Here is a 72,089-nt window from a genome sequence, read left to right on the forward strand (position 1 = left end):
CCCGTAGGCTCACAGCTTCATTCCTGATGAAGGGCTTTTGCCCGAAACATTGATTTTCCTGCTCCTTAGATGCTGCCTGGCCTGCTGTGCTTTTCCAGCACCACACTCTCAACTGATAAAGGTAAGTGTCCTGTATACTTTCTTAACTACCTATTAACCTGTTTAACCACCTTCTGGAATCTGTAGGCAAGCACCCACTACCCCTCTGTTCTTCTGAGCTTCTTAATGTTCTGCCATTCATTGAGTACTCCCTTGTCTCCTTACTTCTTCCAAAGTGTATTACCTCACACTTATCAGGGTCAAATTCCATTTGTCACAGATCTGCCTGGGAGTATAGATCAACAATATCCTCCTCACCATGAACCACCTAGCCAATCTACCTGTCATCCAAAACCTTACTTATCATCCCCCCACCTTCTTATTTTTGTTATTTATAAATAAACACAAACAATAACAGACCCATAGTGATCCCTGTCGTATGCCACTGAACAGTCACACAAATAGCCTTCCACAACCACCCTCTGCCATGAAGCCAATTTTGGATCCAGCTTGTCAAGTAATTCTGGATCCTATGAGCTTTTACCAACTTTATCAGTTTCCAACACGGGACCGTGTCGAAGGCCTTGCTGAAATGTATACAAACGACATTAACTGCAATGCCATCGATACGAGTAACTTGGCTTGATAAAACATCTTTTGTCTTATTTTGGTTTTAATGAGGTGGTGTGTAACTGAGACAGAAGCATAGAATGATGTAGATTTTAACCAGAAGAAATGAAGGTTTTGTATAATAAACCGTACTGTATTTTTTCCTTCTCATTGGAGGACATTGAATAGGCTTGAGCAGCTCGAGAGGGGACCGGGTCTGTTGGGGATCACAAGTGGAGGTGATGGTGGGGTTGAGTAAATCAGTCACTGCAGAAATGTTGTGGTGAATGGAGGGTCAAAGGCCTGGATAACGTTTTTTGTTTTGAGTGTGTGGTTATCAGTGAATTGGGGAATAGTTCTTTTTCCCAAGGAGGAATACAGAAGGCCGCAGACCTGGAATGTGAATGTGGGATGTAGATTAGGGTAAGTGATCAGAGCTGGCCTTCTTTGTGATGGAAGGATGAGGATGAGAGGACTAAGGTCGGGTGAGACAGCAAGACCAAGGCGGTGGCCAGGAATCATGGTTGGAGAAATAACTGAAACTGACAGTCAGGACAACCAAGGAAACTTCTAGAAAGATGATTATTCCTCACATGTAATCGATACTTTGCAATATTAATTACTGACACACAAAAAAGCAAACTTCAATCTGTCTTTTCATTCCTCAAGTTGATAAAATTAGGAGATCACAGCAGGTCAGTCAGCATCTATGGAGAGACAGCGAGCAAATGTTTCAAGTCTAGATGACTCTTCATCAGATTGTGTTTGAAAAGAAAGGGCCGGCCCACAAAAAAGCATCAAATTTGGCAGTAATTACCTAGAGGTAAAAGGTCAAGTTACAATCACCACACCCCCACAAATTTTGGACAGCCCCAGTGTCCCAATGGATAAGTCACTGGCCTCCCAAAACTAGGATAGTGGGTTCAAGTCCCAGCTGGGGTGGAGCAAAGTTTGGTCAAGATACAAACCTCAAAGCCCTTTCTCTCAACATTGTTTGATCTGAATGTGGCAATCTGGGCAGTTCCCACTCAGCCCCTTCTCACTCTGTCACTTGCTTTCCAGTGACACAAACCAATGTAATACTTCTCTCAAGCTGAGCACCATCGCCATCTCACCCCAGTTCCCAGACAAATCCTGTCCCTTTAGATGCTGTCTTCAGTTTAACCAACACCCCACAATCACTACTTTGAAATGCCAATTGATGAAGTGTAAAATTCTATTGAGAGATTTATGTCAGAAAGGATTTTTTAAACTTTCAAAAATATACTTTATTCATAAAATAATTTGATGGTTTGTACAGTTGGTCATGCCATACATACATAAAAATTTACATACAGAAATCAGAATTTTAAAAGACCCATACAACCCAAGGACAAAACCAATGTCATCTACAAAATTCCATGCAAGGACTGCCACAAACACTACATAGGACAAACAGGAAGAAAGTTAGCCACCAGGATACACGAACACCAGCTAGCCACAAAAAGACACGACCCTCTCTCCCTCGTAGCCCTACACACGGATGAAAAAAAACACCATTTTGACTGGGACAACACATCTATCCTGGGGCAGCCTAAGCAAAGACATGCCAGAGAATTCCTAGAGGCCTGGCACTCCAACCACAACGCCATAAACAAACACATAGATCTAGATGCCATCTATCAACCCCTCAGAAAATGAAAAGGAAATGACATCACCACAACCCCCAGGAACCCCATCCAGGAGAAAGATATAAATAGAAAGCAGGAGACAACAGCTTCGCTTCACTTGGAGGTCGCCACTGATGATGTTACCTCGCCAGGTAATGAAACGTCTGGATATCAAATCTACAGCTCAGCGAACAAACCTACACCCTAAACCTCAACCTGAGCTACAAACCTTCACAAACCTCGCAAACCTGGTGTTGTGTGGTTTTTAACTTTGTACACCCCAGTCCAACACTGGCATCTCCCAATCCAGCCTTTCTCTGGTCTGACTGGCCGCCAGGTTCGAATTGGGCTGTATTTAAAATGTCAGGTTCGCTTACCCTGTTCAGAGAAAAAGGAGCCGTCGACTCATATCGACAAACTGTCAGAGAAATTACCCAATAAAGCAGATAGCACACAACCAGATCGGGTGAAATCGACAAGCTATTTAGTCCAAGCGATTAAGATTAAAGGTGCCAGGTACAAGTAAATATTTCTCAACATTGTTTGGATGTGAGTTTAAACTGAGAGCACCATCTTCTCTGGCTGCACATTCCACGTTTTCAACACCCTTTGTTGCTCTGAAAAACAGTCGCCTGTGATTCCAATGTAAACATCGTTTCCACATGTCTTTGATTTACGGCACTTGCTTACTTACACTAATAACGGAATGTGGTTTACCAATGAGATGTGCTTTTGATCGTTGAAACACAAGATAGATATCTGATTAGATTAGATTCCCTAGAGTGTGGAAACAGGCCTTTCGGCCCCAACAAGGCCATACCGACCCTGTGGGAGAAATTAGCCCAATAAGGCAGAGAGCACACAAACCAGATCGGGTTAAATTGACAAGCTGTTTATTACAAGCGATATGATTGGAAGAGAAACTGACTAGTCTGACACAGAACTGACAGTCTGTACAGGGAGATCAAGGGTTCTCTTCCTCGAGCTGAGGATGAAGCCAGGTTTTATAGGAATCTTGTACAAAAAGATTAATGAAAATGGGGAAAGATACAATGTATCTGGAAATGGAGTAATCTAGTTACAATGATGATAATTGAAAAACAGTTTTCGAACGAATGTCCTGAATCTCGATACGATACAATACAACATCCTGACAGTATCAACGGGATCAGGAGATTCCAGCTCTTTGCAGGTTGGTGAGAATGCCTCTTCTGAAACAGTAAGGGGCTTCCATTGTTCCTGTCCTGGGAGCGATGTCCTTGGTAGTGTCTCTCCGTCTGACCTGTTCTTTGTGGGGCTTTGGTATTGATGTGTTATGAGACTGCCCTCGGGGTTGTGGGAGGTTCGCAATCTGCTTTAAGAGTACAAGATTTCTTTTAATTTTAAAATTTATACTTTATTCATAGAAATGTCTTTACATAGATGTGTTTTCTCACAAATGCAGGGTACAATAGGAGATCAAAGAAACTATTACATATTGGAGTTTTACTCTCATCAACAAACAAATGGCATCTCTTAGATTAAATTATTTACAGTATGAACACAGGCCCTTCAGCCCAACAAGTCCACACCGACCCTCTGAAGAGCAACCCACCCAGACCCATTCCCCTACATTGACCCCTTCACCTAATACTGTGGGCAATCTAGCATGGTCAATTCACCTAACCTGCACATCTTTGGACTGTGGGAGGAAACCGGAGCACCCGGAGGAAACCCACGCAGACACGGGGAGAATGTGCAAACTCCACACAGACAGTTACCCGAGGTGGGAACTGAGCCGGGGTCTCTGGCACTGTGAGGCAGCAGTGCTAACTACTGCGCCACTGTGCCACCCACAAGATTGCATTTATGGAATATGATAAAGAGGTTTATACCACCCCGATCATAGCGGGTCAAACTGAAGTTCAGGCTGTTCTTCCTGCTCCCAAAGAAGAATTGAAGCATAGACTATATCTAAATGGGGAGAACATTTGAAAACCTGAAGTGCAAAGAGACTTGGGAGTTCTAGTCCACCATTCCCTCAAGGTCAAATTTGTAGGTTGAGTCAGTAGTTTTGAAGGCAAATGTAATGTTGGCATTTACTTTGAGATGAACAAATAACAAAGAAATTTACATGAACAGGCCCTTCAGCTCTCTAAGCCTCTGCCAATTCAGCTTCTCTGTCTAAACCTGCCACCTATTTTCAAAAGCTCTGTGTCGTTTTGTTCCCTCCCCATTCATGTATCTGCCTGGATACATCTTCAATGACGTTGTTGTTCTAGCCCCTACCACCTCCACTAACAATGTGTTCCAGGCACCCACAACCTTCTGCCTGATGAACTCTCCACATATCTCCCCTAAACTTTGCCCTTCTCACTTTGAACATGTGACCCCTCGCTTCTCGGCCTTTTGACTAAGATCAAGTGTCTGTTCTTATCAGGACAGGGGTCGTGTCACGAGTCATCAGAGCTCGTGGAGCTCATCGCTGGATCATGATTGGACGTTGGAGGATCGTTTGGTGATGCTGACCTGCTATTGGTGGATATTCATGCTGGCTTCAGCCTAACGCCAATTCAGGGACCAGCCAACCTCAGAGCTATGGCCTCAACCGCTGCCCTCACCCCAGACCTGGGGGTTCGAAACACCGTCCGGGTGTCTGTCAAGAAGGTGGAAGAGCGTACACCAGTCGATCGGATGGTGTTCGTCAAGAAGGTGCTGTTCGAGTGCTGTGGGTTCGCCACAGCAGATGTGTACTGCCTGCAAGCTTCAGGCTCACTGCCTTTATTCCTGATGAAGGGCTTTTGCCCGAAACGTCGATTTTGCTGCTCGTTGGATGCTGCCTGAACTGCTGTGCTCTTCCAGCACCACTGATCCAGAAAAAGCTTCTTGCTGTCCATCCTGTGTATACTTCTCATGATTTTTTAGGCCTGAATCAGGGTCCTCCTCCACCTCCATCTTTTCAATGAAAATAATCCTAATCTACTTAACCTCTCTTCATAGTTAGCCATGGTCCACATTCTTTCGGGAATGTTGGGACCAGAACGTAGAATTCCTAATGTGGCCAAACCAAAGTCTGAAACAACTGCCAACTCTTGTACTCAATACCCCGTCTGATGAAGGAAAGCATACCGTATGCCTTTTTGACCACTCTACTGATGTACGTTGCCACCTTCAAGGAACAATGGTCCTGAACACTAAGATCAATTTTCCCCAGGACTTTTCCATTTACTCTATAGTTCACTCTGGAATTTGATCTTCCAAGATCCATCACCTCACATTTGTCCGGAGTGAACACCATCTGCCATTTCTCTGCCCAACTCACCAATCTGTCTGTATTCTGCGGCATTCTCTGACAGACCCCTTCACTATCTGCTACTCCACCAATCTTAGTTTCATCTGCAAACTTGCTCATGAAGCAACCCACACGTTCCTGCAAATCATTTATGTACATCACAAGTAACAGTGATCGCAGCACGGATCCCTGTGGAACACCATTGGTCACAGGTCTCCATTTTGAGAAGCTCCCCTCCACGAATACTCTCTGTCTGCTGTTGCCCAACCTGTTCTCTATCCATCTAGCAAGAACAGCCTGGACCCCGTGCGACTTCACCTTCTCCATCAGCTTACCAGAGGGAACCCTATCAAATGCCTTACCAAAGTCCATGTAAATGACATCCACGTCCCTTCCCTCATTAATCAATTAGGACGTGAATATAAAAGCAGAGATGTACTTCTGAGGCTCTATAAAGCTCTGGTCATAGAGTCACAGAGATATACAGCATGGAAACAGACCCTTCAGTCAAACCCATCCATGTCGACCAGATATCCTAACCTAATCTAGGCCCATTAGCCAGCACTTGGCCCATATCCCTCCATACCCTTCCTATTCATATACCCATCCAGGTACCTTTTCAATGCTGTAATTGTACCAGCCTCCACCACTTCCTCTGGCAGCTCATTCCATACACGTACCACACTCTACGTGAAAAAGTTGTCCCTTAGTTCCCTTTCAGATCTTTCACTTCTCACCCTGAACGTATGCCCTCTAGTTCTGGACTCACCCACCCGAGGGAAAAGATCTGTCAATCAAAAGTTGGCGTGGAGGCAGAGCGGAAGAGTCAGACATCGCACAGAGCCGAGCCGTGGTAATAGGGGACTCCATAGTGAGAGGAACTGACCGGGGTTTTTGTGGCAGCAGGCAGGACTTAAGGATGGTGTGTTGCCTTCCTGGTGCCAGGGTTAAAGACATCACAGACAGAGTGCAGGAAATCCTCAAGGACGAAGGTGCAGGTCACAGACGTCACTGTAATTTCTAAACGCGATGGCATTCGTGGTGTAGGATTGCCACCAGCTGGCAGTCACCGGTACTGCAGCCAAATATAATTCATGCGCGATCGTAGCCCAAAAGTAAAATATTGCAGATACTCAACATCGAAATAAAATCAGAAAAGGTTCACAATTGCTCAGCAGATCAAGGAGCATCTTTGAACAGAGATAACTTTGCAGATCTGTGGCCTTTTGCCAAATTGTGAAAAGGTGAAAAATAGATCTGATTTGAGGAATGACAGAGACGGGGAAAGGTGAGAAAAGTAACAACCATAAAGGGGAGGATTTGTGATGTGGTGGAAGGATCCGTTCCAGTGCAGCCTCCCCATTGAGTTGTGGGATTAACCCAACCGTTGTCTCTCGCACCATTCCCACTGCAGTGTGCAGGCTCCTCCCGCTAATCCGAGTGATATATCCAAACAATGGACCATCTGAAAGTATTTGTCTTTCTCCTGAGTTTTTTCCTGCAGGTTTCCCTCTTGCTGTCCTCTTGAGGTCGAAGCTTTTGGCACATTGAGCCTGCATCGTGGCAGAGAAGTTTAGTATCTGCACTGTTACCCAAAAGGACATCAGACAAACTGGAGGAAATCAGAAATTGCTGGAAAAGCTCAGCAGGTCTGGCGGCATCTCTTTGGATTGTGGAAGGAGACTGGAGAATTTCCCGGATGCTGTCAGACCTGCTGAGCTTTTTCCAACAATTTCTGTTTTGGTTCCGATTTACAGCATCCGCGGGTTCTTTCGGTTTTTATGGAAGTCCATCTGAGTCTGGAACAGGACAGGGAACAGCTGCTGGTCCGTTCAGTTTGTCCTTCCCAACTGCTCCATCCTGTGTATCACAATGTATTATCCCTCTCCCCGCCCCCACACCTAAAGCCACGTGATCTCCTCCTGTTGGATAAATTGTTCATTTTAAATCTGAAATAGATGCATTTTTTGGGTCAAAGGTGCTACGGGATTCGGGCTAAAGTCAGGAACATGGACTGGGGACAAGATCAGTCATGATCTCATTGAATGGTAGAACAGATCCAAGGGGCCGAATGGCCTATTCCTGTTCCTGTGCCCCTTTAATGGGGAGATGGCGGTGCAGTGGGAACCTCACTAGAGGAATAATTCCCGGATGGACACACGGGTCCCAATCCATCACGGTGCCTGTTAGAACTTCAATGCAATGTCTCAGTCTGGAATGGAAAGTGATTCCCATTAAAGTGGCCCAATGTTGGAAAGCCCCCTCCCTCACTCCCCCCACCCCCCCTCACTCCCCCCCCCCCCCCCCCACCATTGGTGTCAGTGCTGCCCTTTAGGGAAAGCAATCTGCCCTCCTCACAGGCAGGGCGGGGCCGAGAGGGGGCGGTCGGTAACCGGGGGGGGGGGGGAGGGGTAATGCTGGGGGAGAGAGGGAGGGACAGGACTTGGACAGCACCGGTCACCGTTCATCCTTCACTAAACCGGTTCAGGCAGATTGTCGCTCTCTCTCTCTCCCCCCACCCACCCCCACTTCCCACTTTCTCCGGGGGCGGATTGAAAGAGACTGGGATCTTCCTGCACTCTGATCCTCCTCTTCCCCATTTAGTTAAGGGAGGGAGGGACGGGCGGGTGGGACTGTGTGAACTGACCCCCCCGCGGGGGCAGCATCATGGTGGAGGGTCGAGTGGGTTTGGGAAGTGGGGCATCTGGAGACGGAGCTGCCTCTGGGCTATTTCTCTCTCACACACACACATAATCACACACAGACACACTCACACACACTCACACTCAATCACTTCACTCACTCACACAGACACAGGCACACACAGACACACACACACACAGACACAGACACACACACATACACACACAGACTCACACACACACAGACTCACACACAGAGAGGGGAGAAAGGCTGTGAGCCAAGACCGGGCGGGAAACAGGAATCTGCCGGAAACAAGACGTGGGCGATGAGGCTGAAAGGAAGCTGCTCGAGCCCACGCCCCTGAGTCTGAAATGGAGAGGTCTCTGAGCTTGCCCAAGGTGAAGGGTTACAATCCCAGGACTGATGGGGCACCGTGTCTTCATGGAGGGTCTTGGGAGGAAAATATCGCCAGATGACAACGGATTGAAATGTTCTTCATGACTGTTTCAGGAGGTTGTATAGGATGTTGGTGAGGACACTTCTGGAGCAATGTGTTAGATTCTCGTCACCCTGCTGTAGGATGGATATTATTAAACTGGAGAGGGTTCAGAAACAATCTACAAGGATATCACACAGACTGGAGGGTTTAAGTTACAAGGATAGGCTGGACAGGTTTTTTCACTGGGGTGTTGGAGGCTGAAGGGTGACCTTTATCGAGATTCATAAATCATGAGGGACATGGAAGGGGTGAGTAGCAAAGCTTTTTATCCCTTAGGGTAGAGGAGTTCACAACGAGAGAGAGGTTTAAGGTGAGAGGGAAAGATTACAGAGGGACCTGAGGGGAAACATTTTCACACAGAATGAGGGTCGTGTATGGAACGAGCTGCCAGACAAAGTGATACAAAGACAACATTTAAAAGGCATTTGGACAGGGAGGTGAATAGGAAACGGTCAGAGGGTTATGGAGCAGTCACAGGCTCCTAGGACTTGTTTAGTTTGGGAAAGTTGGCCGGCATGTTCGAATTAGTGTATGCCTCTATGACAGAGATTAAAGGATGTGAAAAAGAATGATTGTTAAAAGGGAAAATGAGACAGAATTTGAATAAACACAAATAGAGAATGCTGGGGATACAAAGCAGGGGCGCACTGCCCGGTTCTACCTCCTTCCCAAGATCCACAAGCCTGACCACCCTGGCCGACCCATTGTCTCAGCATGCTCCTGCCCCACTGAATTCATCTCTACCTACCTCAACACTGTCCTTTCCCCCCTAGTCCAGGAACTCCCCACATACGTTTGAGACACCACCCACGCCCTCCACCTCCTCCAAGACTTCCGTTTCCCCAGCCCCCACCGCCTCATCTTCTCAATGGATATCTAATCCCTCTACACCTCCATCCGCCATGACCAGGGCCTCCAAGCCCTCCGTTTTTTCCTCTCCAGACGTCCCCAACAGTACCCTTCCACCGACACTCTCATTCGTTTGGCCGAACTGGTCCTCACCCTTAACAATTTCTCCTTTGAATCCTCCCACTTCCTCCAGACCAAAGGGGTAGCCATGGGCACACGTATGGGCCCCAGCTATGCCTGTCTCTTTGTTGGCTACGTAGAACAGTTGATCTTCCATAATTACACCGGCACCACTCCCCACCTCTTCCTCCGCTACATTGATGACTGCATTGGCGCCACCTCATGCTCCCGCGAGGAGGTTGAGCAATTCATCAACTTCACCAACACATTCCACCCTGACCTTAAATTTACCTGGACCATCTCTGACACCTCCCTCCCCTTCCTGGACCTCTCCATCTCCATTAGTGATGACCGACTTGACACTGACATTTTTTACAAACCCACCGACTCCCACAGCTACCTGGATTACACCTCATCCCAGCCAATCTCTTGCAAAAATGCCATCCCATATTTCCAATTCCTCCACCTCCGCCGTATCTGCTCCCAGGAGGACCAGTTCCACCATAGAACACACCAGATGCCCTCCTTCTTTAGAGACCGCAATTTCCCTTCCCACGTGGTTAAAGGTGCCCTCCAACGCATCTCGTCCACATCCCGCACCTCCGCCCTCAGACCCCACCCATCCAACCGTAACAAGGACAGAACGCCCCTGGTGCTCACCTTCCACCCAACAAACCTCCGCATAAACCAAATCATCTGCTGACATTTCCGCCACCTCCAAACAGACCCCACCACCAGGGATATATCCCCACCCCTTTCCGTCTTCCGCAAAGACCGTTCCCTCCGTGACCACCTGGTCAGGTCCACGCCCCCCTACGACCCACCCTCCCATCCTGGCACTTTCCCCTGCCACCGCAGGAACTGTAAAACCTGTGCCCACACCTCCTCCCTCAGCTCTATCCAAGGCCCTAAAGGAGCCTTCCACATCCATCAAAGTTTTACCTGCACATCCACCATATCATTTATTGTATCCGTTGCTCCCGATGCGGTCTCCTCTACACTGGGGAGACTGGACGCCTCCTAGCAGAGCGCTTTAGGGAACATCTCCGGGACACCCGCACCAATCAACCAAACCGCCCCGTGGCCCAACATTTCAACTCCCCCTCCCACTCTGCCGAGAACATGGAGGTCCTGGGCCTCCTTCACCTCTGCTCCCTCACCACCAGACTCCTGAAGGAAGAATGCCTCATCTTCCGCCTCGGAACACTTCAACCCCAGGGCATCAATGTGGACTTCAACTGCTTCCTCATTTCCCCTTCCCCCACCTCATCCTAGTTTCTAACTTCCAGCTCCGCACTGTCCCCTTGACTTGTCCGGACTTGTCCGACCTGCCTAGCTCCTTTTTCATCTATCCACTCCACCCTCTTCTCCCTGACCTATCACCTTCATCTCCTCCCCCACTCACCCATTGTACTCTACGCTACTCTGTCCCCACCCCCACCCTCCTCTAGCTTATCTCTCCACGCTTCAGACTCTCTGCCTTTATTCCTGATGAAGGGCTTTTGCCCGAAACGTCGATTTCGCTGCTTGTTGGATGCTGCCTGAATTGCTGTGCTCTTCCAGCACCACTGATCCAGAATCTGGTTTCCAGCATCTGCAGTTATTGTTTTTACCTATGGGGAACCTTGTCGAATGCCTAACTGAAGTCCATGTAGATCTGCCCTCTTTAACACTTCTTCAAAAAACTCAATCAAGTTTGTAAGACATGATTTCCCACGCACAAAGCCAGGTTGACTATCCCTAATCAGTCCTTGCCTTTCCAAACACACATACACCCTGTCCCTCAGGATTCCCTCCAACAACTTGCCCACTTCAGGCTCACTGCTGTATAAGAACCACTCCCGCCACATTCCCATTCCATGATCCAAAACCAATTATACAAATCAAAAACACACACATTTGAGCATCGATAATTAATAAACACCAATGTCTACCTCCCAGCAGTTTGAAAAGTAACCAGTTATCAAAGGGGAGGGTAGTGTTGATGCCACTGAAAGTGTAATCCGTGAGCCCAGGCCAAGGATCAGATTAGATCAGATTAGATTACAGATTCCCGACAGCATTGGAAATGGGTCTTTCAGCCCAACAAGTTAACACCGACCCTCCGAAGAGTAACCCACACAGACCCATTCCCCTACCCTATGTTTACCCCTGACTAATGCACCTAACACCACAGGCAATTTAGCAAGGCCAATGCACCTGAGCTGCACATCTTATTCTGGCTAATGTGTCAGACATCTCTCAACCCTCCCACTGCAGAAAAGACCAACAAAGAATTAAATCAGATGGACCACTGGTCTCCAAATCTTTTCTGAACTTTTTCAAGCTTCCCAACATCCTTCCCACCACCAGAACCTCCAACAGGGACTGAGATCATGAACAAAGGACACTTTAGGACATGACAACAATGAGACAGGATCAGCATCATCAGGTCATTCCTTTCAGAAATGGAAGAAGTCATTGTCACAATCAATAGCCCAGACAATATCCACCGCATCATGGAAGGAGATACATCCTTCTATATTCAGATCAATTTGGGAGCCAGGGATACAATTTCCCCTAAATCCCTTACTGTTTCAAACCCGCCTGCATTCCCCGTCCTGTGAAGGGTCTGATCTGACTCCACCGCCTATGGGAGCCCCTATTGGGAAAACACCTCTCACTTGGGTCTGGGCCGCCCAGACAATCCCCCCAATGACTCCATGTGGCAATGAGTCCCACATCCCACCAGCCGATTGAAGAGAAGGACACTCTCATGGAGACTCATGTCCTGTCAGGCCCTCCCCCTGCCCCGTCTCTGGGAGAGGGAGATACACTCTGAGGGAGAATTGCTGCCGTGTGTCCGGTTTGATGGAAACCCTTGGGGTTGAATATCCCTGGTGCGGATTCCCTGGACTGTCTGCTTTATTTAGTGGGATCCAGCAGTGAGCCCAGAGAAATAGTGGAAACAGCACCAACAGGATTCCCACTGGTCTCCTGCCCAAGCTGCAGCCAATTCTGGGCCTGCCCTTTCGGAAGGATGTCAAGGCCGAAGGGATGGTGCAAGGGGAGATTTCCCAGAATGGGACCAGGGATGAGGCCCTTCAATTCTGTGCAGTGACTCCCAAAGTGAGGAATGAGAGAATCCTGGTGGATTGTAAGGGAGAGGTGAGGAGGCGCTGGACAATATGTTTCAGCTTGTGTTTCCCACAAAGACCAACACAACTTGGCCTTCCATGCCTGGGGCTGCTTTGGGACTGAAGGATATGAAGGAGAGCAGCAGGCTGCCAGTCACTCCCAGGACAACATCCCACCCCCTCCCATCCTCTCTACACCCACCCACACCACTCCCAATCGACCTTCCCTCTCACCTCCCGGCTTCAGGGATTCCCATGGTTTTGCCAGGACCAAGCACTTGATGGGAGGGCCAGGAGCTGAACAATACACAATTTATATTTAAAGGCTGAGAAGCCACCACCAAAAATACAACATAATTTTCTTTCAGTGAGTTATGTACCAACAGAGATCAGTGGGAGAGAATGTAGGGAGAATATTTTCCGCTCAGTGTTGGGGGGTTGGGGTCTGTTACTCATTTCCTGAAAACGGAATGCTCCAGTCACATCCAGCCGACGGCGATTGGTGGACGGTGCCGGTGGATACAGAAAGGAAGTCCTGTGTGAACTATCACCATCTCGGTGCTGCCTGAGCTGAATGTGTTCAGCAGCGCAGGGACAGCGAAACTGAAAGGGGTTTGCATCAGGAAGTGCTGAGGGTGAACATGGCTTTCAGACAGCAGGTCCTGAGTTTGACTGAGGAGGTAATCTGTCCCATTTGTCTGGATTTCTTCACCGATCCGGTTTCACTGGAGTGTGAACACAACTTCTGCCGCTCCTGTATCAACCAGAGCTGGGAAAAGCAGGAGATAAACTCCTGCCCGGAATGTAGACAGGAGTTTCCGGACAGATCCCTCAGAGGAAACCGGGCCTTAGCGAATCTGGCCGAGAAAGCTCGAACATTAAATCTGAATCTGCAAGAGAAGGAAAGTAAACATCACTGTGAGGAACATCAGGAAGAACTGAAGCTGTTTTGTGAAACTGACAAGAAATTGGTCTGTGTGATTTGTAGAGATTCCCGGGAACACAGGGAGCACCGCTTCATCCCGGTTAAAGAAGCTGTTGGAATCTACAAGGTAAAAGGAAACAGTCCCTGATTATTTCATCACATTTTCATGGTCTAACACTTTTATTTTCTGATTTTCTCTCCCAATCCCAGGATCGGGTGAAATCTTCCTTGGATTCTCTCACAGATAAAAAATCAGCAGCTCTAGAAATGGAGCGGGAGCAGAAACAGAAGATTTCCCAAATTCAGGTAAAATCTCCCCGGGTTCGGCTTCAACATTTGATTTGTTCATTTGTTTTTATTGCAGAAACATATTGTTTTTATATTTCCCCTGACAGGAGGAATCCAGCAGCCTGCAGACTCACATCAAATCCGAGTTCACTAAAATGCACCAGATGCTGACTGAGAAAGAGCAGAGTTTACTCCGAGATCTCAGGGAACAAGAGGAAAACATTCTCAAAGCAATGGAGCAAAACCTTTGTGAAATTCAAAAGAATTTAAATTCTCTTCAGCAGAAACTCTCAAACTTGGAAAAACAATTGGAACAAACAGACGGAGTGATATTTCTGAAGGTGAGGGATTATGTTTCAGTTTAGTTCAGTGAAAGAGACACCCATCCTCCATCACTATCTCCCTCTGCTGCTTTCTCCAACATTAGGTTCTCCACTTTCCTAGTCAATATATTTGTCTCAATCACACTGTGTGACTGTGGGTTCCACATTCTCATCACTTTCTTGATCAAGACATTTCTCCTGAATTCCCCATGGAATTGAATTGAAATGAATTTATTGTCACGTGCACCAGGGCACAGTGAAAAGCTTTGTCTTGCGAGCAATACAGGCAGATCACAGAGTAAAGAAGCATAGACAGTAAATAATAGGCAAACAGCGGCAAAAACAAAAATACAGGTACAGGCGAATGTTAAGAGTTTGTGAGTCCACTCAGTATTCTGACAAGAAACTGTTGCAAAACCGGTTGGTGCGTGTGTTCAGACTTCTGTACCTTCTCCCCGATGGTAGAGATTGTAGGAAAACATTGTCAGGGTGGGATGGATCTTTGAGAATGCTGGCGGCCTTTCCTTGACAGCGAGCCTGGTAGATGGATTCCATAGATGGGAGGTTGGCCTTTGTGATTGTCCGGGCCAAGTTCACCACTCTCTGTAACTGTCTCCAATCTTGAATGGTACAGTTGCCGTACCAGGTAGTGATACATCCAGACAGAATGCTCTCCATGGCACACCTACAAAAATTGGCAAGGGTATTCGCTGTCATGCCAAATTTCCTCAGCTGCCTGAGGAAGAAGAGATGTTGTTGGGCCTTTGTAACCAGTGCGTCCACTTGAAGAGTCCAAGAAAGTTTGTTGTGGATGACCACTCCCAGGAGCTTGACACTCTCCACTCGTTCCACCTCTGTGCTGTTAATGTGCAGGGGAGGCATGAATAACATCCCACCGAAAGTCAATAATAAGTTCTTTGGTTTTCCGGCATTGAGAGCTAGGTTGTTCTCAGTGCATCATTTTTCTAGGTCTTCCACCTCCCATCTGTTGTCTGTTTCGTCGCCATCTGAGAGTCAACTGACTGTAATGGTGTCATCATCGAACTTGTAAATGGCATTAGTCTGGTATTTGGTGACACAGTCATGGATATACAGTGAGTACAGTAGGGGGCTGAGTACCCACCACTGGGGGGACTCCAGTGTTGAGTGTTAGTGAGGATGAAATATTGTCCCCAATCTTCACTGATTATGACCTGTGGGTCAGGAAACTGAGGATACAGCTGCAGAGAGTGGGGCTTAGGCCGAGATCACTACGTCTAGTAATCAGTCTCGAGGGGATAGTCGTGTTGAAGGCTGAACTGTAGTCAATGAGTAGGATTCTTATGTAGCTGTTCTTGGTGTCAAGGTGTTATAGGGAGGAGTGAAGAACACTGATATGGCATCTGACATGGATCTATTGGTCCAATAGGCAAATTGGAGTGGGTCAAGAGTAGTGGGGAGGGTGGAGTTGATTAATGACATGACCACCAAAGTTAGGGCTACCGGGTGGTAGTCATTGAGACATGCTGCATGAGCCTTCTTAGGCACAGGGATGATGTTGGCCCTCGTGAAACAGGCAGGGACAGTGGCCTGCTGCAGGGAGAGGTTGAAGATGTCCAAGAAGACCTCTGCCAGTTGATCTGTGCATGCTCTGAGTGCACGGCCTGGTACTCCGTCTGGTCCTATTGCTTTCATTGGATTCACAGGAAGGAAAACTGATCTGAGCTCTGATGCAGTGGCTGTTGGGATAGGTTCATCCGGACTTGTCTCAATAGGTGCTACCTCTCCACCGAAAGTTTGCTCAAAGCGAGCATGGAAGACGTTGAGATGATCTGGGAGGGATATGTCACTGTGTGCTATCTTGCACTGTCTCTTTTTAGAACCTGTGATGTCAATCAGTCCTTGCCACAGTCGCCGGGTGTCTGTCTGGGTCTCTGGTTTAGATCGGTGTTGGTCCTTGGCTGGCTTAATGGCTCTGCGAAGGTCATTTGAGTAGGTCTCCTGATCCGAAGGCCTCACGCCTGGTTTTTGACAGGTTCTGTATTTACTTATTGGATTTATTTTATAACAGGATGATGTTCACAGACTCACATGTTTCGATTCCTTAGAAGTGAAAATATCTTTACTGAATCTATGGAATCAATCCCTTTCTTTATTGTAATTTTAAATATCAAAGTCAGATTTTTATCCATTAAAATATATTAATGTTTCTTTCAATCCTTTGTAATTGTTCAAATTTTGTATTTATTCTTCTGGTCTTCAATATCCTTGGTGTCACATCCTCTTTCTATTTGATGCCTGCAACAATCAGAATTGGCAGTTCTCAGCAGCTTGTAACAATGTGAGTGTAATTGCTGCTTTCTGGATGTAGACAGTCAGTCTCTGTCAACTCAGATTGTGTTTTGTTTATTTCAGGAGGAAGTATCTCGGAAGAGAAGGTAGGACATGCACTTTACTGAAACTCAGTGCAAGTTGGTGAAATTACTCAGGAAAGTGTTTCTGCTAAATTTCTAATCAATTTATGTTTAATATTTACAGGATCAGTGACGACGATTGTGTGCTCTCACTAACAGATGGTACCATCTCCACTGAAACATTCTGCAGCCTCTTTCCTTTTCTTGTATGGAAAGAAATGCAGGAAGCCACTCAACCTGGTAAAGCTCAGATAAGTTCCTCTTTTGGCCTGATTTATATTGTATAACTTGTATTTTTGTTCATGCAAATATCAAAGTCTGTAATGAGCAAAACTGTGGTTAATAGGAATCAGTGGAAATCTCTCTACTTTTTTGAGTTATACTGAACACAAGGGAAGATGGTTGTGATTGTTCAAGACGAACCATCTCAGCTCCGGACATTTCTGTAGGAGGTTGTCAGAGTAATGGCTCGGCCTAAGCATCTTCAGCTGCTTCATGAATGGACTTCCCTCCGTCATAAGGTCACGGTGGAGGTGGTGAGATATTCACTAATGATTGCACAATAACAGCACCGTTTCCAACCTCTCAGATCCTGAAACAATCCATGTTCAAATACAATGAGGCCATGACTCTGTCCAGCTTTGAGCTGACAAGTGACAAGTAACATTTGTGCCACACGAGTGCCAGGCAATGACCGTTTCCAACAAGAGAGAATGTAACCATCAACACTTGATGTTCAGTAACAATTCCATTCATCACTGCATCCTCCAATTGCAACATCCTGGACGTTACCATTGACCGGAAACTGAACTCACCTGCCAAACACACACTATAGCTACAAGAGCAGGTCAGAGAGTGAAAGGTCTGCAGCCAGCAACTCACTTACTGACTCCTTAGTTACTAGTCCTCCATCTATAAGGCAGAGATTTGGCATATAATAGAGGTCTCTCCACTTGCCTGGATGACTGCAGCCCCAATTGTACTGAAGAAGCTCAACACAATCCAGGACAAAACATGCTGCTTGAATGGCACTCCGTCTAATACCTCTAACATTCACTCCCTGCACCACTGACACACAGTTGCAGAAATGTGTACACTTAAAAAAAAGTGTTAGAAAACTCACCAAGCCTCCTCAGAGAGCAACTTCCAATTATGTAACCTGAACTGACTGGAAGGGTAAGGATAGCAGATAGACAGGAACACCATCACTTGCAAATTGTCCTGTATGCCATATACCATGCTGAATTGGGCCAAAATGCTGGAAATCCTCCCCTAACTGCCCAGTGGGTGACCCTCCCCTACATGGATGACAATGGGTTAATGAGCAGCCTCCAGGATAATTAGGGTTGGACAATAAATGCTTGCCAAGACAGTGATGCAGAAGTCTCCTGAATGTGAAATATCATCTTCAGCTGGTCAGCTGTGACTGTTCAATCCCAAACCTTCACCAAGACAGGAACTCTCAGACACTGCTCTGTACGAGTTTTGAGAAGATTTGTAGCTCAGGTTGAGATTCTGGATGCAGGTTTGCTCGCTGAGCTGGGAGATTAATTTCCAGACGTTTCATCAACCGACCAGGTAACATGTAGGTTGTGGGCCTCAGGCGATTCCTGCTTTCTATTTATATGTTTGGGTGTCTTTGGGTTGGTGATGTCATTTCCTGTGGTGATGTCATTTCCTGTTCTTTTTCTCAGGGAGTAGTAGATGGGGTCTAACTCGATGTGTTGTTCCAGTCAAAGTGATGTCCTATCTTATCTACATCAGAACGTCACTTCAATGAGCCAACACACACTGCAGCACAGAGGAACTACGGCAGAGCAGAGGAAAATCACCTATAACGTGTATTCAAAAAGAATGGATACCCAATGAACACAGTCCGCCAATTTCTCAGCAACAAACCCAAGCAGACAAAACACATCCAGAAACCCTAGCCACTTACCCCCACATCAAAGACATCTCGGAAACAACTGCCAGACTACTCAGACCCCTCGACAACATGGTAGCCCACAAACCCACCAACACATTAAAACAGCAGCTAATGAACTTGAAAGACCCTATATAGACAACAAGCAAAACTAATGTTATTTACAAAATACCATGCAAGGATTGTAACAAACACTACATTGGACAAACAGGCAGAAAACTAGCCACCAGGATACATGAACACCAACTAGCCACAAAACGACATGATCCTCTGTCACTAGTATCCTTACATACAGATAAGGAAGGACACCACTTCGACTGGAACAATACATCCATCTTAGGACAAGCCAAACAGAGAAATGCACGAGAACTCCTAGAAGCTTGGCATTCCAACCGGAACTCCATCAACAAAGACATCGAGTTAGACCCCATCTCCCACCCCTGAGAAAAAGAACAGGAAATTACATCACCATGAGAAATGACATCACCAACCCAAACTAACCCAAACATATAAATAGAAAGCAGGAATCATGTACACTGCTTTACATGAGGCCCACTGAAGATGTTACCTAGTAGGGTGACAAAACGTCTGGAAATGAAGCTGCCAGCTCAGTCTCCCTGTCTCCAGTGGCTGAAGAAAGGGGGAGGTTGATCAGAGTTTGATCACTCTTTGATTTTCTCACAGACCACTTGAGGCTCCGTTCTTAGTTTCAATGGTTCTATTCAAGCAAATACAGGGGACAGGTCCATTGGTCAGGCTGATGCACAAACTCTGATTTAATTACAAACAAAGAGTTGATACTTTATTCATTTCATAATCGATAACATTGATTACATTAGCTTTGGGAAGTTGTCCGACCAAGATACTGCACACACTTTTGATGTGATAATCACATGATCACTGGCCAATCCCCTCGATGTTCATGGTGATGACATCACAATGACCAGTTGTAGCAGTGCCCTGTACACCTCAGGGATTTACTGACATCATCAGGTTGAACAGTCTTGTGATGTAACATCTCCTACGGGTCAGCTGACACTGCCCCATTATCCCAGATAAACCTGGCTCCCTGTCAAACCCATCCATACTTTACAAACTTCACCAAGTGGAAACCTTATTCTTCCCAGTTGAATTGTTCTGAGGAAGGGTTACACGACCCAAAATGTTCACTCAGATTTCTCTCCACAGATGCTGCCAGACCAGCTGAGCATTTCCAGCAACTTCTGTTTTCATTTATAATTTCCAGTATCGTCCCACTCTCCTCAACCACTCCTCACGATATAGTCTGTCAATCCCTGGAATAGCCCTAGTGAACCTTCTTTGGACTGCCTCCAACACCAGCGTATATTTCTCCTGATAAAACAGAACTATTCACAGTATACCCAGAGCAGAGCCCACATTGCTGAACACCTACTCTCTGACCATAAAGATGACCTTAAACTTCCAGGTGGAGAAAGTGAGGTCTGCAGATGCTGGAGATCAGAGCTGGAAATGTGTTGCTGGAAAAGCGCAGCAGGTCAGGCAGCATCCAGGGAACAGGAGAATCGACGTTTCGGGCATAAGCCCTTCTTCAGGAAGGGCTTATGCCCGAAACGTCGATTCTCCTGTTCCCTGGATGCTGCCTGACCTGCTCCGCTTTTCCAGCAACACATTTCCAGCTTTAAACTTCCAGGTGCCTGCCAATTCAACACAACCCCCCCCCCCCCCATGTTTCCATGCTGAAATTTCCATCTCAGGCCTGCTGCAGTGCTCCAATGAAGCTCATCACAAGCTCGTCTTCTGCCTTGGTACCTTGCAGTTACACTGAGTTGAACAATTTCACATGGTACATTACCCACCCCCACAACCCCAAGTCCTGTTCTGTGTTGGTTGTTCCCAGCAAAACCAACCCTTCTGTGAAGATGGAATCATGTCTGACAACTTCACTCAAAATCTTTGAGAAGGTATTAAGCAGGATAGATGGGAGAAAATATAGGGATGTAATATATTTGGATTTTCAGGAGACATTTGATAAGACATCACACATTCAACTGGAGAGATGATTGTCTAACTAATAAAAGACTGAGAATTGGGATAGCTCGTAGCTAGTGGTGAGCCACACGGTTCAGTGCTGGGTCCACAATTATTTATGAAATACATAAATGGCTTGGTTGTGGAAGGTGAATGCCAAGTTTGTAGGTGAAACAAAAAAAGTTGGGAAAGCAAGTGGTGAGGAGTCTGCAGAGGATTATGGTTAGGTTGAGTTAGTGGACAATACTTTTGGCAGATGACATATAATGTAAAGGAACTTTAGATTAAGGACATTGGCAGGAAGAATAGAGGAGCTGGATATTATTTAAATGGACAAAGGCTGCAGGGAGCTATGGAACTGAGGGATCTGGGAATCCTTATCCATGAATCACAAAGAACCAGCATCTAAGTTCAGTGGGTATGTTGGCCTTTATTTCAAAGGGAATGCAATGTAGAAGTAGGAAGCTTTTGCTAAAACTTTACAAGGGACTGGTCAGAACACAACAATTACAATGAAACGAGGGTAGAGTTATCTGAAGTGAACTGGGTGAATAGATGAGGAGGAATGACAGTAAACAAGCAGGGGTAGACATTTAATGAGGTTCACCTCAGCTCTCAGCAAAAATATATCTTGAGTAAGAGGAAAGGATCTAAGAGCAAGATAAATTTAAGGAAGTTGGGCAGAGTATAATGTTGAAAATGTGTTGCTGGAACAGCGCAGCAGGTCAGGCAGCATCCAGGGAACAGGAGAATCGACGTTTCGGGCATAAGCCCTTGTTCAGGAAAATTCCTGAAGAAGGGCTTATGCCTGAAACGTCGATTCTCCTGTTCCCTGGATGCTGCCTGACCTGCTGCGCTGTTCCAGCAACACATTTTCAGCTCTGATCTCCAGCATCTGCAGACCTCACTTTCTCCCCAGAGTATAATGTTGAAATAGTGTGAGACAAACTAATGGGGCGAAAGACAGAGAGGTTGCTTGGCCCTGACGGCTTACATCTGAGGATTCTAAAACAGGTCACTACAGAGATAGTGAAGGCATTTGTTGTAATTCTCCTTAAATTGCTCAATTCTGGAAAAGTACCAGAGGATTGGAAAACTGCTAATATGACACGTCTGTTTAATAAGGGAAGGAGGCAAAAAGCAGGTAACTATAGGCAGATTATCCCATGATCTATTATTGGAAAAGTATTGCAGTTGGTTACTGTGGAAGTAACAGTAGAATATTCAGAAAATCATAATCTCATCAAGCAGAGTCAGCGTGGTTTTATAAAAGGAAATTAATATCTGTCTCAGTTATGAAAGCTTTTGAGGAGATCTCAATTAGAGGGAATGGAATGGAAGGGAGCCAGTAGAGTTTTATTTGGACTTCTAGAAGCATTCAACAAGATACTTCAAGAAAGATTAAGAGGCCATGGTACTGTTGGCAGGATTATGGGATGGAGAAAGAATTGGCTTATGGGCAGGAAACAGCAGGTGGGGATAAGGAGTGCTTTTACAGGTTGGTGACCTGTGGCCAGTGGGGTTCCACAGGGATCAGTGCTGTGACTGCAAATGTTTACAATAAATATTAATGATTTGGAGGAAAGAAGTTAATGCACTGTCACCAAATTTGCAGACTATTCTAAAACAGGTGGATACAAACAATTCACAGAGACATTGATGGTTCAAGTAACTGGCATAAAGTTGGCAAATGGAGGATTAATTTGAGAAAGTTCTTTATTTTGAAGAGAAAACAAAAGAACAAAGAATTATTTAAATGGAGAAAAACTGCAGAAAGGTGCACCACAAAGGCACTTGAGAGTATTTGCACATGAAATGCAGAAAACTAGCACTCAGGGACAGCATGTAATCAAGAAGAGCTATTGGAAAGGTGGCCCTTTCAATGTGGTTGGAGTGTAAGAGCTGGGAATTACAAGGCCCTCATGGAGTACTGAAAGAGCAGCTGGGAATTTCAGAAAGTAATTGAGAGAGCAAAGTAGGTGCATGAGAAAACACGAGTGGCTAAAATGAGGGAGAATTCCAAGATATATTTCATCAGTATTTTAAGGGGAAGAGAATAACCAGGAAAATGTAGGGATCAAGGAGCAATCCAGGTATGGAGCTGGAGGACAGATACAGGGTGTTAATTTACTATCTTGCTTCTGTCTTCACTTGGGAGAAGGACGATGTAAGTTAGAATTTAGAGTCAGAGTGTCATAGAGATGTACAGCATGGAAACAGACCCTTCGGTCCAACTCGTCCGTGCCGACCAGATATTCCAACCCAATCTAGTCCCACCTGCCAGCACCCCACCCGTATCCCTCCTATTCATATACCCATCCAAATGCCTTTTAAATGTTGTAATTGTACCAGCCTCCACCACTTCCTCTGGCAGTTCATTCCATACACGTACCACCTTCTGCGTGAAAAAATTGCCCCTTAGGTTTCTTTCATATCTTGACAGTGCCTCACACCTGATGACCAGGTTTTTTCCCGCGATGGAGAGTGACCGTAGCTTCCATCTGCCCAGTTTCTGCCTCACTTTGCTGATACGCTCCTCCCAAGACTTGGCGCACGCCCCAGCCCCTCCGAACAAATACCCAGCACCTTCAGGTGGTCGGTCCTGACGGTGAAGGGGATCGAGGATTGGTCGGCCCAGTTCCCGAAGAGCATGGCCTCGCTCTTGCCTCGGTTTACCTTGGCCCCTGAGGCCCGTTCGAACTGGTCACAGATACACATGAGTCTGCGCATGGACAGCGGATCCGAGCAGAAAATGGCGACGTCATCCATGTACAGGGAGGCCTTAACCTGCAGGCCCCCGCTGCCAGGAATAGTCATCCCTCTCAGGCTCGCATCCTTCCTGATGGACTCGGCAAATGGCTCTATGCAGCACACAAACAAGGCAGGAGAGAGAGGGCAGCCCTGCCTGACTCCAGATCTGACTGGGAAGCTATCTGATTCCCACCCGTTAATTGAGACTGCACTGACAATGTTGGTGTAGAGCAGTCTGATCCAATTGCAGATTCCCTCCCCAAAGCCCATTTTGGAGAGAACATCTCTCATATACGTGTGTGATATCCTGTCAAAGGCTTTCTCTTGGTCCAGGCTGATCAGGCAGGTGTGCACTCCAAGGTCTCTTTGTTCAGCAACACTCCCTTGGACCTTACCATTAAGTGTATAAGTCCTGCTAAGATTTGCTTTCGCAAAATGCAGCGCCTCACATTTATCTGAATTAAACTCCATCTGCCACTTCTCAGCCCATTGGCCCATCTGGTCCAGATCTTCTTGTAATCTGAGGTAACCCTGTCCACTACACCTCCAATTTTGGTGTCATCTGCAAACTGTACCTCTTATGCTCGCATCCAAAACATTTATGTAAATGACAAAAAGTAGAGGGCCCAGCATTGATCCTTGTGGCACTCCACTCGTCACAGGCCTCCTCACACACACACACACACACACACCCTCCCCTCCACACACACACACACACCCCTCCCCTCTACAAACACACACACCCCTCCCCCCCACACAAACACATCCTCCCCTCCACACACACACACACACACCTCCCCCCCACACACACACCCTCTCCCCCCCACACACACACCCTCTCCCCCTACACACACAGCCCCCTGCACCCCACACACACACACATCCCCCTCCTCCCACACACACATCCCCCTCCTCCCACAACCACATCCTCCTCCCCCTCACACACATCCCCCTCCACCCCCCCCACACACATATCCCCCTCCCCCCCACACACATCCCTCTCCCCCCATACACACATCCCCTACCCTCCCCACACATCCCCTCCACACACACACATCCCCCCCACACACACACCCCTCCCCCCCACACACACATCCCCTTCCCCACACCCTCCCCCACACATCCCCTTCCCCACACACACACACCCCTCCCCACCCACACGCACACGTCCCCTTCCCCACACACACATCCCCTTCCCCACACACACATCCCCTTCTCCCCCACACACACAACCCTACCCCCCCACACACACACCCCTCTCCCCCCACACACACACACACCCTCCCCCCCACACACACACCCCCTCCCCCCCACACACATCCCCCTCCCCCCCCACACATACACCCCTACACGCACACATCCCCTTCCCCACACACACACCCCCCTCCCACCCCCCCACACGCACACATCCCCTTCCCCACACACACATATCCCCTTCCCCACACACACATCCCCTTCCCCCCCACACACACAACCCTACCCCCCCCACACACACACCCCTCTCCCCCCACACACACACCCCCTCCCCCCCACACACACACCCCCTCCCCCCCACACACACACCCCCTCCCGCCCACACACATCCCCCTCCCCCCCCCCACACACACCCCTACATGCACACATCCCCATCCCCACACACACACCCCCCTCCCCCCCCACACGCACACATCCCCTTCCCCACACACACATATCCCCTTCCCCCCCACACACATCCCCTTCCCCCCCACACACATCCCCCTCCCCCCACACACACACATCCCCCTCTCCCCACACACACCAATCCCCCTCCCCCCACACACAACCCTACCCCCCCACACACACACACCCCTCTCAACCCACCCCACAAACATCCCTCTCCCCCCACACACATCCCGCTCCCTCCCCCCACACACCCCCACACAGAAACCCCTCCCCCTCACACACCCCTCTCCCCCCACACATACCCCTCCCCCACACACACATCCCTCTCTCCCCCCACAAACATCCCTCTCCCTCCCCGCACACACACCCTCCACACAGACACCCCTCCCCCTCACACACCCCTCTCCCCCCCACACACACATCCCTCCCCCTCCTCCCCAACACACACATCCCTCCCCCTCCTCCCCAACACACACATCCCTCCCCCTCCTCCCCAACACACACATCCCTCTCTCCATCCCACACACACATCCCTCTCTCCATCCCACACATACATCCCTCTCTCCATCCCACACATACATCCCTCTCTCCATCCCACACATACATCCCTCTCTCCATCCCACACATCGCTCCCCCCCCCACACACACACAGACACCCCTCCCCCTCACACACCCCTCTCCCCCCACACTCACCTCCCACTCCCCCCTACACACACATCCCTCCCCGTCCCCCACACACAAATCCCTCTCCCCCCCACACACACATCACTCCCCCTCCCCCACACACACCCCTCCCCTCACACACACCCCTCCCCTCACACACACCCTTCCCCCCACACACACATCCCTCACCCCCCCACACACACATCCCACTTCCCCACACACACACATCCCTCTCCCCACACGCACACATCACTCCCCCTCCCCCACACACACCCCTCCCCCCACACACATCCCTCTCCCCCACACACACATCCCCTTCCCCACACACAACCCCCCACACGCACACATCCCCTTCCCCACACACACACCCCTCCCCCCCCACACGCACACATCCCCTTCCCCACACACACACATCCCCTTCCCCACACACACACATCCCCTTCCCCACACACACATCCCCTTCCCCCCCCACACACACAACCCTAACCCCCCACACACACACCCCTCTCGCCCCACACACACATCCCCTCCCCCCCACACACATCCCCCTCCCCCCCACACACACACCCCTCTCAATCCCCCCCACAAACATCCCTCTCCCCCCACACACATCCCGCTCCCTCCCCCCACAAACATCCCTCTCCCTCCCCCCCAGACCACCCCCACACAGAAACCCCTCCCCCTCACACACCCCTCTCCCCCCCACACATACCCCTCCCCCTCCCCCCCCACACACATCCCTCTCCCTCCCCGCACACCCCCCCCGCAACAGACACCCCTCCCCCCTCACACACTCCTCTCCCCCCACACACACCCCTCCCCTCACACACACCCCTCCCCCCACACACACATCCCTCACCCCCCCACACACACACATCCCTCCCCCTCCCCCACACACACACACATCCCTCTCCCCACACGCACACATCACTCCCCTCCCCCACACACACCCCTCCCCCCACACACAAATCCCTCTCCACCCCCACACACCCATCCCCCTCCCCCCCACACACACCCCCTCCCCCCCACACACACCCCCCCCAACCCCACACACACCCCCCCCAACCCCACACAATCCCCCTCCCCCCACACACACACTCCCCCCACACACACACTCCCCTTTGCCCCACACATGCACATCCCCCCCCCACACACAAATCCCCCTCACCCCCTCCACCTACACACACCTCACCCCCCCAAACACACACCTCACCCCCCACACACACCCCTCACCCCCCCACACACACTCCCCCTCCCCCCACACACACCTCCCCCTCCCCCCACACACACCTCCCCCTCCCCCCCAAACACACACATCCCCCTCCCCCCACACATACACATCCCCCTCCCCCCCACACACACATGCCACACCCCCCCACACACATCCCCCTCACCCACCCCCACACATCCCCCTCCCCCCCCATAAACATTCCCCTCCCCCCCACACACATCCCTCTACCCACCCACACACATCCCCCTACGCCCCCACACACATCCCCCTCCCCCCACACACCCCCTCCCCCCCACACACATCCCCCTACCCTCCACACACTTCCCCCTTCTCCCCACACACATATCCCCTTGCCCCCCCCCCCCACACACACACATCCCCTTCCCCACACACACACCTCCCACTCCCCCCCACACCCACATCCCCCTCCCCCCTACACACCCATCCCCCTCCCCACACACACACACCCCCCACACACACACATCCCCCCCCCCACACACACACACACATCCCCTTCCCCACACACACATCCCATTCCCCCCCACACACACATCCCCCTCCCTCACACACACACATCCCCCTCCCCCCCACACACACCCCTCCCCCCACACACACCCCTCCCCCCACACACACACACCCCTCCCCCCACACACACACCCTCTCCCCCTACACACACAGCCCCTCCCTCCCCACACACATCCCCCTCCTCCCACACACACATCCCGCTCCCCCCCCACACACACATCCCCCTCCCCCCACACACACACCCCTCACCCACCCCACACATACCCCTCACTCCCCCACACACACCCCTCACACCCCCCACACACACTCCCCCTCCCCCCCGACACACATCCCCCTCCGCCCCCACACACACATATCCCCCCCCACACACACATCCCCTACGCCCCCACACATCCCCTCCACACACACACACACACACCCACACACACACACCCCTCCCCCACACACACCCGACACGCACACATCCCTTTCCCCACACACACCCCCCTCCCCCCCCACATGCACACATCCCCTTCCCCACACACACACACCCCCCCCACACACACACACACATCCCCTTCCCCACACACACACCCCCTCCCCCCCACACACACACCCCCTCCCGCCCACACACATCCCCCTCCCCCCCCCACACACACCCCTACATGCACACATCCCCATCCCCACACACACACACCCCTCCCCCCCCACACGCACACATCCCCTTCCCCACACACACATATCCCCTTCCCCCCCACACACATCCCCTTCCCCCCCACACACATCCCCCTCCCCCCACACACACACATCCCCCTCTCCCCACACACACCAATCCCCCTCCCCCCACACACAACCCTACCCCCCCACACACACACACCCCTCTCAACCCACCCCACAAACATCCCTCTCCCCCCACACACATCCCGCTCCCTCCCCCCACACACCCCCACACAGAAACCCCTCCCCCTCACACACCCCTCTCCCCCCACACATACCCCTCCCCCACACACACATCCCTCTCTCCCCCCACAAACATCCCTCTCCCTCCCCGCACACACACCCTCCACACAGACACCCCTCCCCCTCACACACCCCTCTCCCCCCCACACACACATCCCTCCCCCTCCTCCCCAACACACACATCCCTCCCCCTCCTCCCCAACACACACATCCCTCCCCCTCCTCCCCAACACACACATCCCTCTCTCCATCCCACACACACATCCCTCTCTCCATCCCACACATACATCCCTCTCTCCATCCCACACATACATCCCTCTCTCCATCCCACACATACATCCCTCTCTCCATCCCACACATACATCCCTCTCTCCATCCCACACATCGCTCCCCCCCCCCACACACACACAGACACCCCTCCCCCTCACACACCCCTCTCCCCCCACACTCACCTCCCACTCCCCCCTACACACACATCCCTCCCCGTCCCCCACACACAAATCCCTCTCCCCCCCACACACACATCACTCCCCCTCCCCCACACACACCCCTCCCCTCACACACACCCCTTCCCTCACACACACCCTTCCCCCCACACACACATCCCTCACCCCCCCACACACACATCCCACTTCCCCACACACACACATCCCTCTCCCCACACGCACACATCACTCCCCCTCCCCCACACACACCCCTCCCCCCACACACATCCCTCTCCCCCACACACACATCCCCTTCCCCACACACAACCCCCCACACGCACACATCCCCTTCCCCACACACACACCCCTCCCCCCCCACACGCACACATCCCCTTCCCCACACACACACATCCCCTTCCCCACACACACACATCCCCTTCCCCACACACACATCCCCTTCCCCCCCCACACACACAACCCTAACCCCCCACACACACACCCCTCTCGCCCCACACACACATCCCCTCCCCCCCACACACATCCCCCTCCCCCCCACACACACACCCCTCTCAATCCCCCCCACAAACATCCCTCTCCCCCCACACACATCCCGCTCCCTCCCCCCACAAACATCCCTCTCCCTCCCCCCCAGACCACCCCCACACAGAAACCCCTCCCCCTCACACACCCCTCTCCCCCCCACACATACCCCTCCCCCTCCCCCCCCACACACATCCCTCTCCCTCCCCGCACACCCCCCCCCGCAACAGACACCCCTCCCCCCTCACACACTCCTCTCCCCCCACACACACCCCTCCCCTCACACACACCCCTCCCCCTCACACACCCCTCTCCCCCCACACTCACCTCCCACTCCCCCCTACACACACATCCCTCCCCGTCCCCCACACACAAATCCCTCTCCCCCCCACACACACATCACTCCCCCTCCCCCACACACACCCCTCCCCTCACACACACCCCTTCCCTCACACACACCCTTCCCCCCACACACACATCCCTCACCCCCCCACACACACATCCCACTTCCCCACACACACACATCCCTCTCCCCACACGCACACATCACTCCCCCTCCCCCACACACACCCCTCCCCCCACACACATCCCTCTCCCCCACACACACATCCCCTTCCCCACACACAACCCCCCACACGCACACATCCCCTTCCCCACACACACACCCCTCCCCCCCCACACGCACACATCCCCTTCCCCACACACACACATCCCCTTCCCCACACACACACATCCCCTTCCCCACACACACATCCCCTTCCCCCCCCACACACACAACCCTAACCCCCCACACACACACCCCTCTCGCCCCACACACACATCCCCTCCCCCCCACACACATCCCCCTCCCCCCCACACACACACCCCTCTCAATCCCCCCCACAAACATCCCTCTCCCCCCACACACATCCCGCTCCCTCCCCCCACAAACATCCCTCTCCCTCCCCCCCAGACCACCCCCACACAGAAACCCCTCCCCCTCACACACCCCTCTCCCCCCCACACATACCCCTCCCCCTCCCCCCCCACACACATCCCTCTCCCTCCCCGCACACCCCCCCCCGCAACAGACACCCCTCCCCCCTCACACACTCCTCTCCCCCCACACACACCCCTCCCCTCACACACACCCCTCCCCCCACACACACATCCCTCACCCCCCCACACACACACATCCCACTCCCCCCCTACACACACATCCCTCCCCCTCCCCCACACACACACACATCCCTCTCCCCACACGCACACATCACTCCCCTCCCCCACACACACCCCTCCCCCCACACACAAATCCCTCTCCACCCCCACACACCCATCCCCCTCCCCCCCACACACACCCCCTCCCCCCCACACACACCCCCCCCCAACCCCACACAATCCCCCTCCCCCCACACACACACTCCCCCCACACACACACTCCCCTTTGCCCCACACATGCACATCCCCCCCCCACACACAAATCCCCCTCACCCCCTCCACCTACACACAACCCTCCCTCCCACACACACACCCCCACACACATCCCCCTCCCCCCTACACACACATCCCCCTCCCCCCCCACACACATCCCCCTCCTCCCCACACACACACATTCCCCCCCCAAACACACACAACCACCCCTCCCCACACACATCCACCCCACACACACATCCCTCTCCCCCCCACACACACATATCCCCTCCCCCGCTAACACACACACACATCCCCCTCCCCCACACACAGACACATCCCCTTGCCCCCCCACACACACCCCTCACACCCCCCCCCACACACACACCTCACCCCCCCAAACACACACCTCACCCCCCACACACACCCCTCACCCCCCCACACACACTCCCCCTCCCCCCACACACACCTCCCCCTCCCCCCACACACACCTCCCCCTCCCCCCCAAACACACACATCCCCCTCCCCCCCAAACACACACATCCCCCTCCCCCCACACATACACATCCCCCTCCCCCCCACACACACATGCCACACCCCCCCACACACATCCCCCTCACCCACCCCCACACATCCCCCTCCCCCCCCATAAACATTCCCCTCCCCCCCACACACATCCCTCTACCCACCCACACACATCCCCCTACGCCCCCACACACATCCCCCTCCCCCCACACACCCCCTCCCCCCCACACACATCCCCCTACCCTCCACACACTTCCCCCTTCTCCCCACACACATATCCCCTTGCCCCCCCCCCACACACACACATCCCCTTCCCCACACACACACCTCCCACTCCCCCCCACACCCACATCCCCCTCCCCCCTACACACCCATCCCCCTCCCCACACACACACACCCCCCACACACACACATCCCCCCCCACACACACACACACATCCCCTTCCCCACACACACATCCCATTCCCCCCCACACACACATCCCCCTCCCTCACACACACACATCCCCCTCCCCCCCACACACACCCCTCCCCCCACACACACCCCTCCCCCCACACACACACACCCCTCCCCCCACACACACACCCTCTCCCCCTACACACACAGCCCCTCCCTCCCCACACACATCCCCCTCCTCCCACACACACATCCCGCTCCCCCCCCACACACACACCCCTCACCCACCCCACACATACCCCTCACTCCCCCACACACACCCCTCACACCCCCCACACACACTCCCCCTCCCCCCCGACACACATCCCCCTCCGCCCCCACACACACATATCCCCCCCCACACACACATCCCCTACGCCCCCACACATCCCCTCCACACACACACACACACACCCACACACACACACCCCTCCCCCACACACACCCTACACGCACACATCCCTTTCCCCACACACACCCCCCTCCCCCCCCACATGCACACATCCCCTTCCCCACACACACACACCCCCCCCACACACACACACACATCCCCTTCCCCACACACACACCCCCTTCCCCCCCACACAGACAACCCTACTCCCCCAACACACACACACCCCTCTCACCCCACACACACATCCCCTGCCCCCACACACATCCCCCTCGCCCCCACACACATCCCCCTCCCCACCACACACATCCCCCTCCCCACCACACACACACACACCCCTCTCAACCCCCCCCCACAAACATCCCTCTCCCCCCTCACACATCCCGCTCCCTCCCCCACACAAACATCCCTCTCCCTCCCCCCCACACACCCCCCACAAACAGAAACCCCTCCCCCTCCCCCCTGACACACCCCTCTCCCCCCCACACACACATCCCTCTACCCCCAACACACACATCCCTCCCCCTCCCCACACACACATCCCTCTCTCCATCCCACACATCGCTCTCCCCCCCACACACACAGACACCCCTCCCCCTCACACACCCCTCTCCCCCCCACACACACATCCCACTCCCCCCCACACACATATCCCTCTCCCCCCCCACACACACACACATCACTCCCCCTTCCCCACACACATCCCTCCCCCTCCCTCACACACACCCCTCCCCTCATACACACCCCTCCCCCCACACAAACATCCCACTCCCCCTACACACACATCCCTCCCCCTCCCCCACACACATCCCTCTCTCCACACGCACATTCCTCTCCCTCCCCCTCACACACACACACCCCTCTCCCCCCACACACACATCCCCTTTCCCCCACACACACCTCCCGCTCCCCCTCCACACACATCCCCCTCCCCCCTACACACCCATCCCCCTCCCCCCTACACACCCATCCCCCTCCCCCCCCACACACACACACACCTCTCCCCACCCACACACACACCCCTCCCCCACACGCGCACATCCCCCTCCCCCACACACACACATCCCCTTCCCCCCCACACACATCCCCTTCCCCCCCACACACATCCCCCTCCCCCCACACACACACATCCCCCTCTCCCCACACACACACTCCCCCCAAACACACACTCCCACTCTGCCCACACACTCCCCCTCCAACCCCACACACTCGCCCTCCCACACCACACACACTCCCCCCACACACACACTCCCCCTTCGCCCCACAAATGCACATCACCCCACACACACATACATCCCCCTCCCCCCCCACATACAAATCCCCCTCACCCCCTCCCCCACACATACCCCTCCCCTCACACACACCCCTCCCCCCATACACACCCCTTCCGCTCCCCCTCCCGCACACATACCCCTCCCCTCACATACATCCCTCCCGCCACACACACATCCCTCTCTGCCCCCCCACACACCCCTCTCCCCCCACACACACCCCTCTTCCCCCACACACCCATCCCCCTCCCCCCACACACACGCTTACCCTCCCTCCCACACACTCCCCCTCCCACCCCACACACACTCCCCCTCCCCCCCACACACACTCCCCCTTCACCCCACACACGCACATCCCCGCCCACACACACACACATCCCCCTCCCCCCACACACATCCCCCTCCCCCCCACACACATTCCCCTACCCCTCCACACACATCCCCCTCCCCCCCACACATCTTCCTACCCCCACACACATCCCCCTCCCCCCCAACACACACATCCCCCTCCCACCCCCCCACACACACACATCCCCTTCCCTACACACACACCCCCCCCACACACATCCCCTCCCCCCCCACACACACATCCCGCTCCCCCACACACACTCCCCCTTCACCCCACACACGCACATCCCCGCCCACACACACACATCCCCCTCCCCCCACACACATCCCCCTCCCCCCACACACATCTTCCTATCCCCACACACACATCCCCCTCCCCCCCCACACACAAACACATCCCCTTCCCTACACACACCCCTCCCCCCCCACACACACATCCCCTCCCCCCCCCACACACACATCCCGCTCCCCTACACACACACCCCCTCCCCCCCACACACACATCCTCTCCCCCCCAACATACACATCCCTCTCCCCTCCACACACACATCCCTCCCCCTCACAATAACCCCTCCCCCCACACACACACACCCCTCCCCCTCCACCACACATATCCCTCCCCCCACACACACATCCCTCTCCGCCCCCCCACACACAACCCTCTCCCCCCCCACACACCCATCCCCCTCCCCCCACACACACATTTACCCTCCCTCCCACACACACACACTTACCCTCCCTCCCACACACTCCCCCTCCCCCCCACACACACATTCCCACTCCGCCCCACACACGCACATCCCCCCCTCCACACACACATCCCCCTTCCCCCCCACACACACATCCCCCTCCCCCCACACACATCCCCCTCCCCCCCACACACATTCCCCTACCCCTCCACACACATCCCCCTCCCCCCCACACATCTTCCTACCCCCACACACATCCCCCTCCCCCCCCAACACACACATCCCCCTCCCACCCCCCCACACACACACATCCCCTTCCCTACACACACCCCCCCCACACACATCCCCTCCCCCCCCCCCACACACACATCCCGCTCCCCCACACACACTCCCCCTTCACCCCACACACGCACATCCCCGCCCACACACACACATCCCCCTCCCCCCACACACATCCCCCTCCCCCCCACACACATTCCCCTACCCCCCCACACACATCCCCCTCCCCCCACACACATCTTCCTATCCCCACACACACATCCCCCTCCCCCCCCCCACACAAACACATCCCCTTCCCTACACACACCCCTCCCCCCCCACACACACATCCCGCTCCCCTACACACACACCCCCCTCCCCCCCACACACACATCCTCTCCCCCCCAACATACACATCCCTCTCCCCTCCACACACACATCCCTCCCCCTCACAATAACCCCTCCCCCCACACACACACACCCCTCCCCCTCCACCACACATATCCCTCCCCCCACACACACACATCCCTCTCCGCCCCCCCACACACAACCCTCTCCCCCCCCACACACCCATCCCCCTCCCCCCACACACACATTTACCCTCCCTCCCACACACACACACTTACCCTCCCTCCCACACACTCCCCCTCCCCCCCACACACACATTCCCACTCCGCCCCACATACGCACATCCCCCCCTCCACACACACATCCCCCTTCCCCCCCACACACACATCCCCCTCCCCCCACACACATATCCCCCTCCCCCCCCCACACATCCCCCTCCCCCACACACACATCCCCCTACCGCCCACATACATCCCCCTACCCCCACACACACCCCTACCCCCACACATACACCCCTACCCCCACACATACACCCCTACCCCCACACATATTCCCCCCACACACACACATCCCCCTCCCCCCCCGCACACACATCCCCCTCTCCCCACACACATCCCCCTCCCCCCACACACATCCCCCTCCCCCGACAAAAATCCCCCTCCCCCCACACACATCTTCCTACACCCCCCCACACACATCCCCCTCCCCTCAACACACACATCCCCCTCCCCCCCACACACACATCCCCTTCCCTACACACACCCCTCCCCCCACACACACACATCCCCTCCCCCCACAGACACATCCCGCTCCCCCACACACACACGTCCCCCTCCCCCCCCACACACACATCCCCCCCCACACATACACATCCCACTCCCCCCTACACACACATCCCTCCCCCTCACAATAACCCCTCCCCCCACACACACACATCCCTCTCCGCCCCCCACACACACCCCTCTCCCCCCACACACACACACTTACCCTCCCTCCCACACACTCCCCCTCCGCCCCACACACGCACATCCCCCCCTCCACACACACTCATCCCCCTCCCCCCACACACACACTTACCCTCCCTCCCACACACTCCCCCTCCCACCCCACACACACTCCCTCTCCCCCCACACACACTCCCCCTCCACCCCACACACACTCCCCCTCCCCCACACACACTCCCTCTCCCCCCACACACACTCCCCCTCCACCCCACACACACTCCCCCTCCCCCCCACACACACTCCCCCTCCTCCCCTACACACACTCCCCCTCCCCCCACACACACTCCCCCTCCACCCCACACACACTCCCCCTCCCCCCCACACACACTCCCCCTCCCCCCCCACACACACTCCCCCTTCGCCCCACACACGCACATCCACCCCACACACACATCCCCCTCCCCCGCACACACACATCCCCTCCCCCCACACACATCCCCCTACCCCCCCACACACATCCCCCCCACACACACCCCCCCCACACACACACATCCCCCTCCCCCCACACACATCTCCCTCCCCCAACACACACATCCCCCTCCCCCCACACACACATCCCCTTCCCTACACACACCCCTCCCCCCCACAAACACACATCCCCTCCCCCCCCCACACACACATCCCGCTCCCCCACACACACACACATCCTCCTCCCCCCTACACATACATCCCTCCCCCTCACAATAACCCCTCCCCCCACACACACGCCTCCCCCTCCACCACACATATCCCTCCCCTCACACACATCCATCCCTCTCCGCCCCCCACACACACACCCCTCTCCCCCCACACACCCACCCCTCCCCCCCACACACACTCTCCCTCCGTCCCACACACGCACATCCCCCCCTCACACACACACACACCCCTCTCCCCCCACACACACATCCCCTTTCCCCCACACACACCTCCCGCTCCCCCTCCACACACATCCCCCTCCCCCCTACACACCCATCCCCCTCCCCCCTACACACCCATCCCCCTCCCCCCCCCCACACACACACACCTCTCCCCACCCACACACACACCCCTCCCCCACACGCGCACATCCCCCTCCCCCACACACACACATCCCCTTCCCCCCCACACACATCCCCTTCCCCCCCACACACATCCCCCTCCCCCCACACACACACATCCCCCTCTCCCCACACACACACTCCCCCCAAACACACACTCCCACTCTGCCCACACACTCCCCCTCCAACCCCACACACTCGCCCTCCCACACCACACACACTCCCCCCACACACACACTCCCCCTTCGCCCCACAAATGCACATCACCCCACACACACATACATCCCCCTCCCCCCCCACATACAAATCCCCCTCACCCCCTCCCCCACACATACACCTCCCCTCACACACACCCCTCCCCCCATACACACCCCTTCCGCTCCCCCTCCCGCACACATACCCCTCCCCTCACACACATCCCTCCCGCCACACACACATCCCTCTCTGCCCCCCCACACACCCCTCTCCCCCCACACACACCCCTCTTCCCCCACACACCCATCCCCCTCCCCCCACACACACGCTTACCCTCCCTCCCACACACTCCCCCTCCCACCCCACACACACTCCCCCTCCCCCCCACACACACTCCCCCTTCACCCCACACACGCACATCCCCGCCCACACACACACACATCCCCCTCCCCCCACACACATCCCCCTCCCCCCCACACACATTCCCCTACCCCTCCACACACATCCCCCTCCCCCCCACACATCTTCCTACCCCCACACACATCCCCCTCCCCCCCAACACACACATCCCCCTCCCACCCCCCCACACACACACATCCCCTTCCCTACACACACACCCCCCCCACACACATCCCCTCCCCCCCCACACACACATCCCGCTCCCCCACACACACTCCCCCTTCACCCCACACACGCACATCCCCGCCCACACACACACATCCCCCTCCCCCCACACACATCCCCCTCCCCCCCACACACATTCCCCTACCCCCCCACACACATCCCCCTCCCCCCACACACATCTTCCTATCCCCACACACACATCCCCCTCCCCCCCGACACACAAACACATCCCCTTCCCTACACACACCCCTCCCCCCCCACACACACATCCCCTCCCCCCCCCACACACACATCCCGCTCCCCTACACACACACCCCCTCCCCCCCACACACACATCCTCTCCCCCCCAACATACACATCCCTCTCCCCTCCACACACACATCCCTCCCCCTCACAATAACCCCTCCCCCCACACACACACACCCCTCCCCCTCCACCACACATATCCCTCCCCCCACACACACATCCCTCTCCGCCCCCCCACACACAACCCTCTCCCCCCCCACACACCCATCCCCCTCCCCCCACACACACATTTACCCTCCCTCCCACACACACACACTTACCCTCCCTCCCACACACTCCCCCTCCCCCCCACACACACATTCCCACTCCGCCCCACACACGCACATCCCCCCCTCCACACACACATCCCCCTTCCCCCCCACACACACATCCCCCTCCCCCCACACACATCCCCCTCCCCCCCACACACATTCCCCTACCCCTCCACACACATCCCCCTCCCCCCCACACATCTTCCTACCCCCACACACATCCCCCTCCCCCCCAACACACACATCCCCCTCCCACCCCCCCACACACACACATCCCCTTCCCTACACACACACCCCCCCCACACACATCCCCTCCCCCCCCCCACACACATCCCCCTCCCCCCCCAACACACACATCCCCCTCCCACCCCCCCACACACACACATCCCCTTCCCTACACACACACCCCCCCACACACATCCCCTCCCCCCCCCCACACACACATCCCGCTCCCCCCCACACACTCCCCCTTCACCCCACACACGCACATCCCCGCCCACACACACACATCCCCCTCCCCCCACACACATCCCCCTCCCCCCCACACACATTCCCCTACCCCCCCACACACATCCCCCTCCCCCCACACACATCTTCCTATCCCCACACACACATCCCCCTCCCCCCCCCCACACAAACACATCCCCTTCCCTACACACACCCCTCCCCCCCCCCACACACACATCCCGCTCCCCTACACACACACCCCCCTCCCCCCCACACACACATCCTCTCCCCCCCAACATACACATCCCTCTCCCCTCCACACACACATCCCTCCCCCTCACAATAACCCCTCCCCCCACACACACACCCCTCCCCCTCCACTACACATATCCCTCCCCCCACACACACATCCCTCTCCGCCCCCCCACACACAACCCTCTCCCCCCCCACACACCCATCCCCCTCCCCCCACACACACATTTACCCTCCCTCCCACACACACACACTTACCCTCCCTCCCACACGCTCCCCCTCCCCCCCACACACACATTCCCACTCCGCCCCACATACGCACATCCCCCCCTCCACACACACATCCCCCTTCCCCCCCACACACACATCCCCCTCCCCCCACACACATATCCCCCTCCCCCCCCCACACATCCCCCTCCCCCACACACACATCCCCCTACCGCCCACATACATCCCCCTACCCCCACACACACCCCTACCCCCACACATACACCCCTACCCCCACACATATTCCCCCCACACACACACATCCCCCTCCCCCCCCGCACACACATCCCCCTCTCCCCACACACATCCCCCCCCCCCCACACACATCCCCCTCCCCTCAACACACACATCCCCCTCCCCCCCACACACACATCCCCTTCCCTACACACACCCCTCCCCCCACACACACACATCCCCTCCCCCCACAGACACATCCCGCTCCCCCACACACACACGTCCCCCTCCCCCCCCACACACACATCCCCCCCCACACATACACATCCCACTCCCCCCTACACACACATCCCTCCCCCTCACAATAACCCCTCCCCCCACACACACACATCCCTCTCCGCCCCCCACACACACCCCTCTCCCCCCACACACACACACACTTACCCTCCCTCCCACACACTCCCCCTCCGCCCCACACACGCACATCCCCCCCTCCACACACACTCATCCCCCTCCTCCCCACACACATCCCACTCCCCCCACACACCCATCCCCCTCCCCCCACACACACACTTACCCTCCCTCCCACACACTCCCCCTCCCACCCCACACACACTCCCTCTCCCCCCACACACACTCCCCCTCCACCCCACACACACTCCCCCTCCCCCCACACACACTCCCTCTCCCCCCACACACACTCCCCCTCCACCCCACACACACTCCCCCTCCCCCCCACACACACTCCCCCTCCTCCCCTACACACACTCCCCCTCCCCCCACACACACTCCCCCTCCACCCCACACACACTCCCCCTCCCCCCCACACACACTCCCCCTCCCCCCCCACACACACTCCCCCTTCGCCCCACACACGCACATCCACCCCACACACACATCCCCCTCCCCCGCACACACACATCCCCTCCCCCCACACACATCCCCCTACCCCCCCACACACATCCCCCCCACACACACCCCCCCCACACACACACATCCCCCTCCCCCCACACACATCTCCCTCCCCCAACACACACATCCCCCTCCCCCCACACACACATCCCCTTCCCTACACACACCCCTCCCCCCCACAAACACACATCCCCTCCCCCCCCCACACACACATCCCGCTCCCCCACACACACACACACATCCTCCTCCCCCCTACACATACATCCCTCCCCCTCACAATAACCCCTCCCCCCACACACACGCCTCCCCCTCCACCACACATATCCCTCCCCTCACACACATCCATCCCTCTCCGCCCCCCACACACACACCCCTCTCCCCCCACACACCCACCCCTCCCCCCCACACACACTCTCCCTCCGTCCCACACACGCACATCCCCCCCTCCACACACACATCCCCCTCCCCCTACACACATCCCCCTCCCCCCCACACACATCCTCCTACCCCCACACACATCCCCACACACACACATTCCCCTCCCCCCACACACATCCCCCTCCCCCCAACACACACATCCCCTTCCCCCCCCACACACACACACATCTCCTTCCCCACACACATATCCCTCTCCCCCACACACACATATCCCTCTCCCCCACACACACATCCCTCTCCCTCCACCCCCCCATACACACCCACCCACAGACACCCCCCTCCTCACACACCCCTCTCCCCCCCACACACACACATCCCTCTCCCCCCCTACACACACACCCCTCCCCCTCACTACACACACATCCCTCCCCCTCACACACATCGCTCCCCCCCCACACACATCCCTCCCTCTCCCCCACACACACATATCCCTCTCCCGCCCACACACACCTCCCTCACCCCCCCACACACCCCTCTCCCCACACACACCCATCCCCCTCCCCCCATACACACACACACTCCCCCTCCCCCCAGACACACCTCTCCCCCCACACACACACACACACCCCTCCCCCCACACACGCACATCCCCCTACCCCCCACGCACATCCCCCTCCCCACCCACAACTCCCTACCACCCCACACACATCCCGGTCCCCCCCCACACACATCACCCTCCCCCCCACAAGCACATCCCGCTCCCCCCCCACATACACATCCCTCTCCCCTCCACACACACACACACCCACACTCACCCCTCTCACCCCCCCCACACACACATCCCTCTCCCCCCCACAAACATCTCCCTACCCCCCACACACCCATCCCTCTCCCTCCCCCCCACATCCCCGCCCCCCCACAAAACCCCACACAGACACCCCTCCCTCTCACACAGCCCTCTCCCCACACACACACACACGCCTCTCCCCACACACACACATCCCTCTCTCCCCCCACACACAAATCCCTCTCTCCCCCCACACACACACTCCCCTCCCCCCCACACACACCCCTCTCCCCCATACACATTCCCCTCCCCCCCCCACACACACCCCTCTCCCCATACACATCCCCCTCCCCCCCCACACACATCCCCCCCCACACACATCCCTCTACCCCCCCCACACACACACCCTCCCCCCCCACACACACACACCCTCACCCCACAAACACACCCCTCCCCCCCCACACACACATCCCTCCCCCCCACACACACATCCCCCTCCCCCCACACACACATCCCCCTCCCCCCCGCACACACACACCCCTCCCCTCTACACATACATCCCCCTCCCCCCCCCACACAGACCCATTCCCCTCCCCCTCACACAGACACATCTCCCTCCCCCCAAACACACACATCCCCCTCCCCCACACACACACACACACACATCCCCCTGCCCCCGACACACACATCCCCATGCCCCCCCACACACATGTCCCCCTCCCTCCCCCACACACACATCCCCCTCCCCCTCCACACACTCATTCCCTTCCCCCCGACACACATCCCCCCCACACACACATCCCCCTCCCCCCACACCCCCCCCACACACACACATCCCTCTTTTCCCCCACACACACACATCCCCCTCCCCCCCCACACACACCTCCCCCTCCCCCCCACACACACATCCCCTACCCCAACACACACACATCCCTCTCGCCCCCACACGCATCCCCCTCCCCCCCACACATACATCCCCCTCCTCCCCACACACATCCCCCTCCCCCCCACACATACATCCCCCTCCCCCCCACACACATCCCCCTCCCCCCACACACGTCCCCCTCCCCCCACACACATCCCCTCCCCCCCACACATCCCCCTCCCCCCCACACACCCCCCTCCCCCCCACACACATCCCCCTCCCCCCCACACACATCCCCCTCCCCCCCACACACATCCCCCTCCCCCCCACACACATCCCCCTCCCCTCCACACACATCCCCCTCCCCTCCACACACATCCCCCTCTCCCCCACACCCTCCTCCCGCCACACACATCCCCCTCCCCCCCACGCCCATCCCCCTCCCCACCCACAACTCCCTACCACCCCACACACATCCCTCTCCATCCCCCGCACACCCCCACCCACAACCCCACACAGACACCCCTTCCCCTCACACACCCCTCTCTCCCCCCACACACACACACACTCCCCTCCCCCCCCACACACATCCCCCCCACACACACATCCCTCTACCCCCCCCACACACACACACCCTCAACCCCCACACACACACCCTCCCCCCCCACAAACACACCCCTCCCCCCCCACACACACATCCCCCTCCCCCCACACACACATCCCCCTCCCCCCCCCGCACACACACATCCCTCCATTCTACACATACATCCCCCACCCCCCCCCACACATTCCCCTCCCCCTCACACAGACACATCTCCCTTCCCCCCAAACACACACATCCCCCTCCCCCACACACACACACTTCCCCCTTCCTCCCCCACACACACACGTCCCCCCACACACACACGTCCCCCCCCCACACACACATCCCCCCCACACACACACACATCCCCCCCACACACACACACACATCCCCCTGCCCCCGACACACACATTCCCCTCCCCCTCACACAGACACATCTCCCTCCCCCCAAACACACACATCCCCCTCCCCCACATACACACATCCCCCTGCCCCCGACACACACATCCCCATGCCCCCCCACACACACGTCCCCCTCCCTCCCCCACACACACATCCCCCTCCCCCTCCACACACTCATTCCCTTCCCCCCGACACACATCCCCCCCACACACACATCCCTCTTCCCCCCCACACACACATCCCCCTCCCCCCACACACCCCCCCCCACACACACACATCCCCCTGCCCCCGACACACACATCCCCATGCCCCCCCACACACACGTCCCCCTCCCTCCCCCACACACACATCCCCCTCCCCCTCCACACACTCATTCCCTTCCCCCTGACACACATCCCTCTTCCCCCCCACACACACATCCCCCTCCCCCCCCACACACCCCCCCCCACACACACACATCCCTCTTCCCCCCGACACACACACCTCCCCCTCCCCCCCACACACACATCCCCTCCCCAACACACACACACACCCCTCTCCCCCCACACACACATCCCTCTCTCCCCCCCCACACAAATCCCTCTCTCCCCCCACACACACACTCCCCTCCCCCCCACACACACCCCTCTCCCCCATACACATTCCCCTCCCCCCCCACACACACCCCTCTCCCCCATACACATCCCCCTCCCCCCCCACACACATCCCCCCCCACACACATCCCTCTACCCCCCCCACACACACACCCTCCCCCCACACACACACACCCTCACCCCACAAACACACCCCTCCCCCCCACACACACATCCCTCCCCCCCACACACACATCCCCCTCCCCCTACACACACATCCCCCTCCCCCCCGCACACACACACCCCTCCCCTCTACACATACATCCCCCTGCCCCCCCCACACAGACCCATTCCCCTCCCCCTCACACAGACACATCTCCCTCCCCCCAAACACACACATCCCCCTCCCCCACACACACACACACATCCCCCTGCCCCCGACACACACATCCCCATGCCCCCCCACACACATGTCCCCCTCCCTCCCCCACACACACATCCCCCTCCCCCTCCACACACTCATTCCCTTCCCCCCGACACACATCCCCCCCACACACACATCCCCCTCCCCCCACACCCCCCCCACACCCCCCCCCCACACACACACATCCCTCTTTCCCCCCACACACACACATCCCCTTCCCCCCCCACACACACCTCCCCCTCCCCCCCACACACACATCCCCTCCCCCAACACACACACATCCCTCTCGCCCCCACACGCATCCCCCTCCCCCCCACACATACATCCCCCTCCTCCCCACACACATCCCCCTCCCCCACACACATACATCCCCCTCCCCCCCACACACACATCCCCCTCCCCCCCACACACATCCCCCTCCCCCCACACACATCCCCCTCCCCCCACACACGTCCCCCTCCCCCCACACACATCCCCCTCCCCCCCACACATCCCCCTCCCCCCCACACACATCCCCCTCCCCCCCACACACATCCCCCTCCCCCCACACACATCCCCCTCCCCCCACACACATCCCCCTCTCCCCCACACCCTCCTCCCGCCACACACATCCCCCTCCCCCCCACGCCCATCCCCCTCCCCACCCACAACTCCCTACCACCCCACACACATCCCTCTCCATCCCCCGCACACCCCCACCCACAACCCCACACAGACACCCCTTCCCCTCACACACCCCTCTCACCCCACACACACACACACACCCCTCTCCCCCCCACACACACATCCCTCTCTCCCCCCACACACACATCCCTCTCTCCCCCCAACACACATCCCTCCCCCTCCCCCACACACACATCCCTCCCCCTCCCCCACACACATCCCTCCCCGTCCCCACCACACACATCCCTCTCCCCCCCACACACACATCCCTCTCCCCCCCACACACACATCCCTCTCCCCCCCCACACACACACCCCTCCCCCCACACATACATCCCCCTCCCCCCCTACACACACACATCCCCGTTCCCCCCCACACACACTCCCCCCCACGTACCCCTCCCCCCCACACACATCCCTCTACCCCCACACACATCCCCTCCCCCCCACACACACAATCCCCTCCCCCCCACACACAACCCCCTCCCCCCCACACACACAACCCCCTCCCCCCACACACACAACCCCCTCCCCCCACACACACAACTCCCTCCCCCCACACAGACACATCCCCCTCCCCCCCACACACCCCTCCCCCCACACACACCTCCCCCTCCCCCCCACACATACATCCCCCTCCCCCCCACACATACATCCCCCTCCCCCCCACACATACATCCCCCTCCCCCCCACACATACATCCCCCTCCCCCCACACACATCCCCCTCCCCCCACACACGTCCCCCTCCCCCCACACACATCCCCCTCCCCCCCACACATCCCCCTCCCCCCACACACATCCCCCTCCCCCCCACACACATCCCCCTCCCCCCCACACACATCCCCCTCCCCCCACACACATCCCCCTCTCCCCCACACCCTCCTCCCGCCACACACATCCCCCTCCCCCCCACGCCCATCCCCCTCCCCACCCACAACTCCCTACCACCCCACACACATCCCTCTCCATCCCCCGCACACCCCCACCCACAACCCCACACAGACACCCCTTCCCCTCACACACCCCTCTCACCCCACACACACACACACACCCCTCTCCCCCCCACACACACATCCCTCTCTCCCCCCACACACACATCCCTCTCTCCCCCCACACACACATCCCTCCCCCTCCCCCACACACACATCCCTCCCCCTCCCCCACACACATCCCTCCCCGTCCCCACCACACACATCCCTCCCCGTTCCCCCCCCCACACACACATCCCTCTCCCCCCCACACACACATCCCCCTCACCCCCCCACACACACATCCCTCTCCCCCCCCACACACACACCCCTCCCCCCACACATACATCCCCCTCCCCCCCTACACACACACATCCCCGTTCCCCCCCACACACACTCCCCCCACGTACCCCTCCCCCCCACACACATCCCTCTACCCCCACACACATCCCCTCCCCCCCACACACACAACCCCCTCCCCCCCACACACACAACCCCCTCCCCCCCACACACAACCCCCTCCCCCCCACACACAACCCCCTCCCCCCACACACACAACCCCCTCCCCCCACACACACAACTCCCTCCCCCCACACAGACACATCCCCCTCCCCCCCACACACCCCTCCCCCCACACACACCTCCCCCTCCCCCCCACACACATATTCCCCTCCCCCCACACACATCCTCCACCCCCCATACACACACATCCCCCTCCCCCCACACACACCCATCCCGCTCCCCCCCCACACACACACATCCCCCTCACCCCCACACACACCCATCCCCCTCACCCCCACACACACCCATCCCCCTCCCCACACATACACACACATCTGCCACTCCCCACACACACAGATCCCCCTCCCCCCACACACACATATCCGCCATCCCCCCCCACACACACAACCCCCTCCCCCCCCACACACACACACATACACACCCCCCTCCCCACACGCACACACACCCCCTCCCCCAAACACACATCCCCTTCCCCCCACCACACACACATATCACCCTCCCCCCCACACACATCCCCCTCCCCCCTACACACACATATCTGCCTCTCCCCACACACAGATCCCCCTCACCCCCCCACACACATATCCCCCTCCCCCACATCCCCCTCCCCCCACACACACATCCCCCTCCCCCCCACACACATACCCCCCTCCCCCCCACACACATACCCCCCTCCCCCCCACACACATACCCCCCTCCCCCCCACACACACATCACCCTCCCCCCCCACACACACACACCCCCCTCCCCCCACACACACATATCTGCCTCTCCCCACACACACAGATCCCCCTCACCCCCCCACACACATATCACCCTCCCCCCACACACACATTCCCCTCCCCCCACACACACACCCCTCCCCCCCACACACCCCTCCCCCCACCACACACACACACCCATACCCCTTCCCCCCCCACACACCCATCCCCCACACACACAAACCCATCCCCCTCCCCCCCCCACACACCCATCCCTTTCCCCCCCCCACACACCCCTCCCCCCACCACACACACACACCCATACCCCTTCCCCCCCCATACCCCTTCCCCCCCCACACACCCATCCCCCACACACACAAACCCATCCCCCTCCCCCCCACACACACCCATCCCTTTCCCCCCCACACACACCCATCCCCCTCCCCCCCCACACACCCATCCCCCTCCCCCCACACACACATCCCCCTCCCCCCCACACACACATCCCCCTCCCCTCTCACACACACATCCCCCTCCCCTCTCACACACACATCCCCCTCCCCCCCACTCACACCACCCCCACCCCACACACACATCCCCCTCCCATCCACCCACACCCCCCTTCCTCCCCCACTCACACCTCCCCCACCCCACATATCCAGACCCAGGGACTGTCTCTAACTCTCTGTGTTTCTCTCCCAGTCTCTGTGACCCTGGATGTGGAAACAGCGAATCCCCGGCTCGAGGTCTCTGAGGATCTGAAGAGTTTGAGACGGACCGTGTCCCCGAGGAGTCTCCCTGACACCGAGAAGAGGTTTACAGACTGTCTCTGTGCCCTGGGATCAGAGGGATTCACATCGGGGAGACATTACTGGGAGGTGGAGGTGGGGGGGAATCGGGACTGGAATCTGGGAGTAGCCTCAGAGTCTGTGGAGAGGAAGAGACGGGTCAGTCTGATCCCAGAGAATGGATTCTGGACCATGGGGCGGGATGAGGATCAGTTTTATATAAACTCCTCTTCTCAATCCCCTCTCCCTGACGGTCAGATCCCCAGGAAGGTGGGAGTTTATCTCAGTTATGAATCTGGGACAGTTTCATTTTACAACGCGGACACCAAGTCCCATCTCCACACCTTCACTGGGAATAAATTCACTGGGAAACTTTATCCTTTCTTCAGGACCCGGGGTTTTAACCAGTTTCTGAGAATCAGCTGTTAAAGGGGCGGGGCCTCCCTGACCTCACATTGACCCCCGGGTTTAGGGTCTGGGTCAGGGATTGGGGTCAGGAACCTCCCATTGACAACAGGATGTTACTGAATGTGTTATTGAATTCTGAGATTATACTTTGTAACATCACAAACAAACTGTCAATAAATCAGATACAAATATAAATGTCAGATGGTGAAAATAAAAAGTAAATTAAATATCTTGTGTCTCTCCTTCCTTCATTTACTCCCTCCTTCAGTCCCATCCCCCATCTCTTCACCTGTTTCTCAGTCTGGAGCTGGGATTTCTCTGTGTTTCCATTTCTCACTCTGCACCCGGAACATGAAATCCTGAGGGAGAAATCCAAACACTGGAGGGTGTAACAAAACTGCATTTACATAGCATCCTCCACTGAGCTGCTTGTATCATTGGGGCGGAGATTTACACAGAATCTCTGTCAGGATATGCAATATCCCCAGTGTTTAACTGCCCGTTAACTCCGGTTCTCTGTGCACAGATGCTGCCTGATCTGCTGAGGATTTGAAGCATTTTCTGATTTTATTTCTGATTTCCAGCGTCCCCAGGATTTGTTTGTGTGTCACCGCCATCTGCTGGATGGAATTGGTACTGAATGACATTGGGCCGCGGTACCGTCTCCCGCCAGGCGGGGGCGGTCCTGTACCGTGTGTCTGAAAAGGCTCCGAGGATCATCGATCAATTTGGAAATTCACTGAAAAGGAAGTGTCCAGGGTCGAGCTGTTGCTGTGATCATGTTTATTCTTTACACATCTGTTGGAAAACGTGGAAAATCGTCAACAAAATACCAGATAGTAAGAACTGAGCCCCAGATCCTCTTTAATTTCAGGAAGAGGTCATTCCCGGTGGGATCGGGTGGATATTATTCCCGCTGAAAGATCCAAAACAAACACAAGGAGTTGAACGGGGAGCCGCTGGGCATCGTCCAGGGAAAAGGTGAGAACTTTCTCCAATGTCTCTGATCATCTGAACAGAGCCTGGAACTGGCTCCTGTCAGTATAAGGGAACAGTCGGGAGAGGCAATCTGCAACATTAAAGTCTCAGAGTCAAACACAGAGACTGGAAAGGGAGGCAGAAGTGAAAAGGAAGAACATAGTGAGGGCCATGAGGTTAAATATGACCCAATGGGGTTTCTATTTAAAGACAAAATATTGCTCGGTGAAAGACAATCCTTGATCTGCCTGAAACCTGTTGGTCCAGAACAAGGAGTTGACCCTGACCGAGTGTTGCAGACTGGCACATTTCAAGGTCCAGGACTACGTGCTGAGGGACGCACTACAGCTCAGGGCAGCTGCTGCCAAGGTGCAGTGGGGAAAGAAAATCGCCTGGCACAGGGTGATTCCCTGATCCAGAAGGTGGGTCTCCCAGGACGGGACTAAGCTGAGAGCCTGCATCATCAGAGGACCTTGAGCCCTGATTTGTGGGCGGCACGGTGGTACAGTGGTTAGCACTGCTGCCTCACAGCGCCTGAGACGCGGGTTCAATTCCCGTCTCAGGCGACTGACTGTGTGGAGTTTGCACATTCTCTCCGTGTCTGCGTGAGTTCCCTCCGGGTGCTCCGGTTTCCTCCCACAGTCATAAAGATGTGCAGGTCAGGTGAATTGGCCATGCTAAATTGCCTGTAGTGTGAGGTAAGGGGTAAATGTAGGGGTATGGGTGGGTTGCGCTTCGGCGGGTCAGTGTGGACTTGTTGGGCCGAAGGGCCTGTTTCCACACTGTAAGTAATCTAATCTAATCTAATCTAATCACAAAAGCAGTTAGGTTCTGTGCAGAGTTGAGCACAGCGTCACGGCGCTGCTCGGGATGAACCTCGACAAACACCACTGCATTCCTCTCCAGACTTCTTCTGGTTAGGCATATTTTTCAAACCCACCGACTCCCACAGCTACCTGGATTACACCTCTTCCCAGCCTATCTCTTGCAAAAATGCCATCCTGTATTCTCAATTCCTCCGCCTCCGCCATATCTGCTCCCAGGAGGACCAGTTCCACCACAGAACACACCAGATGGCCTCCTTCTTTAGAGACCACAATTTCCCTTCCCACATGGTTAAAGATGCCCTCCAACGCATCTCGTCTACATCCCGCACCTCCGCCCTCAGACCCCACCCCACCAACCGTAACAAGGAAGAACGCCCCGGTGCTCACCTTCCACCCTACAAACCTTCGCATAAACCAAATCATCCGCCGACATTTCCGCCACCTCCAAAAAGACCCCACCACCAGGGATATATTTCCCTCCCCACCCCTTTCCACCTTCCGCAAAGACTGTTCCCTCCGTAACTTCCTGGTCAGGTCCACGCCCCCCTACAACCCACCCTCCCATCCTGGCACCTTCCCCTGCCACCACAGGAACTGTAAAACCTGTGCCCACACCTCCTCCCTCACCTCTATCCAAGGCCCTAAAGGAGCCTTTCACATCCATCAAAGTTTTACCTGCACATCCACTACTATCATTTATTGTATCCGTTACTCCCGATGCGGTCTCCTCTACATTAGGGAGACTGGACACCTCCTAACAGAGCGCTTTAGGGAACATCTCCGGGACACCCGCACCAATCAACCACATCGCCCCGTGGCCCAACATTTCACCGTGTGGGCGGCACGGTGGCACAGTGGTTAGCACTGCTGCCTCACAGCGCCAGAGATCCGGGTTCAATTCCTGCCTCCGGCGACTGACTGTGTGGAGTTTGCACGTTCTCCCTGTGTCTGCGTGGGTTTCCTCCGGGTGCTCCGGTTTCCTCCCACAGTCCAAAGATGTGCAGGTCAGGTGAATTGGCCATGCTAAATTGCCTGTAGTGTTAGGTAAGGGGTAAATGTAGGGGTATGGGTGGGTTGCGCTTCGGCGGGTCGGTGTGGACTTGTTGGGCCGAAGGGCCTGTTTCCACACTGTAAGTAATCTAATCTAATCTAACTCCCCCTCCCACTCTGCCGAGGACATGGAGGTCCTGGGCCTCCTTCACCGCCGCTCCCTCACCACCAGAACGCCTCATCTTCCGTCTCGGAACACTTCAACCCCAGGGCATCAATGTGGATTTCAACAGTTTCCTCATTTCCCCTTCCCCCACCTCACCCGAGTTCCAAACTTCCAGCTCAGCACTGTCCACATGACTTGTCCGGACTTGTCCGACCTGCTTAGCTCCTTTTCCACCTATCCACTCCACCCTCTCCTCCCTGACCTATCACCTTCATCCCCTCCCCCACTCACCCATTGTACTCTATGCTACTTTCTCCCTACCCCCACCCTCCTCTAGCTTATCTCTCCACGCTTCAGGCTCACTGCCTTTATTCCTGATGAAGGGCTTTTGCCCGAAACGTGGATTTCGCTGCACTTTGGATGCTGCCTGAACTGCTGTGCTCTTCCAGCACCACTGATCCAGAATCTGGTTTCCAGCATCTGCAGTCATTGTTTTTACCTGGCTGGATATTGAGGCTTCCCAAGCAAAATGCCCCCTCATCAATCTATTATTTATGGATAAGATGAGAGTTATTACAGATTACTGTAAAAATCGAATTGTATTAAATACAATCAAAGCTTGGAGGATGACATGACAGGATGAGGATAATTTACAAAAAATTTCTCGTTTTACCCCTATAGTGAGAACATTGGAATTTCAGCCAGGCCTGACTGATGCTGGATTTAAAATCTGGGAGTCCAGAGGCACCTCCTGTTTGGGAGATCTGTTCGATGGGGAGGTCATGATATCCTTCAAACAGTTGCGTCAGAAGCAAGGACCTTCTTCAATATTTTCAAGTACAAGACTTCAGACAAAAAAAGACCACATTGATGATTAATCCATACAAATCAGATTCGGAAAGGAGAGTGCTGCGGCCAATGGATGCGCCCTGAGTCAGTACTCTCTACCACTCACAACGTAATACATGAAGGACATGGAACGGTTATATAAAATCTGGAATCAAGAATTAGGGATAGAAATCTCCTTCGAGATGTGGGAGGATATCTGGGAAAATGCCATGAAGATGTCATAGAACTCAGGCTATTCAATAGAAAATACTTCATAGGGCTCATATGGCACCAAACCGATGTGCAAAGTTCAAAGCAGAAGCATCTCCAATGCCCTAAATGTAAAATAGAAGTGGGTACTCTCACTCACTGTTTGTGGACATGCCATAAGATTTATTCCTGATGAAGGGCTTTTGCCCGAAACGTCGATTTTGCTGCTCCTTGGATGCTGCCTGAACTGCTGTGCTCTTCCAGCACCACTAATCCAGAATCTGGTTTCCAGCATCTGCAGTCATTTTTTTTACCTCGTTGATTTTAACCCTACTGCGAATCCTCTTGCAAGGATGCCTGCCTTGAAGAAGTTTTCCTCCTCTCTCTCTACAAGAATCTCAGGGAGTCCCTCTCCCACTGCAACTCCCATGTCATTTCCTCTGAAGCTCTTCAACCATGTCCTGAAACAAACTCGGTACCACAGCCACATTTGCTTCCTCAGTGCCTGCCTCCGTAACCAACTCATCCCACACGGACTCCGGACCACCTTTAAACCAGCAGAGTTCAGACCCGAACAGGACAAACAGTACAGACTACAGATTCAAAAACACCAGCAACAGTTCTCCTTCAAGATCCTCCGCTCCACGCTCGCAGCAATGCGCCGGCACCTAACCTCTCCACAGTCAGCCCTGCCTCAGCTGAGGGCCACACTCTCTCAGAATTACAAAGGACCCACTCTGTACTACATCCTCAGGAGAAAGCTTTATTCCTGGTGAAGGGCTTTTGCCCAAAACGTCGATTTCGCTGCACTTTGGATGCTGCCTGAACTGCTGTGCTCTTCCAGCACCACTAATCCAGAATGCCATAACATTTGCAGATATTGGAACAGCATAGCGAATGCCTTGGCAAAGATTTTGGGAATGGAGATTTGGGTTGGACCCTGTGTCTCTTTTTTTGGGCTTTCCAAATTTCCCCTCTCTCGATGCATCCGGGAAGAAGTGGTTCACTGTCCTTTCCTTTTGTGCTAGGAAAAACATTTCAGTAAGTTGGGATCCGAAAGTCCTCCAGAACTTTCGAATTGTCATAGGATAGTCATGGAATATATTCCCCTTGACTTCCTTACGAATATGGTGCACCAAAAAACTGAATTATTTTACAGAACATGGCAGCCCTTTTTGAACTACACCAATGCAGATGTATCGGCCAGATGTTCAGGGCCTTTGTTTAGCCGTGGGGATGGTGCTTGTTGGTTCGGGGGCCCCTGGGAGGAGGAATCCCGTATAAATATGGGTTTTGTTATGACTTAATATAATTTTATTTTGAATGTGATTTATTTAATTATTTTTTTCCTTTGTCTTTTTTTTGGTATTGTGAGTAATGTACGATACTGTGGTTTTCTTTTTAGAGTCTTCTTTCCTGTATCCTATTTTGTGTTTTGGTAGTTTGTACAGTAGATTAGTAGTTAGTCTTCTTAATTTTATATTGATGATGTTATTATATTGTAAAGTGGATAAACTATTTTGTATTAATTTTGTAGTTTTGTAAGAAACAACTCAAATTTTTTTCAATATAAATAAATATTTTACAAAATAGCAGGTATGATGGGCTGCTATTATTCCTGCTATTATTCACACACACACAGAGGGAGAGAGGGCAGACCCCAGCCCTGCTCGGCTGCACCTACCAGAGGGAGTGAGACACTCAGAGCAGACAGTCCTCCCCACCCCCACAGCCCAGGAGAGCTCCCCCAGCCCCATGCCTGACTCGGAGAAGGGAGCGGACGGAGCTGGTGGCCGCCTGGCCCCTGTACTCGGCACCGTCTTCCTGAGCCTGGGGCTGTCAGTGCCCACCACGGCCCTGCTCGTCATCTACTTCCGATGTGGAGCCGAGCCAGAGCAGCCCGAGCAAGTGAGAGAGCGGGGGAAAGGGAGGGAAGCACGTCACCGAGCCTGCCGCTGGGACAGGCGCTACACAAATGCAACTCTTCCTTGTTGTTGAGAGGAAGGTCATTTGATGTTTTGACATTGCCCAGTTTACACCAGACCTTTCCTCGTTATAAATTGCTGCCGCTCGGAGTCAGGGCAAAGGAATCTCTCGGGAAATCCCAGGAATGGCACTGAGGCCAATTGGGAAGCTGGTCTCTGAGTGGTCAGCATGTGGAGCATCCCATTGGCCTCAGTACCCTTGGAGAGGAAGGAGGGGGAGGGGGATGGGGAACCAGGATGGCTGCAAGGACCCCCTCCCCAGCCGGGGATGACCTTGAGAAGATCCCAGTCACCACTTAAGGGACTTAATGTCCTCCATCACTCACCTGTGGGAGCTCAGCCTTTGGGGGAGGAGGGGGTGGTAATGTAAAATGGGGAGGATCAGGAGGGGGACCCGGGGGGAGGGAGACCCCGAAGAGGGTGTACTTGAGAACCCGGAGAGCTGATCCCAACCAGCAATGCCCACATCCCCATGAATGAATGTTTAAGAAGCCCCCTCCTTGTGGGCTGCCATTGCAATGCCCCTCTTAAACACTTTCCCTCTCAGAGTTAACCAGGTTCATCAAAGGGCCAGACAGAAGTAAACACAGTGCTCTCACTGATAAAGCGGAGTTTGAGCCATTCGCGTGCCCTTATTGGTCAGTGCATTGAGTATCGGAGTTGGGAGATCACGTTGTATCTGTACAGTCTGTTCAGCCACTACTGGAATACTGCATTCAATTCTGGTCTCCCTGCTATAGGAAGGATGATGTGAAACTTTAAAATGTTCAGAAAAGATTTACAAGGATGTTGCTGGGGTTGGAGGGTTTGACCTACAAGGAGATGCTGAACATGGTGGCGCTGTTTTCCCTGGAGTGTCGAAGCCTGAGGGGGACTTTATAGAGTTTCATAAAATTATGAAGGGCATGGATAGGGTGAATAGTCAAAGTCTTTTCTCTGGGCTGAGGTGTCCAAAACTAGATGGCAGAGGTTTAAGGTGAGAGGGGAAAAATTTAAAAGGGATCCATGGGGAATTGTCTTTTTCATGCAGAGGATGATGAGTGTATGGACTGAGCTGCCAGAGGAAGTGGATGAGACTTGTACAATTACAACATTTAAAGGGCATCTGGGTGGGTATGTGAATAGGAAGAACGAATGTGGATGTGTGGCAAGTGGGGCTAGATTAATTTAGGACATCTGCTTGGTGTGGATGAGTTGGACCGAAGGGTCTGTTTCTATGTTTTACGAATAAGACTCTATCTGAAAAGTGCTGGTTCCCTTTTGTTGCTATTGTTGTTCTCACTGCTGCTTTGTTATTTCACATTAAACAGCATTGTCTGCTTCGTTTGACCTACAACCCTACTTTTACAGTGGTGTACATAAACTGCAGAGTCTCTCCCTCCCCTCTGTGTTCCTTCAACCTCCCTCAGACTGGGCTGGGATGGGGCTATTCAGGCTGAGTTTCTCAAGCTGCCTGTCACCCCTGTGCAGACCGAGGTGAGGCAGTGATGTCTCTGGGTGAAACTGGGAAACCACAGCCTCCCATTGTATTGACCGTGGGCCAGCTTGGGAGGCTCAGAGAGAGAGAGACTGCAGACAGAAATCAGAGGAAGCTGCTGGCAGGTGATCACAGTCTGAGATTGGGCGAGAGTGAGAACTGCAGATGCTGGAGATCAGAGTCGAGAGTGTAGTCCTGGAAAAGCACAGCCGGTCAGGCAGCATCTGAGGAACAGGAGAATTGATGTTCCAGGCAAAAGCCCTTCATCAGACTCTGAGATTGCTCAGTCCCTCTGCAATCTGAGAGCTCCACATGGGAATACAGACAGGAACACTGTCTCCAACCCTGAGCCCAGCATCTCTCCCACTGGATCACTCTCTGTCAGGTCTCTGAATTGTTCATCTGCCATGGGGGAGGTTCAGATGTTGCTTGATGTCACTCTGAGGTGGCGCCACAGTCTGCCCACTCTGCGCACAGCACGATCCAAATAACAGCAGGGTGGGCGTGAGCTGACCATTTCCTTTCTGAGTTGCTCTTCAGTGTCAGGGACAGATATTGATCAAGTTCATTGCACTGAGCTCAGGGGAGCAGCTGAACCCACTCTCACTTCCTGTGAGGGCTCAGCTTTTCTCTCCCCTGATTCCTGCGTGTTTTCCAGGAACCTGCAGACAGGGAACGTGAGACTTCCTGGGAATACGCTGTGCTTTCTGTCACTAGCAGAGGTGGGTTCAGGGTGGCTTTGGGTTTGAGGGAAAGGGTCCCACTGCAACAGCACCTCAGGAATATCCTGTTCCTGTTAACAGCTGGAGAATTCCAAGTGCCCATCGTGAGGCGCAGTGAGAGAGGGGGCCTCCATGGGTCGAGCTCTCTCCCCTCGAAGTGGGAAGGTGGTGGGTTCAAGGCCCATTCCGGGGAGGGTGGTCAGTGCCCAGGGTGAGCCCGTTTGAAGTGTCTCCTCTCAGAAGTGGCCTCTCTCAGGTTGTCAATGATCTCCCTTGCTCTTTTTTCTCAGAAAAGTGACAAGGCAGGAATTCAAGGAGGTTGCTCCACCTCACAACTGGTTCCATTTTAACACAGGAAGAAATACCAGACAGATTAAATAACAAAGACAGATCTTCCCTTATTACATGATGGATACACACCAACACTAAAAAACCTCACAGCTTCAAGTCGATGTTATTCCCAACGAACATGACTCCACTTGTGAATCTGCTCCACTCACCTTATCCAGTCCCTTCAGGAACATCTTCAGCCACTTTCCTGCTCTCCTGTCCCTGAGCCCATGACCTTGGTCAGACAACAGACAGACAACGATAAATCCAGGCTCACAACCAGGATGTGAGAGAGAATTCACCCCCAAGGATGGAGTTCGAGGCTAAGACCAATGTCCCCCCCAGTAACCCCCGTCACCAGTCTCTGCTCTTTCTCCCTTCATTGTCTGTTCTTTTCACAAATAAATGGATCCCGCTGTGTGAGCCGAGCTGGACAAACCCGGACCTCCCCAAGTCATCCTGGGCCCCGAGTGCCCTGTCCCTGCGCCTTGCTCAAATTGGGACACATGGGCCTGGGGTTTTCGAGCCCAATGCTTTCAGCTGGAGAAGAGGATGAGGCATGTCCCCTTCCTCCAGGACAGGGGAATCCAGAGCCAAGCCAAGCCAGGCCAGGCTCCTGTTCCCCGGATGGCCCTCAGGCTTCACCAGGTGATCCCAGCACCAGGCCCGGATTTGACAGATCTCGGTGGTAAAAGTGCACACGGCTCGAAGGTATTTCTCAGGAACCCGGGTGGTTCATTTCCTTCCTCGTCCGGAGCCGAAACGTAACTCTGATTTCTCTCCACAGATGCTGCCAGACCTACTGAGCTTTTCCAGCAATTTCTGTTTTTGTCTCTGATTTCCAGCATCTGCAGTTCTTTCGGTTTTAATTCTCAGGTGGACATGGGGTCCAAACCATCATGGTGCCTGTTCGAACTTAAAATGTAGTATCTCAATCTGGAATGGATTAAAGTGGCCCAATGTTGTTATCCCTCCCCCCCCCCCATTAGTGTCAGTGCTGCCCTTCAGGGAAAGCAATCTGCCCTCCTCACAGGCAGGGCGGGGCCGAGAGGGGGCGCTCGCGGGCGGTTCGGCTCCAGCCGTTTGGGGCGGGCGCGGGCTCTCGCGCAGGCGCGACGGTTAGATTCAAATTTGAATGTGCGCTCGCGGGCGGCGGTGACGGTTAAGATGGCGGTGAATGGCGGGAACGGCTCTGCTCACAATAATGGCGGCTTTGGGCGGGTGAAGGGAGAGACTGGGATCTTCCTGCACTCTCTGTCTCCTCTTCCCCATTTATTTGAGGAATGGAGGGGGCGGGTGGGGATTGTGTGAACCGACCCCCCGCGGGGAGGGGGCAGGGCAGCATCATGATGGAGGGTCGAGTGGGTTTGGGAAGTGGGGCATTTGGAGCCGGAGCTGCCTCTGGGCTATTTCTCTCTCTCACACACAATCACACACAGAGAGGGGAGAAAGGCTGTGAACCAAGACCGGGCGGGAAACAGGAATCTGCCGGAAACAAGACGTGGGCGATGAGGCTGAAAGGAAGCTGCTGGAGCCCGCGCCCCTGAGTCTGAAATGGAGAGGTCTCTGAGCTTGCCCAAGGTGAAGGGTTACAATCCCAGGACTGAGGGGGCACCGTGTCTTCATGGAGGGTCTTGGGAGGAAAATATCACCAGATGACAACGGATTTAAATGTTCTTCATGACTGTTTCAGGAGGTTGTACAGGATGTTGGTGAGGACACTTCTGGAGCAATGTGTTAGATTCTCGTCACCCTGCTGTAGGATGGATATTATTAAACTGGAAAGGGTTCAGAAACAATCTACAAGGATATCACACAGACTGGAGGGTTTGAGTTACAAGGAGAGGCTGGACAGGTTTTTTCACTGGGGTGTTGGAGGCTGAAGGGTGACCTTTATCGAGGTTGAGAAATCATGAGGGACATGGATAGGATGAGCAGCAATGATTTTTTCCCCTTAGGGTGGGGGAGTTCAAAACTAGACAGAGAGGTTTAAGGTGAGAGGGAAAGATTACAGAGAGACATGAGGTAAATCATTTTCACACAGAGTGAGGGTCGTGTATGGAATGAGCTGCCAGACAAAATGAAACAACGACAACATTTAAAGGCATTTGGACAGGGACATGAATAGGAAACGGTGAGAGGGTTATGGAGTAAACGAAGGCTCCTAGGACTTGTTTAGTTTGGGAAAGTTGCCTGGCATGGTCGAGTTGCTGTATGCCTCTATGACAGAGATTAAAGGATGTGAAAAAACATGGTGATGGTAAACAGGGATATGAGACAACAATTGTATAAATACAAGTAGAGAATGCTGGGGATACACAGCAGGTCTGGTAGGGTCAGTGCAGAGAAAAACACAAACTGAGCGTGGAGTTCTGAACAAGAGACAGATTGGACTGAAATGTTAATTCTGTTTCTCTGTTCACTGACTCTACTATACCTGCTTTCTCCAGCACTTTGTTTTGTACTTTAAATCACCAGAATCTGCAGTATGTTGGTTTAATATTATTATAGTAATGTTAAATGCAATGAAAAGATGCATCAACAAGAGATTCAAATGGAAACTGCAGAAGCATTCAGAGACACAATCGATCTTCATGAAAAATATAGAGGGACATAGAGTACAATTCACAATTTCAAAATGGGATCACATTATTGGGATTGCATTATAGACCCCCTAATAGTTAGGTGGAAATTGAGAAACAAATTTGTCAGGAGATCTCAGTTATCTGTAAGAATAATAGGGTGATTATGGTAGGGGATTTTAACTTTCCAAACGTAGTCTGGGGCTGCTATAGTGTTAAGGGTTTAGATGGAGAGGAATTAAGTGTGTACAAGAAAATGTTCTGATTCAGTATATCGATGTACCTACTAGAGAAGGTGCAAAACTTGACCTACTCTTGAGAAATAAGGCAGGGCAGGTGACTGAGGTGTCATTAGGGGAGCACTTTGGGGCCAGTGACCGTAATTCTATTAGTTTTAAAATAGTGATAGAAAAGGGTAGACCAGATCTAAAAGTTGAAGTTCTAAATTGGAGGAAGGCCATTTTGATGGTATTGGGCAAGAACTTTCAAAAGCTAATTGGGCGCATATGTTTGCAGGCAGTGGGATGGTTAGAAAGTGGGAAGTCTTCAGAAATGAGATAATGAGAGTCCAGAGAAAGTGTATTCCTGTTAGGGTGAAAGGTAAGGATGGTAGGTATAGGGAATGCTGGATGATTAAAGAAATTGAGGGTTCGGTGAAGAAAAAGAAGGAAGCAAATGTCAGGTATGGACAGGATAATTCGAGTGAATCCTGAGAGAAAAAAATGCAGTAGGAGTACACTTAAGCGGGAAATCAGTGGGGCAAAAAGGGGACATGAGATTGCTTTGGCAAATAGTTAAGGAGAATCCGAAGGGTTTTTACAAATACATTAAGGACAAAAGGGTAACTAGGGAGAGAATAGGACATCTCAAAGATCAGCAAAGCGGCTTTTGTGTGGAGCCGCAGGAGATGGGGGAGACACTAAGAGAATATTTTCCAACTGTATTTACTGTGGAAAAGGACATGGAAGATATAGAATGAAGGGAAAAACTGGCGATATCTTGAAAATCATCCATATTGCAAAGGAGAACGTGTTGGATGACATGAAACACATAAAGGTGGATAAATCCCCAGAACCTGATCAAGAGTACCCTCGAACTCTGTGGGAAGCGAGGGAAGTGATTGGTGTGCCTCTTACTGAAACATTTGTATCAATTAGTTTAAAATAGTGCCGAAAGTCTGGAGGTTGGCTAATGTGGTGCTACTGTTTAAGAAGGGTGGTAAGGACAAGCCAGGGAACTATAGACCAGTGAGCCTGACGTCAGTGGTGGTCAAGTTGGAGGAAATACTGAGGGACAGGATGTACATGTATTTGGAAAGGCAAGGACTAATTAGGGATAGTCAACATGGCTTTGTGCATGGGAAATCATGTCTCTCAAACTTGATTGAGTTTTTTGAGAAGTAACAAAGAGGATTGATGAGGGCAGAGCAGGAGATGTGATCTATGTGGACTTCAGTGAGACGTTCGACAAGGTTCCCAATGGGATACTGGTTAGCAAGGTTAGATCTCTCAGATTACATGGAGAAATGGCCATTTGGATACAGAATTGGCTCAAAGGTAGAAGACAGAGGGTTGTGGTGCAGGGTTGTTTTTCAGATTGGAGGCCTGTGATCAGTGGAGTGCCACAAGGATCTGTGCCGGGACCTCTACTTTTTGTCATTTACATAAATGATTTGAATGCGAGCATATGAGGTGCAGTTAGTAAGTTTGCAGATGACACCAAAATTGGAGGTGTAGTGGACAGCGAAGAGGATTACCTCCGATTAAAACAGGATCTTGACCAGATGGGCCAATGGGGTCAGAAGTGGCAGATGGTCTTTAATTCAGATAAATGCGAGGTGCTAAATTTTAGGAAAACAAATCTTAGCAGGACTTATACACTTAATGGTAAGGTCCTGGGGAGTGTTACTGGACAAAGACACCTTGGAGTGCCGGTTCACAGCTCCTTGAAAGTGGAGTCGCACATAGGTAGGATTGTGAAGAAGCGTTTGGTATGCTTTCCTTTATTGGTCAGAGTATTGAGTATAGGAGTTGGGAAGTCATGTTGCGGCTGTACAGGACATTGGTGAGGCCACTGTTGGAATATTGCGTGCAATTCTGGTCTTCCTGTCAGAAAGATGTTGTGAAACTTGAAAGGGTTCAGAAAAGATTTACAAAGATGTTGCCAGAGTTGGAGGATTTTAGCTGTAGGGAGTTGTTGGATAGGCAATGGCTGTTTTCCCTGGAACATTGGAGGCTGAGGGGTGACCTTATAGAAGTTTATAAAATCATGAAGGGCTTGGATAGGATAAATAGACAAAGTCTTTTCCCTGGGGTTGAGGAGTCCAGGAGTAGAGGGTGTAGATTTAGGGTGAGAGGGGTAAGATATAAAAGAGACCTAAGGCACAAGGTTTTCACGCAAAGTGCTATGTGTATGGAATGAGCTGCCAGAGGAAGTGATGGAGGCGACTATAATTGCAACATTTAAAAGGCATCTGGATGGGTATATCAATAGGAAGGGTTTGGATCGATATGGCCAGATGTTGGCAGGTAGGATTAGTTTGGGTTGGGAGATCTGGACAACATGGAAGAGTTGGACCAAAGAGTCTCTATGACTCTATGTATTAGCACAGCACCTGGGTTTCGAGGAAATACGTGAAGCCAATTCTCCAGGGAGTGAAATCAGGGCAGATGCAGTTCCAGTGAAGGCAGCTTGAGCATAAGGGGAGAATGAAGAAATTGAGAAAGCAGAAAAAAGATAAGGTGGAGCCGAACATGAGAAAGAAAGAGCACAGAAAGTTAAGGCAAAGGAGATGGAATTATGAAGCTATGAAATCAAACTGAAAAGGCTTGAAATGGAAAAGAGAACTTGGTTGAGAAGTGAAAGGGAGAAAAAAGTGAAATAATATGAATATCAGTTCAACACAATGCATTTGGAACAAGAGACATCAAATACTAATGTAGTACTGAGAGTTGTGGAGGTGCCATCACTGAAAGGATTTAAAGTAGAGGTTGATAGATGTTGTAATATCTGAGAGTTGATGGCTGTGATGAGCTGCCATCAAAATGGAGCTGAGCCCTGGGGCAGGTTACCCATGATCCTGTTGAATGGCAGTGCAGACCTGAGGGGCTGAACGGCCTATTATTTCTCTTATTCCTTATGTTCTTATTTAAATATATCAGGTCCTCTCTTTTCAATCCCTCTTCATACATCGCAACAAATATCTTCATTTCCTACCACAGTTGTGGGTCTGTTCACCGAGCTGGGAAGTTGTTTTGCAGATGTTTCATCTCCTGACTCCGGGACATTCAGCGCTTTGGATCCTCCTGTGAGGCGCTGCTGTGAGGTGTTTTCTGGAAATTAGTTGGTTCTGTTCCTGCTGCTTCCAGTTGCTGGTTCTGGTTGTTCGTTGTAGTGGCCGGTATATTGGATCACGGTCTGTGTGTTTGTTAATGGAGTCCGTGGATGAGTGCTTTGCTTCGAGAAATTCTTTGGCTGTACCTCTGTTTAGGTTGTCCCTGTCATCTGTTCATATGGCCACTTGGGATAGTTGATCATGGCGTTTTGTGGCGAGTTGGTGTTCATGGATGTGGATTGCAATTGTCTGTCCGTGCTCGATAGTGTTACATACAGTCTAAGCATTTTTACAAGATTTCTTGGAAAGACTGCATGAAACATTGGAGAATTTCTAGCAGCATGGCCCTCAGCCATGGACTCCCATCAACAAGCACATAGACCGCCAACCAATATACTGGGCACTACAATGAACAACAGGAACCAGCAACAGGAGTCGAACCAAATAAATTCCAGAAAACAGTACAGCAGCACTTCACAGGAAAATCCAAAGCACTGAAGACTTCACCTAGACAGGAGACAAAACGTCTGCAAATCAACTTCCCAGCTTGGTGAACATACCCACAACCATGGAAACTGGTACCCGAGCTACAAATCTTCACACAAACCTTGATCTTCATTTCCTCTTCTGTTTCACACTTCATTTCAAATGTAATGAATGAGATCAAACTGATGGAGCCAAATGAGATAAGGATTTCTTGAGTGGAAAAAAAGAGGAGTTTTGTTCCCAATAACCCTGAGAAAATAAAAAAAAGTACCAACAAGTATAAACACAGACCAGAAGGGACAGGGTGTTTGATCCACAGGGGAAGCTGAAGTTTAAATTCCTTGAGTTGTGAGAATTATCTGAATCCTGTCTGTTTTGCTGTTGTCTTGTTTGTTTAGCAGTCGAGAGGTTTGAAGATATCCTGGAGTTCTTGGTTGTTTTTTCCCAAGTTGCTTTTTCACTGGGCACTGACATTGACTTTGACAGAGAGAATCCTTTAGCTCTTTCACTTCTTGTTGTTTTTCGCAGAAAAATGTGTGTAAATCTTTATTTATATTCCACCACCAGGAAGAAAGGAAACACCTGAGTGGCCAGTGACGAGCGATGCCCTTCCTCAGGACAATGCTGCGTGATCAAATATGAAGTGGAGGGCAGGGATTAGATCAAAATCGATTTGGAGGGGGAAATAATACACTCCACCGCTCTTTCACTTCACAAGGTAATAGCACACTGTGTTGGTGGGAATTTGAGCTTGGATCGAGGATTGGCTGACAAACAGAAAGCCAAGAGTTGGGCAAATTGGGCCATTTTCTGTTTGTCAAAATGTAACTGATAGCATGTCACAAACCCCAAATATTTCCACTCGTTATGAATGACTTGGATGGAAGGATAGAAGGAATTATGGACAAATTTACAGATGATGCAAAAAGAGGTGAGAAAACATATTGCAATGAATAAATAAGAAATATAAAAATGCATATGGATAGATGAGGTGAATGGGCAGAATTTGATAGATGAAACGTGAATGTGTGTGAGGTTATCCATTTTGGACAGAGGAAAAGAAAAGCAACTTTTTATTGAAATGGAGAGAAACATCTGAGTGCTTCAGTGCAGAGGGATCTGGATATCCTTGGGTGTGAATCGCAAAAAAGTCAAATGTAGCTACAGCAGGTAACCAGGAAAGCAAATGGAATCCTGACATTTATTACTAAAGGAATAGGGTATGAAAGTAGGTGAGTGTTGCTACAATTGTACAAGGCATTAATAAGACCTGAGGATTGTGTACAATTGTAGTTCCCATATCCTTGAGGACGAATATAGTGGCACTGGAGTTAAGTGAGGGGAGATCTCAGTGAGTATATAAGATGATGTAGGGGATTGAGAAATTAAATGTCCAGAGGATACTTCCCGGAATGAGATCATAGTTGTTAGGAAAAGGTATTGTAGTTTTTAAACAGAAAAGAGGAAAGATTATTTCTTTCACAGGGTCGTGAATATGTGTAATTCACTATCCCAGAGTACAGTGCATGCTGGGACATTGAGTAAACGTAAGGTGGATATAGGTTTCTAATTGATCGGTGAAAGGGTTAGAAGGAGCAGGCAGGAAGTGCAGTTGAGGCTGAGATCGGACCATGACTGACCTCATCAAATGGTGGAGCAGGTTCAAGGGCCTGAATGGCCTATTCCTGTTCCTAGTTCTTATGATCTTTCTGATAATTCCAGCTTCCTTCTCTCTGCTCTACTGCAAAAAAAAATCTTAAGCTATAAATTCTGTGATCCTGCCCCACAAGCAACCTGACGAAGAAGCAGTGTTCTGAAAGCTTGTACTTCCAAATAAACCTGTTGAACTTCCAAATAAACCTGGTGTTGTGATTTTTATTTTAGCAAAAGACATTGCTGTTGAAATATAGTTCAGCGTGTGTTGCAGAGTGAGGATCCATCAAGCGAATGTTATCAAATATCAGACAAGTGTCAATTTTGGGAAGTTCCATGGATGGGATCATTCAGTGAGTTTTCTCACAGTTCTCCCTAGCTCACCTCATTGAACATGAACCGTGACTCCAAGATGCCTTACTCTGACTATTGTCACTTCACAGTGCCCGTAGTGACAGGGCAATGAAAGAAATGCTTCTGGGGGCCCACAGGTGACCCTTCATTGGAAACTCCCATTCATAAATGTATTGCTGTTATACATCATCTTATTTCTGATTGATTCATGTAACTACACCTGCAATGGCAGTCAATCTACACAGGCTGCATGTCCTGAACACCATACCATCTTTCAGTTTTGTGTAATGGAATGTTAATCTTTCCCTAAAACATATCGAAGCATTACGCTATCTCATAGACATAGAAAATAGGATCTGGAGTAGGCCATTTGATCTTTTGAAATTTCTCCACCATTCAACTGAACTATGGGTGATCATTCAATGCAGTCCCTTATTCTAACTTTCTCGCACATCCCCCTTACTCCTTCAGCCCAATACCTATGTCTAAAGCCTTCATGAAAACATTTAATACTTTACCCTCAACCACTTTGTGAGGCAGAGAACGCCCCAGGCTTAGCATCCTCTGGAAGATGAAATTTCTTTTCATTTTAGACCAAAAAAGCAAAACAGCACAGGAACAGGCCCTTCAGACTGCCGAGCCTGCACCAACACATTTTGCCCTTCCATACTAAAACTGTCTTCACTTACAGGATCCATATCCCTCTATTCACTTCCTATTTATGTATTCATCCAGGTGCTTCTCAAATGCTGCTGTTGTGTCTGCTTCCACCATCACCTCTGGCAGCATATTCCAGGCATTCACTGTTCTTGATGTGCAAAATCTGACTTGCATATCTCTTCTAAATATTTCCCAAACCCTCCCAGTCCCCACAAGTTGAATCTGTGCCTTCTAGTAATTGACTCCTCCACTCTGAGAAAACCCCTCATATTTTCCATTCTATCTGCCATTCACAATCTCATAAACTTCCATCAGGTCAGCCCTCAACCTCCTGTGTTCCGTGTGAAAACAAACCAATTCTATCCAGACTTCATAGCTACACCACACCAGGCAATATCCTGGTAAACCTTCTCTGTACTCTGACTGTGACTCAGGTGCTGCAATCTTGATTATCACCCTTCCTGTATTTATCCTGTTAGAATTTTATAGATTTCTATAAGATGCTTCCTTGTCTGAAGTCCAGGGAATATCGCCCTGACAGATCCAGTTTCTTTTCACATGTCCTAGGATTCAGTCTGGCAAACCATATTTCAATGCCCTCATAGTCAGTACTTCTTTCCTCAGATAAAGAAACCAAAACCACACAGAATACTCCAGGTGTGGTCCCACTAAGGCCCTGTACAGCTGCAGCAACTCATCCCTGTCCCTGTACACTATCCTCTCACTATGAACACTAACTTATCATTTGCCCCCTTCACCTGCTACACCTGCAAACTTACTTTCAGCGACAGGTGTACAAGGACATCCAAGTCTCATTGCACATCCCCTTTTCCCTATCAATTGCCTTTCTGTTTGTGCTACAAAGTGAATAACCTCAAATTTACCCATATCATGTCTCATCTGCTGTACGTTTTCCCACTCACTCAACGTGTCCAAATCACACTGAAACATCTCTGTATCCTCACAGCTCACCCTCCCACCCAAATTCTCCCTGTTCAATGTGAGAGCTTCACATGGTAGAAAACATTTCAACATTTACAAAGTTAACTTCTTTTCAACAGCAACAAAAATAAAGATAAAACAAGGAAAAAGAAGCCATATTTCTTGTGGGAAGACAGACCACTTGCCTTTCAATCATCAACAAATTTACAGCCAGTGATTGAAAGTGTTCATCCTCTGGAACAGCTCGACAGAATGTTAGGACATTGGGGGGTCAATGAGATCCGAAATGGACAACATACTCATGGAGCTGTCCACTCAAGTCCCCCCTTCACAGTAATATTCCCCTGTCCATGAGAATAGACATTCAGTATTCCCTGCACACCCAGTTGAACACCTTGAGCTGGGGTTAAACTAAACATCCCATTGAGAATAGAACTGATCAGATCCCTGTCCCTGTATTCTCAGATGGGACACAATATTCACCCAATACCCTCATCTCTCACGGAGCTGCTCCATCTCAACACTTGGTGCAGCATCAATTCTGCAATGCTCATGCTTTATATTGACATTGTGGGGGTGTCCCCATATCCCCTAAATTCCTCATTGCCAGCATTACCTGGTGGGGCCCATGGGGAGAGAGGCTCATCGGGGTGGGAGTAACAAACAGCCCGTTCTCTGTGACTGGGGAGAGCATCCGGCAGACTTGGGTTCCTCTTTTTCTTCAAAGCAAACGGAGGGAGCTTCTGGGTGAGATTAATGTTTTTCCAATGGCACATTTCCCCCCTTTTTCCAGCACACAGCCCCAAGGGCCCACCTCCTTTCCAGGGCGGTGCCATGCAATGCCTAATAGGTCCACCTCTTCCATCCCAACAGCGATGAAGATTTGCCTTTCACAGCCGCCATTCCCATCCCAACCTGACTGAAGCTGGGGCCTGCCCCAGGCCTCACATTATGTCTCCCTCACATTGTTCCCTCCAGTACCGACATCAATGCACTCGGATTCTGACTGAGAAGGAGACATCTGGATTCCAGGTATCCCCTATCGGCTCCCATCTATTTTAACTCTCCTCAGAAACCAGACGGGGTTGTTCTCCATCACTGTCTTTATGGATGTGTTACAAATGATAAACACTTTCTTTACTTATTCTTCCCTAACTGTGTTTGTGCTGCTAAACACACTTTACGTGACAATTTCTAGTCAGCTCCCCAGTGTAACCTCCCCTCTCAAACCTCACCAATTTACCCCACTCCATCACCCTCCTCAGTTACCCAATGTATCCCTCCTCCCCACCCAGCCTGACCCTCAGGGTTTCAATGGGATCGGTGTATTAATCACTGACCCTGCATTATTATTCTCTTCCTGATTCTGTCTGGACAAGGTTCCCAGTCGGGAATCCCAGGATCATCACCGTCTTCGTGGTTCCATAAAAATCCGCAAACCCCCTACTCTGGGAGCAGGATTGGTTCCAGGAGCATGTTATGGACCAGGCCAGACCCCCCTCAAAGCAGTTTAAGAAGGTATCCCAGACCCTAACCTTTCTGGTTGTTTTAAGCAGGTGTGACGTGGATATTCCAGGAGTGATGCAGCTGGCCCAACCACCTAGTGTAAACAAAACAGAATTCATTTGCAAGATCAAAACGCGAACAGAATATTAAATTACATAACTATTTAAAAACACTTGACTTTATCACAACTCAATAATGCTGTTCCAAATACCTGCAACAGACCCCATAAACACCCCCTTGGCAAAAAATCTAAACTCAAACACAGGATCTCACAGGAGGGATGTCAGAGAGAGAGAGAGAATCAGCGTGGAGTTGCTTCCTTGACCAGCAGCCTCAAAAAGCTGCCATCTTGCTAAACCCAAACCAAACCAGAGAGAAGATGAGCTGGGAGAACTGGGCACTTCCCTTTCACTGTACACATTTTCTTTTCAAAAAGTAACACCTTGAAAGCCTTTTGCCTGAGGCATTATTTGTTGGCTATAAGCAAGTTGGCCCTAAAATCCATCCCAATTGGACACATCGGAATCTACATTTGTGACTCCTCTGAGAAAAAAGGACAAGCTAATCTTGTTAAAGGAGTAGCAACATTCCAGGAGCATTATTCCCATCTCCAACTGTATGGAATGCTCCATGAGCTGAGGATCCATGTGGGTCTCCTGTCCCTGTTCCCCTTTCTTGGGGCTGCTGTTGCAGCTCTCTGTCCTGGGGCTGGCTTTGTCCATGATAGACTCTGCGTCCCTGTTGAGTGGGTCAAACATTCCCATTCCAGTGTCATTTTCCACCATCTCCTGATCTCCCACAGCCATTTCTAAATAAAATGTGTTTTGCTTAAAGCCTCACACTGGACCAATCAAATCACATCTGGAACGCAGCGCCTTACACTTCCCTTTAAATAAAATGAAGAATTAGGGTCTCGGCTATCTCCTTGACCTATTTTGAGGGGGTTTGGTCTGATCCATAGCAATAAAGGAAACACAATGTCTGTCACAATTAAGCTGTAAATTTATCTTTGGTCATTGCCCTCATCTGTGAATTGGTCAGAGTGGGCACCAGTATCCACACTGGCATTCTCATCGGGTGCCCAGTGACCAGTTTGTGAGGAGAACAGCTGGTATCCCTGGATTCTTGTCTCTCGGAGCCCAATGAATATCAGTGGGAGGGTCTGATCCCACTTCAGCTCCCGAGGGAGGAGATCTCTGATCTTGTTGCACAGACACATTTTTCTCATTTCACATCGAACACTTACATCTATGTTATATCTCCACATTGAGTTTACACCATCGTCACTCCCTTTGTCTTTTGCTCTGGGCACCCTCACAATCCGTTCCTCTCTCTGCTCCCCACTTTCTGTCATCAACAAAAGCTAATACGATTTTCCAGCCCCTTTCAGTTCTGAAGAAGTCTTTCTGGACTCGAACCATTAACTCTGCTTCTGTCTCCAGAGATGCTGCCCGTCCTGCTGCATTCAATCTGTTGCAATCTCCAGCATTTTCAGGGCACCACCAACGGTCCACAAGATCTCCACTTCGCCGTTTCAGTGAGGACTCCCGTTTCCTGTCTGATTCCATTTGAAGAATAATCTGTGCAATATTGATTTGGAGATGCCAGTGTTGGACTGGGGTGTACAAAGTTAAAAATCACACAACACCAGGTTATAGTCCAACAGGTTTAATTGGAAGCACACTAGCTTTCAGAGCGACACTCCTTCATCAAGTGATAGTGGAGGGCTCAATCCTAACACAGAATTTATAGCAAAAATTTACAGTGTGATGTAACTGAAATTATACATTGAAAAATTGATTGTCTGTTAAGCCTTTCATCTGTTAGAATACAGTGATAGTTTCACTTCTTTAATGTGTAAATCACAAAACCCTTCTTTTTAAAAAAGTTACATTCTCGGGTTAGCTGTTAACAATGGTGATAGCTAGACAATATGTTGAAGGTGTTAGTCCCCTGTGTTCTCTGTCTGTGCCATGATGTTTAGATTGATTCTAATCTAAAAAGTGAGTTAACGGAGTTTTACATAAATTCATGCAGTTTTTGAGCTCAGAGTTCTACATGAACGGATGCAGTTTTTGAGCGAAGTACAATGTAATCCTGCAAGTACAAATTCACCCCACAAAATATATGTGTGCATGTGGGTCTTTGTCTGTCTATGTGTGTGTGTGTCTGTCTGGGTTGGGGGTTGTGAGTGTGAGAAAGTGTGTGTGTATGTATGTAGTGAGTGCAGAGTGTCTTAAGTCTGTGAGGGGAGTGTGTATGTCTGTAAGGGTGTGTGTGGGTGTCTGTGTGCGCGTATGTGTGTATGTGTGAAAAGGAGTGCCTGTGTGTGAGTGTGTGTGTGTAGGAATATCTGTGTGTGTGTGTAGTGCAATGGTGGTCACCTGTAATGTGACATGAACCCAAGGTCCCGGTTGAGGCCCTCCCTATGGGTACCGAACTTAGCTATCAACCATTCTGCACTCTGCACTCATCATTTCCGCACTCTACACCAGCATCCCCCATAATGACGGCATTGCGGCACAATCTCAGTACTCAACACCAACAACTACCAATCTCCAAACACCATCCTACAACTCATCCACTTTATCCTTGATCACAACGTCTTCACCTTTGACGACCATTTCTTCATTCAGACACACGGAACAGCCATGGGGGCCAAATTTGCACCCCAATATGCCAACATTTTTATGCACAGGTTCGAACAAGACTCCTTCTCTATGCAGGATCTCCAACCAACATTGTACACCAGGTACATTGATGACATTTTCTTCCTCTAGACCTATGGCGAGGAGTCACTGATAAAACTACACAGTGACATCAACAAGTTTCATCCCACCATCAAACTCACCATGGACTACTCTCGACTATCTTTCTCATTCTTGGACACATGTGTCTCCATCAAGAATGGACACCTCAGCACCACACTCTACCGCAAACCCACAGACAACCTCACAATGCTATACTTCTCCAGCTTCCACCCAAAACATATTAAAACAGTCATCCCCTATGGACAAGCCCTACGCATACACTGGATCTGCTCAGATAAGGAGGAACGTGACAGACACCTGGAAGTACTCAAGGATGCCCTCACAAGAACGGGGTACGATGCTCAACTCATCGACCGCCAGTTCCAACATGCCACAGCAAGGAACCGTAATGACCTCCTCAGGAGACAGACACATGCTGCAACTGACAGCGTACCCTTCGTTGTTCAGTACTTCCCAGGGGCTGAAATATTACGCCATGTTCTTCGTGACCTGCAACACATTATCAATGAGGATGAGCACCTCACCAAGACCTTCCCCACAGCTCCACTACTTGCCTTTAAACTACTGCTAAACCTCAAACAGAAATATGTTCGTAGCAAGCTGCCCGGCTCTCAGGACAACTCCATACAACCCCGTCATGGTAGGCGCTGCAAGACGTGTCAGAGTGTGGACATAGATACCACCATTACATGTGGGGACAGCTCCCACCTTGTATATGGCAAGTACTCATGTGACTCAGCCAACGTTGT

General features: G+C 52.9%; 1 protein-coding gene across 1 annotated transcript; it reads left to right on the top strand.

Annotated features, from left to right (window-relative positions):
* Positions 1-13,378: 13,378 nt before the first annotated feature.
* LOC148140028 (nuclear factor 7, brain-like) lies at positions 13,379-48,783 on the top strand. Its single transcript, XM_087979207.1, has 6 exons — positions 13,379-13,847; positions 13,931-14,026; positions 14,116-14,349; positions 16,726-16,748; positions 16,849-16,964; positions 48,046-48,783. The coding sequence occupies exons 1-6, from the start codon at positions 13,437-13,439 to the stop codon at positions 48,558-48,560; spliced, it is 1,395 nt and encodes a 464-aa protein (XP_087835333.1). The 5' UTR covers positions 13,379-13,436; the 3' UTR covers positions 48,561-48,783.
* Positions 48,784-72,089: the final 23,306 nt, after the last annotated feature.

The sequence above is a fragment of the Chiloscyllium plagiosum genome, unplaced genomic scaffold (genome assembly GCF_037043375.1).
Source record: "Chiloscyllium plagiosum isolate Xiang-an unplaced genomic scaffold, Cpla_swu_hap1 HiC_scaffold_35, whole genome shotgun sequence".
NCBI classification, from domain to species: domain Eukaryota; kingdom Metazoa; phylum Chordata; class Chondrichthyes; order Orectolobiformes; family Hemiscylliidae; genus Chiloscyllium; species Chiloscyllium plagiosum.

Coding starts and splice junctions, on each gene's coding strand:
- LOC148140028 (XM_087979207.1), top strand. CDS start 13,437: ATGGCTTTCAGACAGCAGGTCCTGAGTTTGACTGAGGAGGTAATCTGT. Junction 14,027..14,115: donor AGAAGATTTCCCAAATTCAG/GTAAAATCTCCC, acceptor TTCCCCTGACAG/GAGGAATCCAGCAGCCTGCA. Junction 16,965..48,045: donor GCAGGAAGCCACTCAACCTG/GTAAAGCTCAGA, acceptor TTTCTCTCCCAG/TCTCTGTGACCCTGGATGTG.